Here is a 72,089-nt window from a genome sequence, read left to right as displayed (position 1 = left end):
TGCTCTTTAGTTCTTCTAGGTCCTTGTTAAACGTTTTTTCTATTTTCTCCATTCTATTTCCAAGATTTTGGATCATCTTTACTGTCATTACTCTGAATTCTTTTTCAGGTAGACTGTGTATTTCCTCTTTATTTGATTGGTTTGGTGGGTTTTTACCTTGCTCCTTCACCTGCCATGTATTTCTCTGTTTTTTCATTTGGCTTAACTTACTGTGTTTGGGGTCTCCTTTTCGCAGGCTGCAGGTTCGTAGTTCCCATTGTTTTTGGTGTCTGCCCCCAGTGGGTAAGGTTGGTTCAGTGGATTGTGTAGGCTTCCTGGTGGAGGGGAATGGTGCCTGTGTTCTGATGGATGAGGCTGGATCTTGTCTTTCTGGTGGGCAGAACCGTGTCCGGTGGTGTGTTTTGGGCTGTCTGTGGCCTTATTATGATTTTAGGCAGCCTTTCTGCGATTTTGGATCATCTTTACTGTCATTACTCTGAATTCTTTTTCAGGTAGACTGTGTATTTCCTCTTTATTTGATTGGTTTGGTGGGTTTTTACCTTGCTCCTTCACCTGCCATGTATTTCTCTGTTTTTTCATTTGGCTTAACTTACTGTGTTTGGGGTCTCCTTTTCGCAGGCTGCAGGTTCGTAGTTCCCATTGTTTTTGGTGTCTGCCCCCAGTGGGTAAGGTTGGTTCAGTGGATTGTGTAGGCTTCCTGGTGGAGGGGAATGGTGCCTGTGTTCTGATGGATGAGGCTGGATCTTGTCTTTCTGGTGGGCAGAACCGTGTCCGGTGGTGTGTTTTGGGCTGTCTGTGGCCTTATTATGATTTTAGGCAGCCTCTCTGCCAATGCGTGGGGTTGTGTTCCTGTCTTGCTAGTTGTTTGGCATGGGATGTCCAGCACTGGAGCTTGCTGGTTGTAGAGTGGATCTGTGTCTTAACGTTGAGACAGAGGTCTCTGGGAGAGCTGTCGCTGATTGGTATTACGTGGGGCTGGCAGGTCTCTGGTGGTCCAATGTCCTGAACGGCTCTCCCACCTCCATGGCTCAGGCCTGACAGCCGGCCAGAGCACCAAGACCCTGTCAGCGACATGGCATTTTTGAACTCCTGAGATCCTAGTGGTACCAAACCAGCTTGGTTTTGCCTGACGGACAGCAACCAAATGCTGAGATGCCAAGGATTGCAGCAAACAGAGGACTTATTCACAAGGCAGCCAAGCAACAGGAGAATCTCAGATTTGCCTCCCTGAAGACAAGGGGCTCAAGGTATTTTGGGAATAAAGAATAAAAAAGCACAGCGGTCTGAGGTGCAGTGAGCGTGAAGCATGCGGGGACTGGAAAAAGGTGCAGAAGTTGTTCTTCCCCCAATAATTAAATTTTAAATGACTTGTGGGGTGCTGTATGGGTGGACACAGTGATAGGCATCTCCGAACAGATCAAATGTATGTTTCAGCACTACACATTTTCTAGCTATTACCTATAGTATGGAGATAATTATTCCAATATTGATGAATGAAACAAAATTTCACTGATGATGATGATGACAGCTGTAAAATCAGTTTTATCTCTCTTCCATATTTATGTATCACATAGGTCAGAAGAAAACTTCCAGAAAGAAGCAGTGAAACAAAATGACAGGAAAATCAATCAATAGAAACTAACCCATTACTAACAATAGAATAAGACATTAAAGCAGTTATGGCAACTGTATTCTGTGTGTTTGACAAGTGAGGTAGCGACATTGAAGATATACAAATGACCCAAATCGTATTTATGGAGGTGAAAACGCCAACATCTGAGATGAGAATACAGGAGATCAGGTTAACAGAAGATTAGACACTGCAGAAGAAGAAAAGATGAACAACCTTGATGGTATAGCAATTTAAAAAAATAAAACACAAAGAGAAAAAAAATATTGAAAAAGAGAAAAAGAGCCTCCGTGAGCAGTCTAATATGTGTACAACTGGACTCATCATTTTTTACATAGACTTTGAATTAAGCCTCATTGTATTACTGTTTCAAATCCAGAATATCTCTGGTTCAGATCCTCCAGAGAGTAATAGATTTACACTAGAATCACAGAGGGGAGTCATGGGAACCAGGTGATTCTGAAATCTATTTCATGTACAAACGTTTGACCCATCTTACTTCTGGTCCAACTCTAGCCTTGCCTGGGGAGGTAGCACTGTGTCTAAATTTTGAGCCTTTGGGGGGTTATCTTGTGCAAGATCAGCTTGCTTGCTTTAGGATAAGAGCTTCAGCTTCGGTCTATTTCATGAGTTGTGATTTATCCACATGCTTTAAGCTCCAAAAGTATTTAACTCTTCATCGGCTAGTCATTATTTTTCTGTTTTAATCCCTATGGATATATATCTTCTTTATCTCTCTAATCTTAGTACTGGAGTACCTTGATAAGTGAGCAGTTTGATCTATCATGAATATCCAGAAGTTACAGAATTTCTTGAAGTAGCTCTCAGGACAAAATACGTTAAACTTTATAAGTACCATCCTCTTTATGAACATGTTTTTATTAGTCTTATAAATGAATATCTTAAATGAATATGGAAAGCTCGTGTCATAATCATTTATTCTCCTAATCCTATCTCTTGCTATACTGCGTTCTGGAATTGACTGTCAAAGAGAAAAGTTTGGTTATTTTTCCTCTGTGTACTATCTTCCATCAATATTTTTACCCTGTCAGAAAGCTTATAGGATCTTTTTCTTTAAAGTTGATATCAAGAAAGAAAATCACCAGGATACATGGATGTCTTTTACTTTGTCTGACTCGCTATAAAATCTAAAAGTTCCTTTCTCAGGGGCTTTTGACTCTATTATTCCTAAGGTTACTTTCCTTTTTCCCGTTATCATCATGTTGAGTTTCTGGCCTAGCTCTATAACACATCTCTCCCCTCACCAATTTCATCTCTTAATTTTAAAAATCTGAGTTATAGGATCATTTCTAGATTTCACCTTCCAATTCACCTTTTTAAGTACCCCACATACACCTCCCTGCTCTAGTTGTAATTTTAAATAGTCAGACACCGTTTCCATTTAATCTCCCCCATTCTTGACCTATGGTTGCTCTCTTCCCATGACTGCTCTTGTTCCATAATCCCTCAAACCCTGTAATACCCTTGAGACAATACCCTTGAGAAGATTTCTTATGGATATTTAAATGTCTGCACAGTCACTATTTTGATTGCTTATCACTATGGAAGATGGTTTATGTTTCATTTTCTCTTTCCTCTGTTTGGGGAGTTGGGCACTGACACACCGTAAATGGCTCCCAACTTTAAGCCAGTTTTCATAAGAAACAGGGAAAAAAGGACAAATCAGATTTTCTGCAACTTCACTTTTCTTTGTGGCCAAAGCCGCATCTGGATTCCAGCCCTCTTCTCTTGTATTATAAAGGGTGAAGCACTCCTTTACCTGTCAACTGCCCTTGGATGGAACTGTCCTTCCTTATCTATATTTTCCATAGGAGAAGCACCAATTGCCACTTTCCAGAAGTAGATTATTCTTTAGTTACCTATGCTTTGGTCATTTTCATTGGCTTTGGAAATGAGGAAGTTAAATTGAGGTGGTCAAGTTATCTTGAGCTGAAAATCTCTCTTGTTCAGTCATTATTTAATCTGGGCTAATCAACTCTAGTTCCTTTAATCTGCCTGCATGTAGTTTATCCCTTTAATCTTCTTTAATAGTCTTCCCCAAGCCCTCTCTAATGTCATTAATGTTCTTTTATATAAGGTCACAAACACTGGAAAGAATTCTCTCAATAGGAAAGAATATTACCCAGGGATGCAACTGCATTTTCACCCAATAATTGTAAAGGCTTTATTCCACAACTTCCATTATGTACAGTACAGAGCAGAGGTTCAAAGCACTGCTATTATCAGTGTGACTGTGACCTTGCAGAAAGATAACTGTATGTCCTCCAAACCCTGGTGGCCTTTGCATCCAGACACAAAGCTACCACCTGACTCCTATAATTACATGGGGCCAATGGACAATGGAATGTAGTCCTGGCGTAGTTCTGGACAATGGAATGTAGTCAGAAGTGATGGGCAGCATTTCTAAGCCTGGCTCCTAAAATTTTACTGCATAATCCTTTAAATAAACCCATTCCCAACTCAAATAGAAGTTATGGGTAAAATGTGGAATTCTACTCTTCAGCTCTCAGAACTTGTGTGTTTCTCCAGGTTCCCGTGACCTCCTGGACCATCCACTTCTTGTTTTAGTTCAGCCACTGCAATGGTCGAACAATTCTATGTGCGAATGGGACCAAGGAGATGTCTCCTGGATTCTATGCCTCCTCCTGGCTAAACGATAAAGAGAATTCCATTCTGTGGAGTAAATTTCCACCACTGGGAGACAGAAGACAGAAGGGGACTCAATAGATGAATTCCTTCCAATCTTCCAGGGAATTCCCGGGTGATCCAGTGGTTAGGACTCTGCACTTTCACTGCCGAGGGCCCGGGTTCCATTCCTGGTCAGGGAACTACGATCACACAAGCTGCACAGCACAGCCAAAAATAAAATAAAAACAAAATTTACAGTGTAACTTTCCAACAGCGTCTCTGTTCTGCCTGCAGACGACCCACAAGGCTGAGTAAGTACAACTATTTATCCAAGTTGTTATCTATACAAGATACAAGATGTTATCTGTATATCTACATGATTTGTTGTGGAGTAGAAGCCCGGACAGTAAAAGATCCTCTTGCAACCTGCTCATCCTCACTTCTTTTTTCCCTCACTCTTTCTGCACCTTCAGAATAAAACACCTAAACATAATCCTTTCCTCTGGCTCTGTTTTCCAGTGAAGACAGAATAAGACACACCATTTTCCGGAGAATATGCATTTTAAAAATTATTAAATCCTTAAGAAAAAGGAAAAAGGAATTCATTGAGAATTCTCACTGAGAATTATTTTCATTTCAGCAGAGAATTTCCAATAGCCTTGAACCCTACTGCCCTGCACGGTATGTTATCCATATGTTCACTCATTGCCAATGTTGGCCTGAACTACATTGGATCATCAATAATCACAGGGGTAGAACCATGAAAGCAACAAGATCCTTTGAAACATGTCCCATAGTGCAGTTCCTGTACTTACATGCTAATAATGCTGCTTCTTCATCAGATAAAGGTGATGGTTACTGTACTGGTTTTCTAGGGCTACCATAAGAAAGCATCACTGACTGAATGGCTTATACAACCAAATTAATTTTCTTACGGCTCTGGAGCCTAGAAGTCTCAGATGAAGGTGTTGCCAGCGCTGGTTCCTCCTGAGACCTCTCTCCTTGGAGGGCAGATGGCTGTCTTCTCCCTGTGTCCTCACATGGTCATCCTTCTCTATGTGTCTGTGTCCTAATCTCCTCTTCTTACAAGGATACTCGTCCTATTGGATTAGGAGCCACCCTAACGGCCTCATTTTAACCTTAATCACCTCTTAAAAGACCCCGTTTCCAAATACAGCACACTCTGAGGTGTGCTCTGAGGTGTGCTGTACCTAACTGGAGTTAGGCATTTAATATATGAATTTGGGGGAGGCGAGGACATGATTCAGACTATAACACATACTATGCATCCTTAAACTTTTGTCCTAGAAACCACAGAATTGTTGAATCAAGAGCAAAAGAGGGGACTTCCCTGGTGGTACAGTGGTTAAGAATCCGCCTGCCAATGCAGGGGACACGGGTTTGAGCCCTGGTCTGGGAAGATCCCACATGCCACAAAGCAACTAAGCCTGTGCGCCACAACTACTGAGCCTGTGAGCCACAACTACTGAGCCTGCATGCCACAACTACTGAAGCCCACACACCCAGAGCCCGTGCTCCACAAGAGAAGCCACTGCAATGAGAAGCCTGTGCACCGCAACCAAACAGAGCCCCCGCTCACCGCAACTAGAGAAAGCCCACATGCAGCAACGAAGACCCAATGCAACCAAAACTAACTAAATAAATAAATCTATACTAAAAAAAAAAAAAGAGCAAAAGAGAACACTTCGGTATTTATGTGTGTCAGTTAAGGATCATTGGTTGTATGCAACAGAACTATTCCAAACATGAGAGAAAAAGGAAAAGGATTGAAAAGGAATGGGTGTAGTGCATGAAATTCAAGGAATCACCAAAAATTCAGGGCAGAAATGAAAAGGTATAGGGCAGCTCCAGGGACTCGATATAGCAGGAGATAATAATTTCCCTCATACATCCATACCACTGCTGGGACAAAGGAGAATCAACTCTCTTCCTTTAGTCTAGACAGGATTTGGTGTTCCAAGGGAACATTCAACTGGTCTAGTCTTGGTCGTTGCTCATTCCTTGACAAGGGTCAGAAAGGTCATTTGTATTCACAGCCCCACCAGAACCGCACACAGTCTAGCAGATGTGATTCTCCAAAAGAAAGTTACAGTGATGCTTCACTAAGAAAGAGAAATGGACAGCTGGTGGCAAAAAAGGAAAGAAAAGAACATCGTGTCTGTCTAAGTTGGCTTGCCTTGTTCCATCAGCTGGCTGATCACCATGATACCCACTGTGGACACAGATCCCCGTCTCTGAAGCTGGGAAGGATTTACCCCCTGTGCCACTCCCCTCTTGCCTCTGTATTTTATCCTCCATTAGGTTGGGCATTATATACCATTACTTCTTTGGCCACAGGCTATGAGAGCAGCAAGGACTCAGCTGAGTCAGCAGGTGGTCCAGGCGGGAGAGGTGTTCAGAGGCATGTCCCCTGCAATTAACTTTCTAGTTTTCGATTATTGCTGTTTGCTTCCACAATGTTGAAATGGTGCCATATTTTAGTTACAGCTCTTTCAAGAAATCTTTGCTGTTCTTTTTGCTGTTACAGCCTGCGAGTGGCTCTTTTAAAGAGCCAGTGTCTTTTAGAGGATGAAAACATAAAGAAACCTGCCATCTGGGGGAATACGGTTGTCATTTCTTGATTTTTGTTTCTACAGGAAGGACCATCTAACTAAAGAGGAATTTTTTCCTCCTGTAATAAATCCATATATCATATTTCACATATATGAGGACACCGTGTATAGATCCCATTTTCCATAAATCTCATATCCAATCTGACCCAACATGTGACCTGGGGGTTATTAAACTCTGGTGTCCTGGACTCTCAGCTTTGCATCTGATTATCCTTTTGACAAATGTCACATGTTCCCCATCCCTACAACCATAAAGGAGTCCATATGCCCACGTGGCAAGTAAAATCACAGATATTCCCTTTTTCATCCCATACTAGACTAGGACACAGAACAGGAGTCACCGAAGATATTCTGTAAAAGGGTAGGAAATAAGTATTTGGGGCTTAGTGGACCACAGAATCTCTGTGAAAACAGCCATAAAGATAGATGAAGGAATGAATTAGGCTATATTTCATTAAAACACTAATTACATAAACAGGCAAGAGGCCAGAGTTGGCCCAGGGGTTGTAGTTTACTGAACTATGGCCTAGAATTCTGCCTTCCTCACTAATATATTGAGTTCTGACCACTCCAACAACAATAATAACTAAAATAATTGCTATCTTTTAAATCTTATTGTATATCTATCTACTATATATCTATGCATCTTATGCAAATGTATTCATCTCCATAACAGCCCAATAAGATAGTTATCTCCATTTTACAAAACAAGGACTAAGCTTAGTTAACTAATGTGGTCAATATCTCCAAACCTTCCAAACGAAGATTTGGATTTTGCAGTTTTAGCCGTTTTAGTCAGGATGGGTTGGACTATGTCACAGTAATAAGCAATCCCCAAATCTCAGCAGTGCAAACCAACAAAAGTCTATTTCTTCCTTAAGGAAAGTCCAGGCAATGCTCCAGGTATGTTGCCCTCTGTGTAGCTGTCCACTCCAGTCTGCTTGGGACTTATGTCACTTCTGCACCAACATCTTCTCCCATTTTCCCTACAATAAGAGGGGTCTAGAGAAGAACTTCTCAAACTTGAGCACACATACAAATCACCTGGGAGCTTATTCAAGTGAAGCTTTAGATACAAGAGTTTTGGGGGGTGGGGTCTCAGATCTGAATATCCATCACTCCCTGGTGATGTTGGGGTCTGGTGACCACATTCCAAGCAGTAAGTGGTACCCAGGCAAGAAAATGATTATATATGGAAACACAGACATCTGGTCAACATTATATTGGCCAAAACAAGTCACAGGGCTCTGCATCACCTGAAGAGCGTAAGGGAGGGGCCTTTATTCCTTTCATAGGGTATAAAGGAAGCATGTCTCTTGGGATATAGTTGTAATATCTACTCAGTCCAGGCTTGGTTGACTTCAAAGTCTTTATCCGTGTCACTGTGTTACACTGCTTATCCTGCTGACAGATGGAGATCCGTTCTGACTCCCATCTCGTTACCTTGGAATGCTACCTTTCCCTCAGAGTCCTCTTCCTTCACACTCCTAACCCCGTGCTATGCAAAATGTGGTTCCTGGTCCAGAAGCATCAGAATCACTGGGAGCTTGCTAGAAATACAGAATCTCAGGGTCCACTCCTGACCAAATGAATCAGAATCTGCATTTTAACAAGATCCTTAAGTGACCTGCATGTACATTAAAGGATGAAAATCATGCTGTATGATTTAAGATTTTATAAACAGAATGGATAAACAACAAGGTCCCACTATATATCACAGTAGGCCTACTTTCAATAGTCCAACACAGAGAACTATATTCAATATCCTATAATAAACCATAATGAAAAAGAACATATAAAAAAAGAATGCATATAAATGTATAACTGCATCACTTTGCTGTACAGCAGAAATCAACACAACATTGTATATCAACTCTACGTCAATTAAAAATTGATTAAAAAATAATTAAAAAGAAAAGAAAAGAAAATCATACTCTAATCCACCCCACGGACAGCAGACTTTCACCTGTGGGGAAATTGTCCAGCCTACGAATGTTGCCGAAAAAGACCCTCATTTTCCACGATTGCCTGAATCCACCACAGCAGGTACTTCAAAAATCACACTTGAAACCCAGGGAGCCTATAGAGAAAAGTGGCAATCCATCTAAGGGGACCCTAACCCTAACCCCTAGCCCTGACCCTAACCGTATATTCCATATATGTGTTATATATATAACAGTTCATGATAATGTTTGTTGTAAATTAAAGTAACTTATCTTATGAAGAAGCATTTATTACCGGACGACTTTTACATGCCTTACTATCCTAAGATATTCAAGTGTAGTCATATAACTTCATACCATTCATCTCTTATTTCAAAGGATAGCCATTAAATGCCATGTGCTGAGTTCTAGGCATATAACAAATCGTAAATGAGCCTTTGGTATCCAGAAATCCATAATTTCATTGGTAAATAATGGAATCTCAACAGATCGAAATAAGTGTTCTAGCAAAGAGGTGTTCCGTGTGCTATGACAGCACATGAAAGACTAAGAAAGGGGACCAACACTACTGAATGGCAGCTATAAATCACGCATTCTACAAAGTACTTTCATATCTATTTTTGCCTTTCCATCTGTCAGCATCCACCCTGTGATGTACGATTATCCTCATAACACCAAGGAGGACACTAGTCTCAAGGATATGAGGGAATTAAGACTCCCAAGCCCTCTGGTGGAAACACGCCAACCACTGGGGAGAGTGTACAACCACTGGGGAGAGTGTACAACCACTGGGGAGAGTGTACAACCACTTTGGACATTAATTTGGCACCACCAAGAACTCGGAAGGTACAAATACTCAAGGCCCAGCAGCATATGCCCCTGCTCCCAAGAACTGCCTCATCTAAACCAGGATGGAGACAGGCATTCAACTCTAGGCGTAGCCAACTCCCAAATCTCTGCTTTTCATGACCTCCTGCTTTGTCATCTTCCTTAATCACAGACCAAAGGGCCAGGAAATCCCCTTAAAAACCATCATCTTAACATCCCTGCCTTCAAACATGGAGGTCAAACTCCCCCTGTCATTTCGCTAGATCACTCTATTCCCACAATAAATTCTTGCTTCTCTTTCTTATGCTCCTGCAGCACAGCTGGACAACACAATTATTTCATCTTCACTCGACCCCTTCCATAAATATTGCCATTGCTGCAAAATGGGAGGTCTCTTGGTGTTGAGAATGAAATTAAGGGAGAGATCTCCAAGTGCTACTTCCTGTGTCCCATATCTGACTTGGGCACTCCATGAAGTGAATTTCTAGGTGAGTCAAGTTTACAATTGTCAGCCTTTTGAGACTATATTTGCATTGCCTCTGGCGCTCAAATGAGAATACCTCATTTGACTAGAAGTAGGTTTCAGGTGAAATGATGAAGGTGGCGTACCGCCCCTGCTGTCGGTTGCCATCCCTGTGTATGAGAGCTGCTAAAAAGCTCCAAGCGTGGCAAGAGATGGCTTATTCTAGCAGGCATGTGTGAGGGTATAGCCTTGTGATTCATGATACAGCCCTTTCCAAGAAGGTCTAGCTCCTCTTTGGACCATGACTCCCAGACATCAGATCCACCTACACTCGCCATCTGATTGTTATATTATGCTGAGATGGTGCCCCAGCAGTAGCACAGCTTTGCCATGCTGTTAGATACCGAAAAATCAGCCTGTCTTTGGATTGTCTCAATGCATGGACTTGCTCACACAGTTGGGACATGTCAGTTCCTGAGAACTGTTAGCACCCAGCATCTAGCCTTCAAGCACCAGTATGAACACCAGATGCACATTTCATGGTGCGTCCAAGGATACATTTTCACTTCACTCTTACATCTCTTTAGGTTAAATTCAAAGTTGGGTTGAACTATCCTCTGGACTGGATAGATGCTATGTTGACAGCAGGTTCAGAAATGAACACTTCCATCCTTATGTACAACCTCATATCAGCTAGTCACCCCTTCTCTATCATCAATTCAGAGAATATTCTGCATTCAGCATCCATCTTCCAGAGACTATTCAGGCATCAGCCAAGATGGCGGAGTAGAAAGACCCTGAGCTCTCCTCCTCTCACAGGTACACCAAAATCACAACTATATGCAGAACAGCCATCCATGAAAAAGGCCGGAAACTACCAGAAAAGATCTTCTACAGCTAAAGATATAAAGAAGGAAGTACAACCAAATGGGTAAGAGGGGTGGAGTTGCAACATTGTCAAGTCCGATACCTCTGGGTGGGTGACCCAGATAAAGGAGAATAATTGCAATTGTGCAGGTTCTCCCAAAAGAGTGAGAGGTCCGAGCCCCATGTAGGGCTCCACAGCCTGGGGGTCCTGCACTGGGAAGAGGAGCTACCAGACGGTTGGACTTTAAAGGCCAGCCGGGCTTACTTTCAGGCGTCCCAGAGGTAGGGGGAGGGGAGTAAGAGGAACAAACTACTATGAATGAAATAAATAAGCTACAGGGATATATGGTACAAGATGAGGAATACAGCTAATATTTTATAATAATTATAAATGGAGTATAACCTTTAAAATTGTGAATCACTATCTTGTATACCTGAAACTTACATAATATTGTAAATCAACTATACCTCAATAAAACTAACAAACAAGAGTATTCGAGTTCAAAAAAATAATAATGCACTTCCCTCTTAACGTATCATCAGAGAGGTGTTCTGGTTTGGTGATAAAATTCAATTCTAATGGGTAGGATGCTTTTTTGAAACCATATTTCCCTGGTGTGGATTTGTAGAGTAGAAATGGCCAAATCGGGGGGGGCAGGGGGTGGGACAGAGATCCAAGTTTAACTCCCAGGGTGAGCATGTATAAGCAAGCTGGACTTGGACAAGTTACTTATTTTCTGTGGAACTTAGAGTCCTCATCAAAGATTCCTACTCACGGGGTTCCTTTAGGATTCAGTGAAGAGCTTCCGTATCTCAGACACAATCTCACAGGGTCTGTGTGAGGATTCACCGATGCGAAACCTTCTCTCACCCCAAACAGGTGACACACTCTATCACAGAATCTGACCGTGGGCTAGATATTTGAACACAGGATTTTTAGAGAGAAATGGAAATACACGCTTACCAAATGCATGGTAAAAACCCTCGGTAAACTGTAAAGTATTATGGGTGTTAGTTATTGCTGCTATTCAGACACACAGTCACGAGCTCTGCTGATTCTGTGAAGTAGACCATAATTGGCTCTGGGCCCGCTGGAAGGTGCACTTGGGACAGGACAGCAGTCCCATGGGACAGTGTGAATATGGCAAATATGTTTAGGTGAATTTATAGTCTCTTGATTTCCCTGGACGCCAGAAAGTATGTTGTGAACAGTTTTCCAAATACCTATTTGAATGGCAACGGAAACTGGGCAAAATAAATGGACATACTTGGCTTTATGCTACAACCCTGATTTATGTATGTGTTTAGATGCATACATGGAAGGTGCAGGACTCCTCACCTACGACCTAGGAGGTGATCACGGAAAAATTCGATGACAAAGCTCTTCTGACTGGTCAGCAATACCACTCTTCTAGCTGACTGAAAGTCAGATGCTTTCAGTGTGTTAATGGTGACTCCTAGTCCTCCCTATCAAATTCCACCTACAGCAGTAAAATATGCCAGACAACACCATCCTTGATCATCCATTTGATGTCTTAAAATAAAAACGCTATGTGTTCATCAGGAAAATATAATTTAACAAGCAAACCCACATTTTAGATAATTTCCCTAACACAGATGATTCATTAGAAGGAAGCAATGTAATGCCTTCATAAATAATGATTAAATGAAGATATTCAAGGAAGAATTATTGATTATGGTAAAAAACAAACAACTGAGATCAAGACAAGTGACCAATGTCGAGTACTGTTTAATAAAATAGTCCTAGTGTCAGATCATTTTAAGTTCCCTCTAATTTTCGATATTTTCTTATCTAGGAAAAGAGGGAGAGTGGGGATATATTCTGACAGACTTGAATTAACCTGAAAAAACTGTTTTAATCAGCACAAAAGCTTTGACTGGAACATTTAAGCCCTTAACATTGCCTTCAGGAGGACAAATTCCCAAGCGAGTTGAGAGTACTTTTAGAACATTCAAAAAAAAAAACAAAAAACAAAAAACAAAAAAAAGTGTAATACTTGAGAAGAGGTGAAAATTTTAACTTTACAATACTTGAATGAGTAAAAATTAATAGGTTACAATGAAAATATTTAACTTAAAACAGTATTATACACGGTAATAATTTTATGTTGTGTTCCAAAAGATTTCTTTGGTGTTTTACATATTCTTTACACTAAAAATTAAAGCAAATGGTACTTTTCATTGTTTTACATAATTGGCATGCTTCTTCTCATAACCCTGTACATAACCCCATATATTAATTGTGTTTACATGTCAACTAGACATATATTATTGCAAAGAAAACATAACAGAGGGCTGGTCCACACAGCACTTTTAAGCCAAGCCAGAACACCCTCAGTAACCTCTGACAAATAAGCTGCAAGCTACAGTACAATGACTAAGGCAGAAATTAACAGTCACTGGATACACAGGTCAATGCCATGAGCTCTCACAGACTCTCTTGCCCTTCCCAATCTCCCATAACTTTCTGCTCACATGGTAGACCCGCATGATCCCACCACCTGAGACTGACAACCGCACGCCCAATCTCAGGCCTCTCCCAGCATTTGAAGACCTGGTAGAACCATCAGGCCCCAGCAGCTCTTAAAAGAGACCAGGGTAGCAACATAGACATGCGGATGTCAACACCCTACAGGGCACCTTGGACCAGTGGGAAATGGAAGACAGTCAGCACACAAAGTTCTCTCTCCTCCTGCTCCAAAGCACACACTGGCCACATTGGCCACCCTGAGCCATCCTGAGCCATCGCTGTCCCGCAGCTTCATCTCTTGGGCAGGTAGAGAAGCAGTGGTGAGAAAACCCAGCTACCTCTGCTTCCTGTTCTCTGCTGCGTCCGTTCCCTATAACTCCTCCCTCAGGGGCCGTGAATGCTGCTTCCAACAAAGCATCTGCCAGCACTGTGCCTAAGGTTTGTTATTAGAGAACCAGGGCTAAGACAGTTGTGTGTCTGTTTATTTTTCTTTGTCTTCACAGCAGGTACAAAGCATGGATCAAAAGATGAGAGGGTCTACCTTGAAATCATAGGATTATATCTGCAGCATTTGGCCTCAAAGTCTGGGCCTGAGGCTCTTTGACATATATGGTCTGTACCTTCAAATACGTAATTATTGTTTACCCTAACAATATCCACGCATGCTAGGTTTTTACTGTTTTTATTTCACACTTCTGAGAGTCACGACATGGAGTTTCTTTCCCAACGGAGCAAATTTAGCAGGTTGTAGAGTCAGATCTTCTTATTCTGCTTGTCATGTTCTTTTGGTTGTGCTGGTCACTCAGTTGAAGATGGATGAGGAAAAACTAGAACACATCCAAAAAAAGAGTGTCCTGCATACCATTTCAGAAATGACATCAAACTGCCACAAAAAAAGGCCAGCCAAGATGCATAGGTTAGACTCAATAGTTGTTTTACAATATAGGAAGTGCCACAGCCTCAGTCTTATTATTCAGCATTTTGTACTGTCATCCTACACTCAAAGAAATTTAGAGAAATTGTGTTGCTTTATACCCAATAAAACACTAAACAATATGAAAGTTATATGTGAGCCTCATTTATGACCCAATCGATCCTGAAAAAAACAAACAAACAAACAAACAAAAAAACAGTCTAAAGTAGAAACTCTCTACCTTAGGATCCTGCAATCCCACTCCTGGGCAATCAATCCTGAAAAAAACAAACAAACAAACAAAAAAACAGTCTAAAGTAGAAACTCTCTACCTTAGGATCCTGCAATCCCACTCCTGGGCATATATCCAGAAAAGAGGGAAACTCTAATTGGAAAAGATACATGCCCCAGTGGTCACAGCAGAACTATTTAAAAGAGCCGAGACATGGAAGCAACCTAAATGTCCATCGACAGATGAATGGATAAAGAAGATGTGGTACATATATACAATGGAATATTACTCAGCCATAAAAAGAATGAAATTTTGCCATTTTCAGCAACATGGTTGGATCTAGAGACTGTCATACTGAGTGAGGTAAGTCAGAAAGAGAAATACAAATATCACACGATATCACTTATATGAGGAATCTAAAAAAGAAGATACAAATTAACTTATTTACAAAACAGAAACAGACTCACAGACATAGAAAACAAACTTATGGTTTCCAAAGAGGGGGCAGATAAATTGGGAGTTTGGCATTAGCAGATTCAAACTACTATATATAAAAGAGACAAACAACAAGGTCTTACTGTATATGTATAGCACAGGGAACTATATTCAGTATCTTGTAACAAACTATAATGGAAAAGAAAAAAAAGAGAAACTTTCAAATAGCTTCTATTTTTTTGTACTTCTAATAAAATTGCAACAGGTTTGCATTGTTGGTAGCCTTTAAAGAGACGGAAGCGGTAGAGTCCTCAGAATTGTCAATTTTAAGATAGAAAAAAAGCAAACCAGTTCTCCAGAAAGAACAAGAGTAAAGTGTCTAAAATTGCCCTGCAGTCTTTAATTCGATGCCCAGAGGAGCTATGTGTATTATTTATGTTTTTGTCATAGCTAAAAATTCATTGCCATCTCCAGTGTCACGAAGCTTTTCCTTTATATCTTCCTCTAGGAATTTTATAGCTTTAAGTGTTAGGTTTTGATTTTTAATCAGCTGGAGTTAATTTTTGTGTATGGTATAAGATAAGGGGTCAAGTTCTTTCTTTTGCAAGGGGATATCCAGTTTTTACAGCACAATTTGTTAAAGAGACTGTCCTTTCCCCATATCATGTGTATTTGTATCAGTACCACACTGTTTTGATTACTGTAACTTTGTAATATGTTTTGAAATCAGGAAGCATGAGACCTCAAAATTTGTTCTTCTTTTTCAAGGTTGAAATCTTGTTTCAAGATTTGTTCCTTTTCAAGATTGTTGTTGCTACTCAAGGTCCCTTGTGATCCCATATGATGTGAATTTTAGAATTTGTTTTTCCCTACTTCTACAAAAAAACCACAATTGGAATTCTGATAGGAGTTGCACTGAATCTGTAGACCGTAGACTGCTTTGTGTTGTATGAACATTTTAACAATATTAAGTCTTCCAATTCTTGAGCATGGGAGATCTTTCCATTTTTGTGTGTCTTCTTTAACTTCTTTCATCAATGCTTTATACTTTTCAGTACACAAAGTTTTCCACTTCCTTAAGTTTATTCTTAAAGTATTTTATTCTTTTGGATGTGATTTTAAACGAGGTTGTTTTCTTAATTTCCTTTTCAGAGTGTTCATTGCTAACATACAGAAAGCATCTGATTTTTCCACATTGATTTTATATCCTGCAACTTTGCTGAATTCATGTATTTGTTCTCATAGTTTCTGTGACGAACCTTGAAGGTTTTCTATGTATAAGAGCAACATTTGCACTTTTTATCCTGCATCTTTGTGTTACCACACTTGTCCTTGCGGTCCCTGAAGAGACACTGTTTCTATAGTACACAGCCCTACAAAGGCACCTGCATAACTGATTCATTACTTTAAAAAATCACAGCAACAGGCTGAATGAGATTAGCACAAACCCAAACGGTTGGATGGCTGAGGCTTCAGAGCCCTTCACTGAGACCTTTGTATAATGATCCAGATCTGGGAGAAGGGCTCCTGCCTGCCTGCCTGGCTGATTCCCCACCAGCTGGCAATGATGGGCTTTTATTCACATCTCAGGATCAGAAACAGAAAATGTATTCAGAGAGCGCCATGGGGAAAAGGGAAGGCAAAAACACTCTAGCATCTTTGGCAGTCTCATCTATTCTCCAAGTCACTTGTTCAAATGAGCCAATTTTCTTCTAGTGCTGGCTACTTACAGCTAGGCTTTTTTTCCTGCAGTCATGAGCTTTTAACCTGCGGCACGGATGGAATGCCTGAACTTGCCTGTAGATCTTCCGAAAGTAGCTCCTCCCCTCAGGCAAATTTAAACTGGCGTCGGAACCGTGACACTAAAATTCCCGAGGGGCTAAAATATTACAAGTTCCGCTAGATGATACAAAATTGGCTGGGTGATGAAAACAAAGATCATATTCCCAGCGTGGGAAGAAATATTACCCTGAATAATTTAAAGAGCGCTATCATAAACTGGCAGGAAATGAAATTCAGAATTGCCCATCTCCTGGCACTGATATTAAAAGAAGCTGCAGAGGGAAAAAGGAGGGTAGAAAGGAAGAAAAAGAGTATTATCACCTAAATCCTTGATCTTGGTGATCTTTTCCTTTGGGGTAGAACTTGGTGAGTGTAGACATTAAAAAGATTGGAAAGGGTCCGGTCGAGGAGAGAAAGGAAACCTAAAGGATGCTAGCTTGAGTAGTAAGTAACCTTTCTCTTGTTGGTAACAGGCAAGACCCACTCCCGGACTCCTCCTGCAGGTGGGGGCCACGTGACTGAGTTCCAGCTGAGTGTAAGCAGACTTCCTGGGCAACACCGAGAAAACCTTCCAGATGACCACCCCGCCCCCTCCCCGCCCCATACCCTTTGCACTACACCCACTTGAAGCCACAGCTCTGAGAACTTGGAAGCGACACATGGACGACCAGTGGTTACCTAAGATGCAAGGTCTGTGGGTCCCAAATGCCTGCTTGGGGAGGAGCTGCCTGCCCATCAAGCACACCCGCTGTGTTCTTTACAGGAATGAGAAATGAAGTTCCATCACGCATTGGAGTCATTACACGTGTTTGGATGTGCTTTAGTAGCTAGAATTCCCTAACTAATGCAGTATCTGAGTACCCTCAGATAGGATATCCCACGAGTCGGAGATTCTGTTTACTCATCAGAAAATAACTTTATTAGGACGAAATCAAGCAAGGAACAAAAGATGTTTCTTAAGCCAGAATATCATCATAACCTTCATCACACATGAATGTAAAAATTAGATAATTCTCACCTAAGTGTGCACCTGAGGTTTAAATACTATAGTTCATTGATTCTAAGCACCATATATGCAATTAGTATGTGTCTTAACCATTGATGGGCATAGTCAAAGTGATATTTAAAGTTTTTTTCTTAGCGGTATTTTAAATAAAGCTACAACTCTTGGGGGCTTCCCTGGTGGCGCAGTGGTTGCGCGTCCGCCTGCCGATGCAGGGGAACCGGGTTCGCGCCCCGGTCTGGGAGGATCCCACATGCCGCGGAGCGGCTGGGCCCGTGAGCCATAGCCGCTGAGCCTGCGCTCCGCAAGCCTGTGCTCCGCAACGGGAGAGGCCGCAGCAGAGGGAGGCCCGCATACCACAAAAAAAAAAAAAAAGCTACAACTCTCAATCTGTGGTTTTAGATTTGACGAAGTGGCATGCTGTCTGCTGGATTCCAAGACTGTAATGGCCATAGTCTCTGTTCCTACAGGATTAAGCCACGCTTCTCTGCGTCCTCCAAGCTACATTACCCCAGAAAGCTAGGATACTACACAGTCAAGGTCAAAGGAATGAAATCTGGCTTGGTCTGGTCTCACTGCTACATCCTCAGGGTGCGAGACTGTCAGGACATCACAGGACAATAGGACCTTCTGATTTCCCCAAGCTAAGTGTACTCTGAGACTCAAAATTTTAATATAATGATTTACAGAAAGGTATAATTTTGTCCTAGCAGTAGCAGTGTGGACACATGGAAATACTGAGTAAGGAGAAATCAAGGTCATCTCATAAAGCTCCAATCACACACTGTAATTAGACAATGACTCATTTCTATAAATCTTGCTATGAGTATTTTATGTTTTATTGATCGTACCATAATATTAAATATACAACACTCCAACCGATGGTTGATATCTGCTCTAAACGTAACTTCTAGGAGTTAAGATAAATATGTGGAAATACAAATGTGGCCTTATTCTCTACTCTCCCAGGACAGATAATCAGGATAACTTTTTTTTTTTTAATGTACACGAAATCTTTTACTCCTTCAGAGAACTCCTCGAAGCAAATCCCATCTGGAGATGGCACAGAAAGCAATGCTCCTTACCCGGGCCTGCTGCAGTTCTTGCTGACAACTCAACCTAACACCCAATACTGACAAAACAGACATCATTGGACTATGGCCCCAGGCCAAATCTGGCGCACTGCCTGCTTCTATACAGTGCATGAGCTGAGGATTTTTTTTTTTTGCCTTTTCAAATGTTTAGGGAAAATCAGAAAGAATAACATTTTGTGACATGTGAAAATTCTGTGAAATTCAAATTTTAGTGTCCATAAATAAAAGCAGACTGAAATACAGCCATATTTGTTTCTGCCTTGTCTCTGGCTGCTTTGGGGCCATAAAGCCTGAAATGTTTAATATCTGATACTTTGCAGACAAAGACCTAAGCCTTGCTACTCCAAGGGACTGAAGGAATATCACCTGGGAACTTGTGTGAAATAATGAATCTCAGGCCCCAGAACTGATTTAGAATCTGTGATTTAAGGAGATCCTCAGGTGACTCACGCCAACATTAAAATTTGACAAGTCCACCCTAAAGAGAATGGATGTCCTACACATTCATCAGGAAAGGGATGTCCATTTGAGGCAATGCAAACAAACTGATTCATAACGCATAGGAGTCATAGGTATTTTAGTTAAAAAAATAAACAGTAAAGGATGAGACATTAGTTTTCATGGGGCAAAAAAATCTGAGAAAATTTTAGATTTAACCCTGAACAACTTATATTGTCCAATACAAAATGGAAAGAGAGAATAAATATAAGCCTAGCTGAGTTTTCTAAAGTGGACACTAGCTTAATCACAGTTGGGTGTTTTTTTGTTTTTCTTTTTTTTCAGTTGACCTACACTGTTCCTTGTGGTAAAGATGTGAATAACCAACAGAGCCATATAAACAACTTCATCTGCGTGACAGTAGAATTTACAGGAAAATGTATGTTCTAAGGTTGTAAGCCTCAACAAAATGCACTTCTATGGGCCACGGATCAATAAGACCTATCAGTCAATATCCATTTATCCCAATAAGCAGTCTATTAGGCTTTTCCCTTTGACACTTCAGCTGGTCATTTCATTATCATTGGACAATGATTTCTTACAGATGACCCGAAGATTCAAGAGGAGTGCAATTTAAACGTTTAACATTCTGTTTTTCTTAGATTTAAACCCCTGTTTCTTCTGATGGTGACCCAGGAATTTCTTCTCTGGTCATTAATCACAGAGAAAGAGCTGACAAGATGAGGAATGTAACTTTTCCTGCTATAACTGTTAACGCATTCCCTAAACAAGGTTGGTATTTAGCCCAGATTATAAGGGATGACCTCCAAAAATTATCACCAGTCTTATTATTCACCAATACCTATGTTTTCTGTTTCTACATTAGGTGAGCAACTCCAAAAGGTCGAACCTTCAAAATACTGGGGAGGAAAAATGTTTGTAAAAGAGAGTAGAATCTAAAAAAGAGTGGATATATGTATAACTGATTCACTTTGCTGTACAGTAGAAAGTAACACAACCTTGTAAATCAACTATACTCCGATAAAAATTTTAAAATAACACCAAAAAAATAATGACATCCTGTGAAATATCCCAAGATAAAGCAGTCATACTTAACCCTCAAGTCCACTCATGAAACAGTCATTAAATTGATTTGCATGGAAATCAGCTGTCACGCACTCTTGACAAACTTTATCAGTCATCCATATCTTTCCTTAATTCATGACAATGTGGTGATGTATGCCCACACGGGGGTTATCTGATTCAATTTTTACCAGTGGTGACGGCCCCATCAGTTTGGGTCTAGATCACTATGGCCTCATTTATGATACATCGCAGTGAGTTTGCCCTGCAATCATTCCTATCCCTCCTGTTACCAGAATGACCGCTGTTCTGCCTCTGACTTAATGCCGAGCCCTACCTCACTCCATGGGGGTGACTTGCAGACAAGAATACTAATGCTGTCCATCACCACAGCTGTTTCCCCTACAGTGTTAAATAAATCTCCATGGCTTCTACTGAGTCATTTGTTGGAAAAACATGTATTATTACTAAGTGTTCTGATTTCCATTTTAAACCTTTACGGTTATTAATGCAATTCCTATAATAAATAAGTTTTATAAGAATAACCATACTCTACATTGGCTCCCCCTTGATGGAAAAAAATACAGGAAGGAAATGGACAGTCCAATGTTTTCAACCAGACTGAAAATTGATGTGAAGTAATTCATATTCACCTAACTAACCGTGATATGTTGAAATGAGTGATGAGGACTGTAAATTCAGATTTATGGATTAGTCCCAGGGACGGAAACCAATGCTAGCTAACTTAAGAGGATAAAAAAGAAAAATAATGATCCATATGATCCAGCAACCCCACTCCTGGACATATATCTGGAGAAAATCATAATCCGCAAAGATACATGCACCCCAATGTTCATTGCAGCACTATTTACAATAGCCAGGACATGGAAGCAACCTAAATGTCCATCTACAGAGGAATGGATAAAGAAGATGTGTGTGTGTGTGTGTGTGTGTGTGTGTGTGTGTATGTGTGTGTGTATATACACACACACACATACACATAATGGAATATTACTGAGCCATAGAAAAGAACAAAATAATGCCATCTGAAGCAACATGGTTGGACCTAGAGATCAACATCCTGAGTGAAGTAAGTCAGAAAGAGAAAGACAAATAAGATATGATATTACTTATACGTGGAATCTAAAAAAAAAAAGGTACAAATGAACTTATTTACAAAACAGAAGTAGAGTCACAGGTGCAGAAAACAAACTTATGGTTACCAGGGGGTAAGGGGAGGGAGGGATAAATTGAGAGATTGGGATTGACACATACACACTACTATATATAAAACGGGTAACCAACGAGGACCTACTGTATAGCACAGGGAAGTCTACTCAATACTCTGTAATGACCTATATGGGAAAACACTCTTATAAAGAGTGGCTATATGTATAACTCACTTTGCTGTACCCCTGAAACTAACACAACATATAGTAAATCAACTGTACTCTAATAAAAATGTAAAAATAAATAAATAAAGTAAAATAAAATAAAATAAAGTAAGGTCAGAGAGAATTAGAGCCAATGCCCAACAAGGATTGAAGGCATCTCAAACATGCCGGCAGCAGGGACTGGCTGACTGCTTCCTTTGGGTACAGCTCCTGGGATGAATCCACTGCAGCCCTTTCTGTGCTCTGTTTAATATCCAAAGTCCCTAAAGAGAGACTCCAACCACCCTAATCTAAGTTACTTGTTCACCCTCTCATGATCCCATGAAGTTATAAGGGGGTTGTCTTAGCTCATCCCCTGCAAAAAAGAAGCCAGGATGCTATCATTGAGAGAGCAACAAGTGAATGGATGACAGGCGATCAAAACAAAAACTCCCATAAAATTCCTTGCCTCTCTACCATCCAGAAAACCCATGTCTTCATAGACACACTTTCAAAATTGTCCACCGCCGAACATGCAGTAGTCATGTACAATAAGAACTGCTCCAGAAAAGAGACATCACAGCCTCGCCACCTGGCCAAGAGTCCTGAGATGTCGCTGTGGTCTCCGGCTTCATCTAGACCCCACAGTGATGTTCAACAACATAGGTGGTAAGTGAGACAGTGACCACCACTGCCAACATACCCTACCATTTAATGTATTTAATTAAAACATGCAACTATATTTAATGTATTTAATTAAAACAGGCAACTGTATAAGACAGAGCATGTAGACAGGAAATAGGAATGGAACCTACAGGTCCACATGGTATCTTTCGCCTGCATCTTTTCCTACCTGTTCAAGTCCCTCTTGATGGTAGGCAGTGATCCTATTCACGAGGGCTCATTACTTGGTGGAAGGAGGCCACCGCAAGCCACCTGAGCCCTGCAGTGCTACTCAGGCAGGGGGGAGGCTGTCGTCATTCATCCAGACCAGGCTGCCGTTCCAGGGATCCCACTGGGCTTCTCCCTGTCCCCTATACAAGAATCACATGTCGCCGTAAGCATCCAAGTCAGTGACCCCATACAACACTCCAAACACCCAAAACAGAGACACGATAGCCCCAACCCCGATAGGTAGACATGGAAACCTTATCTTCACGATGTCTGCTAAAAGTGTGTCTAGTTCGGGAGGCAGTTCATCACTGCGTCCGGAGTTCAATGTCTGCTTCAGACAAGCTCAGAGCCAACTGGAGGAAAAACTGATATTTTCTGAATGGCTCTTTGGAGAATCTCATGAGCAGAGAGAAAAAGAGTGAAAGTGAGAGAGAGAGAAAGAGGCTGATAAAGAAAAGCATACACTAGTTCGATGATTATCAAGGTAGGGAAAATATCTGGTTAGAAATACTCTGAGCATTTGCAAAATGTTACGCATTCTTACCTAAAATTTTGCAATTCCTTCTCATCTTAATTTTAATGTATATTTCATTTCATTTTACATTTTATTGAGTGTTGTGTGTACTATATGGTAGAAACTTTACTTTTCTTTGTACAAAAATTCTGTGCATTCTTTCTCCAAGACGCTTTCTCACCTTTTTTAAGGAAGAGTCTCCTATTACACTGATGCAGTTTTTCACGTGACACTTTGAAGTGGAATTGTTCCTCTGTATTGGGAATTTCCTAGAGTCCTCTGTGGAAGGAAAAATAATGTATCTTTATCTTTTATTTTATTAACCATTTTTTAAACTGAAGTATAGTTAAATTACTATAAATGTTGTCTTAGTTTCTGGTGTACAGCAAAATGATTCAGTTATATGTATATATGTCTGTGCTCTTTTTCAGATTCTTTTCCATTATAGGTTATTATAAGATATTGAATGTATTTCCCTGTGCTATACAGTACGTCCTTGTTATTTACCTTCTTTATATATATATTAGTGTATATATGTTAATCCCAAACCCCTAATTTATCCCCCCCTTTCCCCTTTGGTAACCATAAGTTTGTTTTCTATGTCTGTGAGTCTATTTCTGCTTTGTAAATAAGTTCATTTGTATCATTTTTTTAGATTCCACATATAAGTGGTATCATATGATATTTGTCTTTGTCTGGCTTACTTAGTATGAGAATCTCTAGGTCCATCCATGTTGCTGCAAATGGCATTATTTCATTCTTTTTATGGCTGAGTAGTATTCCATTGTGTATATGTACCACAATCTCTAGGCCCATCCATGTTGCTGCAAATGGCATTATTTCATTCTTTTTATGGCTGAGTAGTATTCCATTGTGTATATGTACCACATCTTTTTTCTTTTTTTGGCCATGCCTTGGGGCATGTGGGATCTTAGTTCCCCAACCAGGGATCGAACCCCTACCCCCTGCAGTGGAAGCACAGAGTCTTAACCACTGGACCCCCAGGGAAGTCCCTGTACCACATCTTCTTTATCTGATCATCTGTTGATGGACACTTGGGTTGCTTCCATATCTTAGCTATTGTAAATACTGCTGCAATGAACATTGGGGTGCACGTATTTTTTTCAGTTAGAGTTTTCTCTGAATATATGCCCAGGAGTGGGATTGTAGCATCATATGGTAACTCTATTTTTAGTTTTTTGAGGAACCTGCATACTGTTCTCCATAGTGGCTGCACCAATTTACATTCCTCCCAACAGTATAGGAGGGTTCCTTTTTCTCCATACCCTGCCCTGTATTTATAAAATGATGAATCTTAAATGGTAAGTACACTTATAGGATTAAAGAAATAATTAATGGTAATAAATATAACAAAGGACTTATACTATATACAAGAAGCAAAAATATCTTTGCTAAGTTTGTTGTGATTATTTTGGCTATGCTCTATGACAAAGAAAGGAAAGATGAGGAGTTAAACTAATGAAAAATTTATGATAAAGGAAACCATAAGCCTATGGATTTATATGTGATTATTGCAAAGAGTGACATAAAAAGAGTAAAACAGGACAAAACCAATTACCTGTTTATTACTAGAGAGATGTGCTGAGCAGGAAAAAGGATATTTGTGTTTTGCAAGGCTCATAAACAGGCAAACAGTACTGATTCATGGATGCAGGATTTGAGGGAGCTGATGTAAACTACCAAAAACGCTCTTTTGGGATACCTAGAACTCTTCATGTTTCATTTATCATAACTGCATTCTTTATTTTATAGCAGTGTTTGCAGTTTACTGATTTACTAGTAAACAGGTTCTTCCATTTGGGGACACCATTCTGCTTATAAGTAAACCATAAAAAACAAAATTCATAAAAAGAACAATAGCAAGGGAAATTTGGGCACAAAATTAAGGTAATAAATTAAGCCACATTTATCCTTTGATGTGTTTTTATGACCCAGACTGTGTTTTATGACCCAGAACCCTGACCTTTTCTTGTAAATGAAATACTTCTCCAGTTGATATTCAACCAGTGTGCATGAAATAAAGTTGAGTATTAACATCGCTAACAGGATTCTGTGCCTAAAGGTGATAAGCCCTCGTGTGAAATATTAATTCAGTGTTTGATTTACTATCTCTTGCAGGTTCCATCATTGCATCTGTGCAATGCATCTGCTTCATCAAACGCCTAAATACTCAAACCCTAATATTTCCTATAATCCCCTCGCAGACAAGAAATGTACCAACTTATTATTAAGACAACTAATACAACAGCTACTCAGAGATGGGGACAAAATTATTTAAGAAAGTTTCTGATTCATTCCTGAATCCTTTCGCTGAGTAATATGCATGATCCTAATTCAGAGTCTATGTTTTGAGCATATCTATAGATTATTCACGTGTGTCCCTACTGGAAGACCTGCACTTGCAAAATATGTCCTTTCAAGAAAGAGATGTCTCTAGATTACCGTAATTCAGGATTTCTCAGCTTTGGTACTATTAACATTTGGGGCTGATAGTGCTTTGTTGTAGGGAAATATCCTGTGCACTGTAGGATGTTTAGCAGCATCCCTGGCCTCCATCCACTAGATGCCAGTGACATTCCTCTCCCAGAGGTCATGGTCGTCGCAGCCAACAATGTCTCCAGACATTGAAAGATGTCCCCTGGGTGAAAAGCCCTCCGTTGACGAACACTGCCAGAACTGGAGTTAAACACAATCTAGAAACTCCACTGCTACAGCCTGGCAAAGAGTCAGAGAGGAAGAGCGAGACGAGCGAGAGAGCGAGAGAGCGAGAGAGCGAGAGAAAGAGAGAGTGTTCCTTCCTACAATTAGTTCTGTTCCTCTCCAACATCTAATACACTTATTGCTGCATTATCCTTTTATTCTTATTATTAAGAGCTTCCATTTTTGCATCTCCACTATGTGCTAAGCATTTCACATGCCTTTTTGTAGCCCTCCTATCTCTACAGGTAGACCATTTTTCCTTTTTTTTTTTTTTTTTTAAACAATTCAGGAAGCTAAAGTTCAGAGAACCTAGGCCACTGTCTCTCCAAATACAATGTGCACACACATCACCTGGGTGTATAGGTGCAATTTAGATTCTGTTTCAGGAGGTCTGGGGTGGAGCCTGACAGTCTGCATTTCTGACAAGCTCTCTCCCAGGTGATGTGAAGCCTGCTGGTCCACAGAAACTACACTTTGCTGAAACTGACCCAACTCCCGCGGCCAGAAAATGTCAGAGTCAGGACTGGGAGCCGAGTCTGCTTCTCACCCAGGCTGCAGCCTTCCTCTCTCATCACGCCAGCTTTCCACGCACGTCTGTGCCATGCAGTCAGCCATGCTCTCATTTGGATGGTCTTGGGCTCTCGTATTTCACCTCTACTTTCCTGCTTACCCACAGTGCAGCAGGCCTGGGGAAACACAGAATGAGTGTGTCCAGTCTAAACGAATGAGCACCAGCTGGAAAGTAACTCCATCACTCTTTCCCTTTTCATACGTTCATCTCATGAGCTCTTATGACATCACCTTCTAGCTGCCACACAGGGAGGGGACTAGAGCTTGAACTCAAAGTGAAGGAAACATAATCCTTTTCTCTCGAAGTTCATGTTTAATGGGGGATATCAATGCATAGACAGATCATCATGAATCAGCATCCTAGATGTATCCCTGAAGATGAACAGAGAAATTATTGGGTCACAGACTGAAAGTGACATCAAACCATCTCATCTGTGATAAGCCCCAAACCCAGCCCCAACCCCTCTCATTCTGTGGCCATTGCAATATGGGGCCATCTTTTTGCAATTAGGGTAACTGTTCTTTGAAGGAAGCTATCTGATTCTGCCTGACAAGCTGGAGATGATAATTAAATTTACTCTTGAACAAGATACGTCACAAACAACAGAACAGATAGAAAATCTCACTTAGAAGGGATCATCATGAAGTCATCTACTGAAAGTTCTTATACTCATCACATTATGATTTTCCCATACCTACACTGCATCCATGGCTTTGTGAGCTATGGACTGAAAATGTAGGAAAATGGTTGATAATGAATTCAACAATTGAAAATGTTGCCAAGTAACCATGGGAACTAAAGTTGAGAACATGTAAGTTACTGAATATGGTCCTTTTGTAAAATCGTGGAGTAGACCTCGATGCCTCCTAATAAGAAGAGTTCAGGCGTACGGAATGAATCACAACTACCGGTATGGGCTCTATCTGAGGCTACATTATTTGGGATCTCACTGCATCAAACTTTTCTCTTCTGCAACTTTTAGATCATTCTTTCTACTGATACACACCTATTTCTGTGTCATGAATTAGCTCATATGCCATTGACCAGCAGAGGAATGATGTCAGTAGAATGTGGAAGGTGCATTGGTTCATATAAATTTTATTTCTGAGATTCATGTCTCATACCAGCGAGTCTCAGCCATGGAATACAAAGTACGTGAACATAGGTGACATCATCAACCACAGGAAGAAAGAGAAATGTACACAAGCTCCATTCACTCTGTATTCTCTCTCCTTCCCATGGAGCCAGCCATTCACTCACCTGGGACATGCTGATTACCTGTTTCTCCCTGACTTCTGTACATTTTTCTTTGTCTTCCCAAACCTTCTATACATCCCCCCGCCCCCCAGCAAGCAAGCTACCATTCTTTAAGATAATATTCTACACTCATTCCGGCATCCTTTTAAAACGAACACTGTAAATGTCTTTTTCATTTGCTGGTGGGTTTGATATAATTGTATTTATTTGTTATTATTCAGGTTGCAAAGTTCAAAAGGTTTTGAGAAACATGCTCCCAACTATTTTCCCCAAGCCCCGTTATTTTTAAATGACAGTTTGGCTGATTACTAAATTTATTTTTCAGGTGTGTCTATATCATGTAATAGCAAAACAAAAACAAAACTCAAAAACAAAAACCTTGTAGTCACCCTTAGATCATCCACCAGCTCAAATACCCCTTATCTTCCTATAATAAAACTAACAAAAATCTTCATTTCACCCTGTTTCTCACTGGAACTACAGATCTCTGGCTATCCCTCACTTCACAGCCAAATCTCAGGAAATATTCCTCTCTAATTGCCATCGTGTCCTCACCACTCCCTCGGCTGGCTTTCACGCCCTCCACTGCACTAAAACATCTTCTGCGCTGCTTACCAGTAAGGGTTTCGTGATTAAATTTAACAGACAGAAAACCAGACGCAGTCCACATGCCCCTGGACTGGGGGGATGGATACATAGACTGTGGCGCATTCACACTACGGCACAAATAAAGCAGAAGGAGAAAGTGACGTATGTGACAGTGCGGACCCGTCTCATATGCACGATGCTGAGTGGGAGAAGCCACATTCAGAGATTAAATCCTCCGTGACTGCATTTACGTGACAGTCTTGCAAGGACAAAACTGTACGGGCAGTGAACAGGTCAATGGTGGCGCTGTGTAGTCTGGGGGAGCAGGAGTGGTCATGGAATCATTCTGTATCTTGATGGAGTGGTTGGTGTTGTACAACGGTATGTATTTGTCAATATCACAAACCCAAACACTTCGATGAGCTTTTACTGTATGCAAATTATACCATAATAAAATAAATGAATAACACAGATATATTTTGCTCCTCGGTCGGTGTATTTGAAGTGATGGCTGCCTACGACACTGGTTTTCCTTTCTCTGTGGTCTGTGTGTCTTCATTTTCTCCCTTCTGCCCCGATGGCTCCATTCTGGTCTCCCATAGATGGCTCTCTTCCATACGTGACAGTGCGGACCCGTCTCATATGCACGATGCTCAGTGGGAGAAGCCACATTCAAAGACTAAATCCTCCGTGACTGCATTTACGTGACAGTCTTGCAAGGACAAAACTGTACGGGCAGTGAACAGGTCAATGGTGGCGCTGTGTAGTCTGGGGGAGCAGGAGTGGTCATGGAATCATTCTGTATCTTGATGGAGTGGTTGGTGTTGTACAACGGTATGTATTTGTCAATATCACAAACCCAAACACTTCGATGAGCTTTTACTGTATGCAAATTATACCATAATAAAATAAATGAATAACACAGATATATTTTGCTCCTCGGTCGGTGTATTTGAAGCGATGGCTGCCTACGACACTGGTTTTCCTTTCTCTGTGGTCTGTGTGTCCTCATTTTCTCCCTTCTGCCCCGATGGCTCCATTCTGGTCTCCCATAGATGGCTCTCTTCCATACACCCCCTCCCATCAAGCTGTCCAAACCCTCCGAAATGACACAGTTCTGCGGCATTCTGTTCTGACTCTTTTCTGGCCCAACTCTCCTGTTCACTGGTTTCTTCAGCCTACAGGTTGATGACTTACCCATCTCCCTAGACGTGTCGCCTGACCTACGGGCTCACCTATGATGTTATCTTTGGACGTCTCGCCAATACCTGTCCTGTGTGCCGGAAACTTCACCTCCCTGCAGTGTCTCCGGATGGGCAGACAGCATCCCAATTTCACCCTGAAGGCAGGAGAAACTCAGACTTTGTCCTTTGACAGCTTTCCCTCCACCTCCCTCCACACTTTTTGACAAATGAACAGCCAGGATTGATTCTACTTTCTACTCTTTGGATGAGCCCTGGAACCTGCTCCCTCCTCTCTGCATGTATTCTGCTGCCTGGGTTCAGATCCCATCCTTCTCTCCGGGGTCCCTGTGCTAACTTCCAGCTCTTCTCTCCCTGTCTCTGATCTTGCTCTTTCTGATCAGCCTCTTATTCGTTGGAATAACATGCACAGAGTCCCTTGGGTGTCTCACTCCTTAACGCTTGATTTCAAGGGCCTCCCAACACAGTCAGTAGATGCTGAACTCCTCGCAAGTACTTCAGCCAGAAGATGCTGATGAGAAGAGCTCTTAAAAGTGTTGAGTTAAAAAACGAATCATTTATTGTTATTAAGTGCTGGAGACTGAGTCTACAAAGATGAATCATACACTATGCTGTCCTCAAGGAAACGGGGAAGTAAATACATTTAATAAAAGGCTCCTCACCCCTAGCCCTCAGAGGCAGCCTCTGTTACACCATCACTTTTGAAATAAATGGGTCAGTAAAGAGAGTGTGTGACATCGGGAAGTGGTTTGCCTGTCTTTCTCTTTGATTTTCCCCGAAGTAAGGCTGTAATTTTGCTCTCTTTTTCAAGTTGAAAAAAAAATCGATGCTGAATTTAAGTCACTCCTCTATGTTGACTCAAACAAACAAACAAACAAAATCACTGTTTACAGTGAGGAATAAACACAAATCAAACGTTCAAGAAGTACACTGGTCAACACTACCCCAAATGTACTTATTTATTCTATTTTTCTCAGCGTTACCAAGGTATCATAGACAAATAAAATTGTAAAATATTTATGAAAGAGCACAATGTGAAGATTTGACACACGTATACCTTGAGAAAGGATTTCCCCAAATCCTTTTCTCAAAGGATTTCCCACGTCCATCACCAAAACTATTTACACCTTTTAAATTATTTTGGTGACAACATTCAAGTTCTACTCTTCTGTCAAATTTCAGTTATACAGTACAGTGGTGTCAACTATAGTCACCATGTTATACATTGAATCCACAGACCTTATTCATCTTACAGCTGAAAAGTTTGTACCCTTTAACCAACCCTTCCCTACTTCCCACACCCCCTGGCCCTGGGCAACCACCATTCTACTCTCTGTTTCTGTGAGTTTAACTTTTTTGGTGTTTAGATTCCACATATAAGTGACACCCTACAGTATTTGTCTTTTTCTTTCTGGCTTGTTTCACTTAGCATAATATCCTCCAAGTCCAACCATGTTGTCGCAAATGACAGGATTTCCTTTTATTTAAAGGCTGGATAATATTTCATGGACTATGGTACATATATATATATGTATACGCCATATTTTTTTATCCTTTCATCTGTTGATGGACATGTAGGTTGCTTCCATACCATGGTTATTGTAAATAATACTGCAATGAACATGGGGGTGCAGGTGTCTCTTAGAGATATGATTTGTTTCCTTTAGATAGAGACCCAGAAGTGGGATTGCTGGATCATATGGTAATTCTATTCCAAATTTTTGATAGGTTAAGAAAATGGAAGGAAGGAGGGATTAAGATAAAGATGGTTAAAGAAAAACAATTATTCGTGACATTTGTTAAAAGGGCAAGGCAGACTTTAAGGACTGTCTTGAATATGTAGGGACCACTGCAATGGGGTCTTGTAGCAGGGGAGAGAGATTGGCCTCAACTCCAAACACAACAAGGAAAGCCGAGAAGCGGAGTGTTTGTTTGGGGGTGGCAGGGGTGGGGTCAGGGGCGGATGGAAAGTCACCAAGAGGGTAGGGGAATCCTTTGTAAACAGACCTAATGGGTATCATGCTGAAGGCAGGCAAGGGTGATCAGATGGCACCTGCGGGTTGGCGGAGGTTGGGAGTTGAGGGGAGTGATCAGATATCAAGGGTGGGAGAATCTAGCTAAACCAACTTGACAGAATTTTTGCTAAAACTGTGCTCCTGGAGGACCTGCCCAAGGATAGAGCCCAGTCTGACTCAGAGGGATCTGACTAGAGTGTGGCCAAGAAGAGAATCTTTGTCAAGATTTCCTACATTTGCAAAGCAAAGGTCAGAAAGGTGCATTATGAAACAACAATAATAGCAAACTCTTTCTGCAGCGCTCACAGCACCCCATGTGATGTTTGATGCGCGTTATATATATTCCTGAAATTCTCACTGCAGCCATAAAATAGTTTCTTGTCATATTTTACAGCAAAAGAAAATAACCTAGAACGTAAGTCACCTGCCTGAGATCATACATTTAGTAATGGCGGAACTAACTAACCAGGCAGTGTAACTCCATAGTTTACCTTGTAATCATTGTAATACCTTAAGAAACTGGTCAAAGTGAAAAAAAATGAAATTTTAATATTTAATGCCAGAATCTTATAATTGCAAAAAAAAATTTTTTTAAAGAGAGGAGAATAATGGTTTCTTAAAACCACTTCACAGAGGAAAAGGGTATTATGAAGAGAAACAATTCTGTAAAGAGTAATCTTAAAAAAGGACATTTATATTGACAAAAAGGGATCTCTTTGGCACTTACTAAATATGAACAAAACAGGATGGACACACGAGTGTCCCCAATCTTTGGGCCAACAGTCTCTCCCTTAGAAGGCCTCTTGCCTTAAAATGGAGCGCATTCACACATAATGACTTCAAAACTTGGAAATCATATTTCAAGGAAACTCACTCCATTTTTAAACTAAGCACACATAAAATATGGCCACTTCTATTTCCAAAACTATTTCACTTTGACACACCTGGCAAAGTATGTGCTATATGAGGTTGTTTGTCAAAAACTCACAAACTATATCCTAATAATCTTTGTTTTTTTCCCTTTTACCAGAGAAAATATGGGGGTGCCATATATCGGAGAATGTTAAATAAGTACCGTCGGGTTTTTGTTTTTGTTTCTCCATGAGAGAGAGAAAAAGTAGCAATGCTCTTTCTTACGCCAAGTACTTCATTATCTTTCAACACTTAACAAACACACAACAGAACAGAGGCAAGAAGATAATTCTGTGCTTTCAGCTTCCAGGGGATCTCATACCAAGTATGGAATGACCTTGGGCCACTGAATCCAGTTTCTTGAAATGAAAATATATGGAGGAAAATCACTGCAGTACCTTCAGGATGGACCTTCTCTAACTGAGCAGGACGCTATGCGACCTTCAGAGGACAGACACCCCCCCGGACACACACACACAACGGTGCCCTCCGCCTGCCTCTAGCGTGTAGAAAAACTTTACCTCGTAGACCTTCCCTGAGTTCCAAAGAATAAATTTAATCAGAGAAGTGAGAAAATGCAGAAGCAAAGGAAAAGTCAGCAAGAGAAAATAATACCAGTTTAGCCATTCAACAAAGTCAAGGACCTTTGGTTCCTCCTCAAGGGCTATGGATCACCTTCTGAGGCACGTCCTTTGAGCTCTTTTGCAGATACTGAAAGCCCCACCAGGCGGGAGAAGTTAACTGCAGGCTGCCCACCAGCACGCAGACCCCAGACGGGTTGGAACCAGAGGGCTCATGATGTTGATGGCCTTAAAACTGCCTGTTTTTAAAATTTATCATATCAGAAATCATATTCAGGTAATATGACTGTGAACGATTTTACGGTAATCAATACTTCAAAAAGAAGAATCGGCAGAGTGATAAACCTTTCCTGTATGTTTTATTTCACTTTCTGTTGCAGTATTTGTATCACTATAGCAACATAATCTGGAGAGTCACCCTTTGCGAGTAAAAGATTTTTCTCAGAAAAAAAAAAAAAATCCGTGTGTGGGCAAAGATTCTAGTAGAACTGTGGATCAGTAATACTGTACCTGGCCTTTTCCCCTGAACTTTTAAATGTTTGTCTAGAGCTTGAACATCACGAGAGGCACGCTAATAAAACAGGGCAGGAGTATGGTCACTTGTCAGACTCAAAACCATGACTGCACTGCATCAAGAGTCCTTATACCTCATGCTACAAAAAGAAAACAAAATCTCCACTGACTAGAGAGGGGCTGTCCCCCCGCGTGTGACAGTGAGTCAAACCAGGAACACACAGGGGCCCTAGAAAAGCCCTCACCGGTCAGTTTAAGGGACCACTGCGTGGTGTGCCTGTCCATCAATCTCCTACAGCCAGAGGGGAGAGTATCCGCTCATGTCTTTGTGTGATTTACCGTCTTGCTTTGAGTCCCCGAATCCCTTGTTTGAGGAACTGCTTTGTGACAAGGAGGGCCACCTGGAAGGTACGTGCGGGAGACCCACCCATTTCTTGCGTGAAATGTGTCCCTCGGACGGAAGACGGTAGACACGTGGTCTTCCCCGCCCCGACGACTCAGTGGGTTTCATTTTCCAAGGTGCGCTGTTATCCCTGGAGCAGGGTCAGGGTGAGAACATCTCTATAGAGACATGAACTAGGGAATGGAACGACGGTGGAACTTCTGAGCCTCTTCCTGATACAACTTAAAACCTGAGCTCCATCGAATCAAAACATTTTGCTTGAGCTGCTGACGTTTTAACCTCCAGCTACACGATCTCAGAGAAAGGAAGGTTTTTGCCGAGTAAGTGGAAGTCACCATGGACAGAAGGAAGTGCAAGAACCTACCACTTCACCTAAGACATTCCCCCTAGCACTCCTTAGAGCCACAGTGAGACTTTCTATGGGCGCAGAGTATGAGCTACAAGTAACAAAATGACCTGGGAGAATCTTTATGGAGAAGACCAGTTTCATATAGTCTTGGGAATTTACCATTTGATGGACAGCCAGGAGGCTCCCTGGTGCCTCTGAGTTCAGCACTAGCCTGTGCAGGGACTCTGAGCTAATTAGAGGAAGTGTCTCCTCTGATGCAAAGCCTCCTGAGTCAAGAGACACGTGGACCCCTCACCAGGGGTGCAGCCCCTCACCCTACCCCCGTTATGCAGCAGGGTCTACAGTGCCCACGCCTGCCCTTTGCTCAGGGCATGAAGCTGAGCATCGTGCTGTGTGTGCCTTCTGCCCTGGGATATCCTGTGAAGCTCCTGGTATGCATGCAAGTGCCTTTTCCCTTATGCTGTTTGAAGCTTGCCAGGACACACCACACCAGAGTTAGCCTCTTTGGCATAGCGATTATTGTGAGCTACAGGCAACCAAGAACCAGCCGACACGGGAAAAGCTCTTTGCATCCCTCTAAGCGCCTCCAAATAGAGTATATAAGGTCCCCCCTTTGCATAGGAGGTTTACATTGATAAAGAAAATTCCCCCTTGTAAAGACGTTTCTGACCAGGAAGAGAGGTGTTCCTGGAGACGTTTCAATCTCCATAGAAGACCCGACCTTGTTTATCATACGTGTCCTCCCCTCCCCTGCCCAGAGCCTGCCTACCAGAAGATCAAACCCCTTCTTCTTAGTTTAGCCTGAAATGGTGTAGAGTCCTCAATCATCTTGCTGCTTCCTCAACCCGTGTTTCTCTTTGTGAAACACCAGTGCATTAAAACTGGAGTTTTTTCCCTCTTGTTAATCTGTCTTTATCAGTTTGATTCACAGCCTTTGAAACTAGGGTAGAAGGAAAAAAGATGTGTCCTCCCCTACATGTTCAAAAAAAGCATCCTTTAAGAAGAGAGAAAAAGGACCGTATGTGTAGGTGTAGATGCACGTGTATGTGCATGTGTGCACGCGTGTGTGCATGTGCGCACGTGTGTGTGCATGTGCATGCGTGTGTGCATGTGCATGTGTGCGCGCGTGTGTGCATGTGCATGTGTGCGCGTGTGCGCATGTGTGCGCGCGTGTGTGCATGTGCATGTGTGCGCGTGTGTGTGAATGTGCGCGCGCGTGTGTGCATGTGCATGTGTGCACGTGTGTGCATGTGCATGCGTGTGTGCATGTGCATGCGTGCGCGTGTGTGCATGTGCATGCGTGTGTGCATGTGCGTGTGTGCATGTGTGCACGCGTGTGTGCATGTGCATGTGTGCACGTGTGTGTGCATGTGCATGTGTGCGTGTGTGCATGTGCATGTGTGCGCGTGTGTGTGCATGTGTGCGCGTGTGTGTGCATGTGCATGTGTGCGTGTGTGTGTGCGTGTGTGCGCGCGTGTGTGCACGTGCATGTGTGCGCGTGTGTGTGCATGCTTCACTGCTGTCCCCAGGCTCTCTGTATTACTCAGAAGCTCTCCTGCTCTGTGCTTAGATCCTATCTGTCATGACAAATGTCTTTATTGGGAAGGAACCACCTGCTCCGGGGACCTATTTTGGTCCCGTTGGCTGAGCCAGCACTTCTGAATTAACTGTATAGCTCCCACCTTCCCTCTCACCTCCTCAGCAGGAGAGACACTGCTGGACAAAATCCATCACGAACATGCCCAAGCATAAAATGTGTTCTTACACCATGAGAAGGGACTTAGGCGTCTCCAAGCATAAAATGTGTTCTTTTACCATGAGAACGGATTTAGGCGTCAGTGGGTTAGTGAACTACTTCTATACAGAAACACATTACACCCAACTGACCATGCTTCGACCCTGTCTGCTTCCCTTTCTGAAAACAACAGGGAGACACCTCTCCGTTACACAGTTAGGGGATGGAACTCACATCCAAAATAGACCTAAGCCTTTTCAACTGGGAAACAACTCTTGTTATACTGCAGCAGAAGGGGAGCCAACGTACAAGTAACTCGTACAAGATACACAACAGTTTTTTACAAAGTAATCTGAACAGAAACAGTGGCCACATACTGGCTGTAGGTCTTAGTGGGCAACTGCAGAGAAGATTAGTTTAGAGCTTAAAACACTGACTCTTCGCTGAGATCATCTAATTGGTTCAGATACCCTCCCCACCCCGCTTCCCCACCTTTCTCTTTTACGTCCATCCTCAGGTACAGGTGGACCCAGCGCTAACCTGAGATGCTTCCAGCTCCTACGCGATCCACCCCGCCCCCACTGTATACCACTGCTGTTCGGGTTCCCACACTTTAGTGATCTTTGCCTTTCAGGTACATGGGAAGGGACAACAGGAGCTCAGCCTCCCCGAAATGTGCCACTTTTGCGTGGGGATTACTTTGTGCCAGAGGCAATCAAGGCCCTGCAGGTTCAAGGGAAACTACTACCCCCCCCAACGACTTAGAATAATTTAAATGGTTTATTTTTCCCCCCAAAGAGTTATTCCCAGAGATAAACGTTAGCTAAGCAACCCCATCTACCTGGCAGGGCAAACACCTAATTACCCAACATCCACTCTTCTTCTTCCCATCCTGCGAATGACCCTCCTGTCCTGGGAAGCGTAGGCCCCATCCCGTTCCTTCACCCAGGGCGGTGCACAGACCTCCTTTGACCCTTCTGTCTCTGAGCCTCTCCGGAATGTGGGATCTCTGAATCTCATGGGAGCGGGAGTATACACACAATTAAATCTGACTTTCCCCTGTCCATCTGTCTCATGTCCGTTTAATTCTTAGACCGGTCAGAAGAACCTAGAAGGGTAAAATGTTCTTCCTCCCCGACAGATCTCGATAAATATTTTCTTCAAGTCACCTAACCTTTGTTAAGTATCGCCTTGAACTACTGTTTCCAAACTCTGTCCCTGAAGAAGTAATGCTTTATCACAAGAGTTCACTGTTGATGAGATTATCCAATTATTATTCTTCCCCTGAAAGAAAAAAAAGGTGATAATTTGACGGAAGCTGAATGCAGAAAGAAAAGACGGCAAACACGTAAGCCCCCACTATAATTTTTCCTGGTGGTAGAACTGGTTGTTCTGGAATGTGAGGCTGGGGTCAGGAATACCGACTTCTCCCTCTCAAGTCAGCCCAGCTGATGCTGCCGGCCATGTCTGCCAGAGGAATGACCCACACCCTGGTACTGACCTAGCTAGTCCTACCTTGGGGCACCCTGGTCATGTCTGTCCAGTTTCATCCAACACTTCCTGTCAAGAGCTCCTTTTTGGACTTAAATTGCTGGAATAATTCACACATTATAGCTCTGATTCCTCCACATGTTACCTAAGAAAAGAGACTATTCCACCCACCACCCCCCAAACACACATACACAGAGTACAGGCAGAGTCTACACTCTGCAGAGCAAACATGGTGCGCAATTTAGGTTAGGAAAAGATCTCCAAATTTTCTCAAGTTTTCATTGCTGTTTGTTTGCTTTCATATGTCAGTTCTCCAACAAGATAAATGAGGGCTGGTGGCGGGGCTTGAAACCGGTGGTCTTTAACTGGGGGTGATTATGCCCCCTTCCCCCTGGGACATCTGGCAATTCCTGGACACATAACTTGATGGGAAAGGGGTACTACTGGCATCTAGTAAGTAGAGACCAGGGCTGCTATGAAACACCCCAAAGAGCACAGAATAGTCCCTCAACAACCAAGAATGATCCAGCCCCAAATGTTGGCAGTGCCAGGGGTAAAAAAAACCATGCCCTATGTCTATGTATGGAAAACTCACCAATATCAACTGGGCACAGGTAGCAGGGCACCAGTGCTTGAGAAAGAAGCAATCACCGTATCCCTGAAACCTCAGCTATCCATTTTACTAGCACACATCAGATATTTCAAAGTGGAATGAAATCCATTCTGTTACTTCCTAACTCCTATGACTTCAATGCTCTATGTTTTTTAATAGATCTTTATTGGAGTATAATTGCTTCACAATATTGTGTTAGATGTCAAACTATACTACAAAGCTACAGTAATGAAGACAGTATGGTACTGTCACAAAAACAGAAATATAGCTCAATGGTACAGGACAGAAAGCCCAGAGATAAACCCATGCACATATGGTCACCTTATCTTTGATAAAGGAGGCAAGGATATACAATGGAGAAAAGACAGCCCCTTCAGTAAGTGGTGCTGGGAAAACTGGACAGCTACATGTAAAAGAATGAAATTAGAACACTCCCTAACACCATACACAAAAATAAACTCCATAAGACCTAAATGTAAGACCAGACACTATAAAACTCCTAGAGGAAAACACTCTTTGACATAAACCACAGAAGATCTTTTTTGACCCACCTCCTAGAGTAATGAAAATAAAAACAAAACTAAACAAATGGGACCTAATTAAACATCACTGTTCTATTCATAGACCACTGACCGCAAGACAGTGAATCAGAGAAAACCCCTATAGAAATGCCAGATGGCAACATTCTATGATGGCTTATGGAAATATGGGTATCATCTCCTAGAGAGGAAAGTGGCCTCACCTACCACACACCTTAAGAAATATTCATATCTTCTGACACAGCCAGTGTATCTCTACGAATTACATTCATTCTAACACTTAATTACATTTAACTTTCTGTAAACTGACAGGCCCGAGTAACAAGTTTTCTAAAACGTCTTCCAGGGTGAATATTCTATAATTAATACCCAGGAATGTGAGTTTATATAGCTCTAGAGGAAACCAAAGATCTTTAAGGGGTGAATGCAAACATTCTTAATGGTCTCCTCCCGACACAAGACAGAACAGTGTCAGTTTGGAGTCTGTATGTTGGTTTGTTTGGTTGATTGATGGGTTAGCTATACTTAAAAAAGTCAAGAGCCTGTTTCTATAAGACTTCAAAACGATGGAGGTGTGGACCTCAGACATTTATCTTCCCACTCCCCATGGACAGGTCTGTTCTCTTCCAAATCTCTTGAATGATTTCCCAGCCTCTGTCTCCTTCCCAACCTGTGTCTCCAATCAGCTCTATTTAGCTGACTCATTTGACTACTTTCCTAGCCACTATATCTCAACACCAAATTTCGACACAGACCAGAGACCACTCAGAACACACACTCTGCCCCTGGACCCAGACTCAGCTGTTTGCAATCTGCAGGCATTTTACCGAGCCTGCGCTCTAGAGCCCGCAAGCCACTACAGAGCCGGCGTGCCAGAACTACTGAAGCCCGAGCGCCTAGAGCCCGTGCTCGGCAACAAGAGATGCAACCGCAACAAGAGATGCAACCGCAATGAGAAGCCCGCCCACTGCAACGAAGAGTAGCCCCCACTCGCCGCAACTAGAGAAAGCTCGTGTGCAGCAACAAAGACCCAACGCAGCCAAAAATAAATAATTTTTTTAAAAAAGATTTAAAAAAATTTAAAAGTTTAAAAATGCATCTGTACATCAATGTGAAGGTATTTGAATCCACTGCCACAGAGCTGAGTGACATTTTTCTTGTTGTGCCATGTTATGCCGTGCTCGGCAACAAGAGATGCAACCGCAATGAGAAGCCCGCCCACTGCAACGAAGAGTAGCCCCCACTCGCCGCAACTAGAGAAAGCTCGTGTGCAGCAACAAAGACCCAACGCAGCCAAAAATAAATAATTTTTTTAAAAAAGATTTAAAAAAATTTAAAAGTTTAAAAATGCATCTGTACATCAATGTGAAGGTATTTGAATCCACTGCCACAGAGCTGAGTGACATTTTTCTTGTTGTGCCATGTTATGTTTTGTTCTGGTTGAAGTTTGCTTTCTGCTACTACTACTACTACTAGTAATAATAATGTATAGCTTCACTGCTTGGTCCTATAGAAAAGTAAGCATGGATGAGGTTCAGAAGTACTGACCAAAGAAGGCCCCATTTCTACTACAGAGAACAATTTCCCTTGTCTGGGAAGATACAAGAAAAAAGCACTTCAAGTGATACAGAAAAGGTAAGGATTGAGGGGACAGTGTCTTCAGGAAGAATTGATAGGCAGGAAGGGTACAGAATGCACTTTTTTTTTTTGAGTAAGACTGTCACTTTATTTTTTAATATTTTTTAAATTAATTTTTATTGGAGTATAGGTGCATTACAATGTTGTCTTAGTTTCTGCTGTACAGCAAAGTGACTAAGTAATACATACACAGAATGCACTTACTGATAAAGGAATTGGACAAGGCTGTTTTCCTAACATGATAATCGGGACCCAGGAAGTCTTTGTCTTTTTTTTTTTTTTTTGTAAATCAGCCTTTCTTCACTTGGGGACAAGGACAGTGAAATGACCTAAACATGAGTCCCACTTCAAATGGCTCTGGGGACTATAAGTCACTTGAGCTGTTGGTCTGATGGAAAAGTGATGAGGATTTCCTGTGCAGGCTGAATCCAGGGAGAGGATTCAGGAGAATCCAGGCTGATCATTTCAAGTCCATCCTAAATGACCCCTTTTCTGCAATGATGCCCCCTCACGTCTGTACGGGGTGGTTCCGAGCCCTTGCCATTACACTCCCAGGGCACTCCACACCCACCGCTGTCAGGTGTGACACTTCAGTACTGGTCATTTAGAAGAGCATCTTCCCCACAAACGTGAGAACCACAGAGACAGTGGCAGGACCTTCCTCACTTGTACATCCTTCATATCCAGCTCTTATTAGTTGCTCAACAAAACTCATTAAATCCAAGAGTGATTGAACATATGAATGAGAGCAGAGCTCACATTGTTACCATATACTTGTCAGCATTCTAAGCCCTATCACCAATAAAGAGAGTAATTCCACCTGGACCACCCGACTAGGAAGCACTGGAGCCTGTGCATAAACTCAGGACGTCTTAGAGGCGTTTGCTAAAGACATCGCAATAACAGTTCAAGACTAACTATTATGGATGGAAATAATCTAAGTGTACATTGATGGGTGAATGGATAAAGAAAATGTGGTACACACACACACACAGAGGAATATTATTCAGCTATGAGAAAGAAGAAATACTCCCATTTGTGACAATATGTGAGGTGATGGATGTTAACTATATTTATTATGATGACCTTTCACAATATATACAAATACTGAATCATTATGTTCTACACCTGAAACTAATATAATGTTATAGCTCAATTATATATCAATAAAAAAACAGCTTTTTTTTTTTTAAGTTTGAGACTCATGTTTTTTCCCATGTGTACAACTGATAAAATATCTCACTTAACAATTATGGAAAGCTCATAAGAACAGAGCAATTAACACTTGGAAGCTGTATGTAAATCAAAATAATCCACAGCATTAAACAAACCCTGCTAGGTGTCAGTAAACAAGTATATGGGCCCTCTTATTATGCAATCACCAAATAAAACACAAGACATAAGCTATTACAGCAAGGAGTCCAAGGCAGGCGATTCTAAGTCTAGGCAGCTATGAGAAGGGAATTTAAAGCATGTCACATGGTCATCAGTGCTCAAATTCTAAGGACTAGATTCTGTAAGAACCGGCAGTTAAAATTCATAGAGTGAGCTGAGTGAGTCTTCATCTGCATGTCGGACGACAGGGCTCAGAGAAGGCACCCAGCTCCATCACCACCGCCCAAGTGGTCCAGTCGGGAAAGAAGCCTGGTGGGGAATAGGAAGCCCTTTCTTTAAGTGAAGCCTGATGCAAAAGCCAGCAACGCAGCCTGTGAATGTAAGCATTCTAAACAAGAGTAAAGAAAGACATAGGGGCTTCCCTGGTGGCGCAGTGGTTGAGAATCCACCTGCCAATGCAGGGGACACGGGTTCGATCCCAGGCCCGGGAAGATCCCACATGCCACGGAGCAACTAAGCCCGTGCGCCACAACTACTGAGCCTGTGCTCTAGAGCCCATGAGCCACAACTACTGAGCCCGCATGCCATAACTACTGAAGCCCACGTGCCTAGAGCCCGTGCTCCACAAAGAGAGAAGCCACTGCAATGAGAAGCCCACACGCTGCAACGAAGAGTAGCCCCTGCTCGCCGCAACTAGAGAAAGCCCGCGCGCACCAACGAAGACCCAACACAGCCAAAAATAAATAAATAAAAATAAATGTATTAAAGAAAAAAGAAAGACATACAATTCGCTAGTTCTTAATTGCTCCACTTATTCAATTATTTATTCATGTATACATTTATTCACTCTTTCTGCAAACGATTATAGATCAGCACTTACTAGAGTAGAGCAGCACTTAGCACTTAGCACAGTAGAGCAGCACTTCTCAAACTTTGATGAGCATACAAATCACCCAAGGATCTCATTAGAATGCAGGCCTGATTCAGGAGGTCTGGGGCAGGGCATGAGATTCTGCACTTCTGACAGCCTCCTGGGTGATGTAGACATTTCTGGTCTGTGGACAGCCCTGCCCCCGGCACATGAGATACTAAGAGGAAGAGGTCACAGTCCTTCTGGTTCAAGGACGGCCTCTACTAGACTAGGAAAAAAAAAAAGAAAATCAATGAGGTTTTCCTCAAAAGTTCTTGCACTCTCCAACTGACTAGGAGACTCAGCAAAAAAGTATACCCTTTTTATTCTCTCATATTGTATTATATTATGCTATATTCTATCATAACGTATATATGCACACGTACCCACGTGGTTGCAGAGGAAAATTATCCTTTAATCCAATCTGGTCTGGAATGTGTTAGGAGGGTCTCCTCCCTCCCTCCCAATGGTCTATTCTCTGAACAGCACCACTGTATGAGTATCTAGCAGTGTGTGTGTGTGAGAGAGAGACAGAGAGACAGAGAGAGAGAGAGAGAGAGAGAGAGAGAGAGACAGAGAGAGAGAGAGAGAGAGAGAGAGAGAGAGAGAGAGAGAGAGAGAGAGAGAGAGAGAGAGATTTATCCTAGCTCAGGATGGACAGGAATAGTCAAGATGCCTGGAAACAGCCTCTTCTGGCTCCCATGGTCTCCTGGGTAGTGCATTCTGATTATCTGCCAGGTCACTACTGCCCTGCTGGCATTCTCCATGGAAACGTGGAGAGCTGTTCACTCCAGCCCCAGTCAGGATCTGGTAGTCCTCTCCAGCTGGCTTGGCCTGAATTTACCCTTCCTGGTACTCTGGACCCTGTCCTCCCTCTGGCCCCTTCACCCTGAAGGCTAGCCCAGTCTTTGCAAGTGTGTCGGGGGTGGGAGTGATCACAGCCCTCACCACAGGAACACCCACGACAGCCCAAAGATAATTAGTCCAGCTCTCTTCCTCCTGTAAGAGAGGAAAGAAACATTTCCGCTACCCTTTTAGGTTCAGTACCTGGCACATGCAAATTAAACCAACAAAACCCAAATTCACAAAAGAAAATGTATACAGATTTTATTGATGTTAATAATTTTACCTGTATGTGGAGCTTCACAGAAAAGAAATGAAAACCCCAAAGAGTGAGTTAGACCCAGGAGCTTTTATATATATATAATATATATATATCTTGTTTGTTTGTTTTGGCTGCACTGTGTGGCATGTGGGATCTTAGTTCCCCAACCAGGGATCGAACCTGTGCCTCCTGCAGTGGAAGCATGGAGTCCTAACCACTAGACCACCAGGGAAGTCCATATCTACCTATCTATCTATCTATCTATCTATCTATAATTTTAACCAAGGGCGATAAACTGTGGATAAGTGACTAGATACTGAAAGAAGAGTTTTAACTTCTGGGGGTGGTAATACATGGGAAGGTAAATATCTGAGGGAAACTTAAGGGTTGTTTAGTAAGATTTGTTATACAGAATCAAGCTGGTACCCTCTGCAGTAATGAGTCATCTCCCAGGATTAAGAGTTGTTCTCTTCATCTGGAAGAAGAGTTTTACAAAGGAAAATGTGTTACCCTTACAAAGATAATGTATGGCCTGCTTTTGTGCAGAAAGGAAGAGGGCAGAGTTCCTCCTGTGTCTACTGTTTTTTTTTTTTTTTTTGGCCTGGAGAGCAGCATGTGGGATCTTAGTTCCCTGACCAAGGACCACAGGACTGACAGGGACATCCTGTGTCTACTGTTCTTAACTGCCTTCAGCTCCAAATAATTCTTATGCCAAGGTGGCATGTTTTGGGGTGGCATATTCTGATCCCCTTCATTTGCAATGTCAGAAGCTGAATATGATTAACTTTTTTTCTTACTATTCTCTGGTAAGAAACACACTGTTCTTCAGCCCAAAATATCTTCGTTTGGCATTTTGTGGGTGTGACTAACGACCTCCAACTCTTTTTTTTTTTTTTTTTTTTTTTCAGGGAAGCCCTCCCCCAGATTTTTGACCATGATTTTCAGACTGTTTTTTTTTGTTTGTTTTTTTTGATGTAGACCATTTTTTAAGTCTTTATTGAATTTGTTACAATATTGCTTCTGTTTAATGTTTTGGTTTTTTGGCCACAAGGCATCTGGGATATTACTCCCTGACCGGGGATCGAACCTGCACCCTCTGCACTGGAAGGCGAAGTCTTAACCACTGGACCACCAGGGAAGTCCCCAGACTCTTTATATCCATTTACTATATAAGGGATCAACTGCCAACACTGTGTGGGGAGAACACAACTTGCCACCCCTACGCTATGTCTCTTCGGCATGTGGATTATTTCGAGCTGAATGCAATCAAGGCCCAAAAGACTAAGGAAGAAACTCTGACCACGCCCTTAGCTGCCTAAAATAATTTACATAAAGGGGCTCTTTCTGGAATAGAGCATCACCAAGACTATGGACCAGGTGGGGTGAGGGAGATTCAGCAGGGCCTGGAGATCAGAGTCTACTCCGTGTCCCACTGTCTCTGCAGGCCCAGCAAACACTTGTTTACAAACGTTGGCTTCTCCGTCTCCATGGGAACTGCCTTCCTCCCCTCTGAGGTCCCAAACCACTCTCCCCAATATGCTCTTTTGTCTTTAGCCAAAGATGGCACTGAAAGGGAGGGTTAGGGCCATTTTGGTTTCCCTGGGTCTCACCTATGTGTTCATGTTATTCAACTTTTGTTTCATTTTCTCCTGTTAATCTGTCTCATGTCCGTTTAATTCTGAGACCAGCCAGAATAACCAACAACTGCAAGGCCATGTTTCTGACAGTGCAGTTTCATCAAGATCATCGTAAACAGTTGAGATGAGCTTGGATGCAGAACCTCACCACACACCATCAAAGGTGCTTGTCATGCATTTTATATACACAGATATAGGGATAATATATAGGTAATATATTGCCATGCATATATGTATACACATATGTAATGAGTGCATAACAGAAATAAATATACTAACTTCCATGTGCACTTTCTCTGGACTCAAACCCTCAGGGACTCTCTTGACCTGTTGTGTTTTTATTTGGTTTTATATTAGCACTCAAATTAGCACTGAGGCCACGTCAGACTGAGTGATGTGGATAAGCCACCCACAACTGAAAAAAACTCTTTGTCTTCATCGATCGGGAATTTTTAAATCTGTTGAATACATACTACTCTCCAATGCCATAATGTGCTAATCCACTCCTGGAACACAGAAGTCTTTTCCTCTGTTCTATTTACTTCATTCCCTTTTCAAGCCATGATGCCCTCAGCAACTGACAAACGAATGTCATTGTGTTCTGAACAAATACACTTCAATTTCAATCGCAGTGCACAAACAGAGGATGATCCCAAAGACGGCAAAACGTAGCTGGAGAGGTAAAAGCAAATAAACACTTGTATAACCTTTTAAAACACAACACAAAAGCAAAACACTCTCAGTTAGAAACATGGAGAAATTTCCTTAACCTACCCTATCGTTTTTAAATTCCACCATCTGTTTCTTTCTCCTTCAACATAATGCAAACAGTACAATAATCAGTGTTTTTTGGGCCTGATATTAAACAAACCATTATGGCTTTGATGATGATAGCAAAAATAAGTTACCCTTAATATCACATAATTTTTCTAAATGACCAAATAATTTGTGGCCAATGGACAAAACTGTGAAAATTGAAAATCATGATTTATGGGGACTTCCCTGGCAGTCCAGTGGTTAGGACTCTGCACTTCTACTGCAGGGGGCACGGGTTCCATCCCTGGTCGGGGAACTGAGATCCCACGTGCTGTCTGGTGCGCCTCCCCGCACCCCCAAAAAATCATGATTTATGAGAAATTTTCAGTCACATGGGACAATATTTGTGACGAAATATTCGGAGGGAAAACAGTATACTATGAATGTATGCATTATGTTTATACCATTTTATTATAATTAGACAATGGATAGATACATGATTAAAAGACATGGATAAATACATACTCAGAGGCATAAACATAATTTTAAAAAAAAGAAAACAGAAAAAAGGAAAAGCTGTAGGAGAGATACCAAAATCATAGCTACTTAGTGACGTATGGAGGAATTTTCCTAAAGAATCATTTTACTAAAGAGTTCACGGAACCTGGAAGCATCAATTCACCTTGATCACTTGAGTTACAATTCATGAATTTCCCCCCAGTAGAAAATTTACGTGGCTGTATATGCATATCTGTGCATGTGTGCCTGCCCACCAGGATGTTCTCCTCAAATTGTTCAGACTAATAATACGCAGGGAATATTAAGGTCAAATACTTGATACCTTTTTTCCCCGCTTCCAGAGTCACATGCTGTTTAAATATTCAAGGCTATTGTAGTCACAATGATGAGTAAATAAAATTAAGGCCCCATGGGAATGACAATAAATAGTACTTGTAAATAGATGTCATATACACACATGCACACACATATACACACATAGAGACATATATACACATATATGTGCGTGCACATATCTACCTATGTATGTATGACACACGCTGTATAACACTCAAGGCTCTTTTATATACACCGACATATATACACACACACAAAGAGACATATAGGGCCTTCCCTGGTGGCGCAGTGGTTAAGAATCCGCCTGCCAATGCCGGGCACACAGGTTCGACCCCTGGTCCCGGAAGTCCCCACATGCCGCAGAGCAACTAAGTCCGTGTGCCACAACTACTGAGCCTGTGCTCTAGAGCCTGCGAGCCACAACTACTGAGCCCCCTTGACACAGCGACCATAACCCGTACGCCTAGAGCCTGTGCTCCGCAACAAGAGAAGCCACCGCAATGAGAAGCTGCTCTAGAGCCTGCGAGCCACAACTACTGAGCCCTCATGTCACAACTACCAAAACCTGTGCACCTAGAGCCCATGCTCTGAAACAAGAGAAGCCACCGCAATGAGAAGCCCGTGCACCACAATAAAGAGTAGCCCTTGCTCGCCGCAACTAGAGAAAGCCCGCCTGCAGCAACAAAGACCCAACGCAGCCAGGAATAAATAAATAAGTTTTTAAAAGAGACATATACAGATATGTATGCGCATATACATATATGCATACATACGTGTATATATGCACAGATATGATCATAATGATAAACATTACCAACTTAGCTAGAAAAACAATTCCAAAGGACAGGCTGGTGTGGAGGAACTAAGCCACAGCTGTGGTCTCTCTGTCCATCGTATTCTCTGGGCATCGAATGTCGTGGTTGAAATCCTACTCTCCCAGCCCCTCAAGCTCTCCTCTCTCCATACTCAGACAGCCACCTCTCACCCATGGGATTTCGAAAGAACTACTCAGTGTCGCTTTGCCTCAGCTTCTCAGTCTGTACAATGGGATCAATAATTGTAAGACCTGCTCTGTATTTCTGAGGGGAGACCTAAGTCTCAGGACCCAGTCTACTGCTTAGGAAGTAATTAGTAACCATTAGCTAGACTTGTTGCCATTCCATCCCAGTAAATGACCCCAAAGAGTTCAACTTCCCAGAGTCTTTCTAAGCCAGTCATTGCAGAAGTTCAGAGGTGGCCCCTAAAGGGACATTTAGTTTCTATACTGGGGCTACAACAGGGGATGGATTGGCAAACTGCAGCCCGGGGGGGTGGGGGGGTGGGGGTGGGCACACCCGGCCGGCCGGCACCTTTTCTGAGCTTCCCGGAATGCAGCCACACCTCATTCATTTCCGCACCGTCTGGGCTGCTTTCACCTACAGATACATAGCATGAGGCTCCTGGACTAGCAAACCCTAAAAAATTTACAATCTGGTCCTTTACAGAAGAAGTTTGGACTTGAATCTTGATGAGGCCTGGTGGCAACATTTTTATTCTAAGTTCAAGGTCTTCCTCATATGTATATATTGACAGAGGAGAGTGCTTTATGTATGACAACCAACACAATGCCTCTGTCCACTGGAAGTGCTCTGTGATGAAGAACTGGTTAACTGTAAATGATGATTTATGAGTCACGGGCTGAAATAACCACCAAAAAATGTAATTACAAAAGACGTAAGTGAGGAAACAGCACTGGCTTCACAATACACTCCCCAGCTGAGTCAATAACGCCATTTTTAAAAGGAAAAAAAAGACCAAAACGGGAACATGTTCATATTCCTTAGAATCATCTCCTGTTTCATTGGCTACGTAATTATGAGTCTCCATGATTTCATTTCATTTCATCATGGAATTTTCACCTTATAACCACTCTGGTAGAGTTCCCAGGGATTGGGGTTTCTGCTAGGACAAGGTCTCTGTCGTAAAATTGCTTCTTCCAGCACGGCCCGTCCCTGGCTTTAGGAAAAACTCAAATGCACGGAGTAAAAGGTAAGGACAGGGATTGACAAAGCAGTTTAGGATGCAAGCCACAGGTGAAAGCATCTTTGATACTGCAAAGATGCACCACTGTCATTCTGGGTCTGCAGCTCCCTTTGTAACGGGACAGTCATGCCTTGCTAATCATCCCAGGCTTGGCAAGTCTTCAAGACCAATACTCCAAAGAGCGTGCTTAAAGATGAGATGCAACTGATGGACTCCTCATCGAAATGGACTTTCAGGCTCCAAACAGTAGGAAATAAAACTGAATTCTAAAAGCAGGCTGGGATCGGTCAGGGCATAATGACACTCCCGGGCCTGGAGTTTGAAGCTTGTGGCCTGAGTTTGAAAAGGTTCCCCTGTCTAATGCTGCTTCTCTGTCTTCTCCCTACCCTCTACCCACTGCCTCCAAAGCCCCATGCCAAGGGGTTTATTTGCTCTTTTGTTTGGCCTTCAATGACTTATGTGTCTGGCAAGCACCTCTCTGCAAAGTGTAATAACTCCTGCCATGGAAACAGACTGTCTTTAATGACAATAATTTGATATTACAGGTGGTTCCATCAATTACTGAGAAATTGCCATCAGGTCATAAAAGGTCTATAGACCTAAAACCTGATACAATGGTGGCTAAGAGGGAGGAAAAGACACTCTAGGGAAAGCATAAGAATAAAAATGTCCAAGCTAGCGGTAAATTGGGACAAGGAAAAGACCGCCTGGAGGACAAAGTTCCTACTTGAGGGGATAAAAGTCCACTCCAGGCTGCCAGACATCAGCAATCGTCTGATAGCTATGCCAACTGCCTCTTCCACCCTGGTGGAAAATAGGATGTCTCTTTTTCCTATTTTTTTCTACAGGAAAATAAAAGATTCCATCATCATTAAAATCAAACCTAGGGGGTTATAATGGGAACTCTCTGTACTTTCTGCTTAATTTTTCTAAAAAATAAGTCTACATAAAAACAAAATCAAACCCCCAAATCAAAAGCAGTCAGAAAGTCAAGGAAACAGTGAAGGAAGCACTGCGGTTGTTTTGCTGGTGAAATTTGCTGGTTCTAAGCATAAGCTCAGGGCTCCTTTCCCATGGCGTTTGCTGAAAATCTGGACAGATTCCAGGAAAAAAAAAAAAAAAAAGTGAAGTCCACGTAAGATGCTTTTGTCTTTCTTCTGTGTGTTTTAATGACAGAGAAATGTCACCTGCTATGAGAGAGCCAAGTGCAAGGGAAGGTGAGCGGGATTCCCACCCAAGGAGGAGACGGGTAACTTGTAAGATTGGAAAGCCTCTCAGATCATCAGCATGCAGGGCTGAATCCAGTTTCACCTTATTCAAATGCGGACAAAAAACATTGTCTGCCATTTCAGTAAACAAAGGATGTTGTGGCCATCAGGTCATCAGCTACTGTACCCTGAGGGGAATCCAGGTGGGAGAAAAACAGGATACTCCAGACCCTAGATAGTTAAGATGCGTATCAAAGGAATGATTTCAATGAGCCTAGACTCTTCCCATACATGGAAAAGGACTAAAATCATTAACTTGAGAGGTCTGTTTTTTTGCAATCAGCAGTAATCTTTTGATGTTCAACTACATGTGTTTTTTGTTGTTGTTGTTTTAATTTGTTTGTTTGTTTTCCAGCAAACACTTCTATATATCCTGGCTCTTCCCTTACCTCTTTGGAACAGCTTCTCAGAGCTATCTGAGAAACACCGTCTCCCAGGCTATAGGCCTCATTAAGGTTCCCAAATAAAACATAACTCTCAACTTTTTAGGCTGTGCAGTTTCCTTTTTCAGTTGACACAAGTTATCACCCTCTCCCTTCTAGATGTTCTATTTGTTTCCTAAAAATAAATGGCAGCAACAGACTAGCATATTCCTTAGATCCTGCTGATATTGGAGAAATACAGGAGCCAGGAATGGAGGAACTGAAATCCACAGGGGGAATTTCTCAGGGTACAACTCGGGCTCTTTCTACTAAGACTAATACACTACGCAGAATATGGCATCTGAGAACATCACCTACGTTCTCACTATGAGGAAAGATCCCATACTTGCAGCAGACATTCAGGCAATCGATTCTGAATGTCTACTTTGGGCTTTGGTGGTAGTGTAAGCAGATAAGGCAGGGGGTCCTTGGAGAAAGAGAACCAGGCATGGCTTTCTTGACATAAGAGAAGCCATATTTGGTCTAAGCCATTTTGTGATCTAAGCCTGGCCACAATGCTTGTCCTTGAACAGGTCTCAGTAATCTACGATCTTAAGAGGACAAAAGAAGGCAGAAACAAAGGAAAAGCAGTCAAACAATAGTTCAGCGATAAAACAGTCCTAGTTCCTCCTCAAGGGATACACATCACAACCCGAGACCCATCTTGGAGTTCTGCAGGAACGAAGGTCCCCACCCAGGCGGAGGATGGTAACTTCACACTGAGACCTCAGACTGCTCAGAACCTAAGTGATGATGATGTTGACCTTTTCTGACCCAGGTGACTTCAATCAACTAAAGCTTGGACAGTCAACCTTTGTCCCAGTTCCATGCTGAATTCTCCTCTGCTCAAGCCTCTTCATGAATATGCATGTACCTTTAGCTGAATACTTCTCCAGCTTTGCTGTTTGGGGAGACATGCTTCGGGAAAGGTCCCGGGTGCTCTCCTTACTTGCTGCAAGTGATAAATCCTCCCTTCTCCTGAACTTTGGCCTGGTTGTGTCTTTTGGCTCCACACTCACCAAGACGTGAACCCAGTTTTCAGTTAACAGTAGTGAAACCGAGAAGGACCCCGTGGGGCTCCCGGGCATGGTAGCCTTTCTGCCCAACCCCCATCCCCCCCACCCCCCGTTTCTTGACTCCAGACTCTATGACCTTCCCTGAGTTTCAAAGGGCAGGTTCAAACAGTAGTTAGTCCAGGAAGGGAGGGGATGCAGAGCCGAGCAGTCAACAAACAATAGTGCAGCCTTGGGGCAGGGTCCTGGTTCTCCCTCAAGGGATACACAGAACAATGTCTTTAAACTCTTTTGAGAGGTCAGCATTCTTCATACCAGAGAAAGACCACCTGAGGCTACATTAAAGGAACCAGAGAAGGTCATCAAGATTATTACCGGTGACCACATTAGAGGACTGAAGGCCCTGCACACACCCCACCCTTGAACCCTTGCCAAACTCCTCACCAAACTCCCCTGGGTTGGGACACATAGTTTTCCAGGGCAGGAACCCGCTGTGTCCCCCTTTGCCTGGCAAGGCAATAAAGCTGTTCTTTTCGACTTCACCAAAACCCTGTCTCTGAGATTCGATTTGACACCGGAGCACAGAGCTCGAGCTTTCGGCATCAGTAGGGGAAAAGCGTGTCCTTTGGCAAGTTTGGACTCCAGGACACTTGGGTGTCCTCGCCTGGGCTAAAGAAGTGGGTTACAGTCTGCTCTTTCTGAACCAAAATAGCTTCACGTAGTTTTGTTTTGTTTTATTAGTTCAAATCCAAAAATGTCGTTGATTACAAAATATCTCTTCAAATCTTTTCATGTATTCCCCACCCACCACTGCCCCCAAAACACACGGGGAACAGAGCGTGGCTGGAAACAGGATCCTTGTTTCCATGTTCAAGGTGGTTGGAAAAATGCAGGGTCTTTTGTCCACACCCCTTAGTCCTCTGCCATGAACACCCCTCATCAAATCATTGAAGGATGATTCTCCTCCTTGAATTAAATGACTGTGGCAGTCATAATATAATATCTATTCTGTTTTAATATTCTAAAATAAAACAACCACCTCTCCTCCAACTTCCCCACATACCTGCGTGAACTGCATGCACCTTTTTCTTGGAAAGTACATCAACGTAAGGATGACTGCCTCAAGCACTGTATGAGTCATGCACTGGTGACCAGTTTAAATCCATTTAAACTGCTCCTGGCTTCCTTACTGAGAGGAGGAGCTGAAGGCTTTTGTTTCCACTTTAGTGAGACATTTTTCTCTGCATTTGTGCCTATTATCTCACTAATGAATGATCATCTTTGGTCTAAATTCAATGCAGTGTTTCCTTTCCTAAAATTCTCTGGTGGCTAGAGCTCTGCTATCTACAATTTCACTGAAGCTATGTTCTCAACATTTATTTATTTAATAACATTTGTCTACTCCCTAGTGAGAGATTATGAAAATAAAATTAGTTTAGCAGTTAGGACCATGGAGAGTGGAATCAAAGGATCTTAAGTCTGATTGTGGCTTTGCCACTTGATAACTGTGTGAGCTTGAGAAATGTACATAGTCCCTCTAGGTCACGAGTTTTCTGCATTTCATGGGGTCACAGTGAGGGTTTGACTACAACAGTGCTAGTCATACAGTAAGTGCTACATCATGTCTGCTATGAGGGTGTGAAGACGATGATGTCATCTATTCAACTTTAAAATTCGGGGAGAAGCAGAAACAAAGCTGGAGTTACCTCTCCCTGGTCCTGCCAAGAACAGCTTTCTTTCTACTTGGGAGATCTTTCTGATGCCAGGAGTTACGTGACAAAAACAGTTTTAACAGAGTTGCTGTCTTTTGAGCAAAGGGAAACATATCCATGAGAGGTTTGGTTTTAGGGAGTGGGTCATGTCTCCATGTCACTTAAGTAAAACTGAATTTAATTCCAAGCTACATCATCAATAGAACTACCATATATGATCCAGCAATGCCATTCCCGAGTACGTAGCCAGAAAAAAAATAAAAACACTAGTTGGAAAATATACATGCGTCCCAATGTTCATAGCAACGTTCATAGCAGCACTGTTTACGATAGCCAGTATATGGAAGCAACTCAAGTATCCATCAACAGACGAATGAATAAAGATGATGTGGTTTATGTATGTATATATACATACACACACACACACACATATATATATATATATATAATGGAATATTATTCAGCCATAAAAAAGAACAAAATTCTGAAATCAACTATACTCCAATAAAAATTTTTTTTAAAAAAGAACAAAATTCTAAAATCTGCAAAAACATGGATGGACCTAGAGAATATTATGCTTAGTGAAATAAGTCAGAAAAAGACTCTATGATATCACATATATGGAATCCAAAAAATAAAACAAATGTATATAACGAAACAGAAGCAGACTCACAGATATAGAAAACAAGCTAGTATTTACCAGCAGGGAGAGGGAAACAGGAGAAGGGCAAAATAGGGTTGGGGATTAAGAAATACAAACTACTATGAATAAAATAGATAAGCAACAAAGATACACTGTACAGCACAAGGAACTATAGCCATTATTTTGTAATAATTTTTATTGGAGTATAATCTATAGAAATACTATAGAATCACTATGCTGCACACGTGAAACTAATAGGGTTAATTATTATTAAAGCAATAATTCATCAACTATACTTCAATTAAAAAAAAAAAAAAAGAACTGTGAACACCAAGAACCTAACTTCGAGGCACCCGCTGAGACCAGACAGAAGCATGGAAAGGACGGATTGTCCACACAGCTGGAGGGACGCCGCTGGGGAAGGCGAGGACCTGCTAAGGCTTCAACATCCAGTGGGCTGGCAGGATGGATAGGAATGTGCCCCTACCTTACTCTGGAGGAGTTGGCCTGAGTCAGAAAGCAGACTGGGGACCTCCACAGCCTTTCCACGCTTAGCACCCCAAATGCTGCCACAGGGGAAGGTTCATAAAACACTTATCAGGCCACATCTCCCAGGAAGAAAGTCAAAGGAACAAAAGCTGCCACCCATCCCCCTCCCGGTTCAACAAATCAGTGCGTAGAAGTGAGCATCGCATAGTTCCATCTGCCGTCTCCAGGGAAAAAGGGTTCAACCACAGTCATGAAGAACCGTTTGGAAAATGTAAGTTCTGACCCTTTCAACGGAGTGCGCAAAACGTAATTTCAACTACTTTCGTACCCCAGGTATCTTTAAGAACAGCCTTCCTCACATTTTATGTTGATAGGCCTGTGGGCTCCCTTCCCCATCTGTGTTACCTGACTCCAAGTTTGCTCTTAAACTAGAAATCCAGCTTTGTTTAAAAGAGTTGGCTAAATAAAATTAAGTAAAGCTCTGTCCTGGAGTGGGAGGGGGAAAGCAAAATATTTCATAAAGATGTATTTTGTGGCTTACACAAGTTTCTCCTTTCAAATTTTAGAATATATTATGATACATGGTAGTTTATTAAATAAATATTATTGGAGAAAAGGAAGAAAAGAAGGGAGGAAGGAAAAAGCTAGGGAGAGAGAGATGACAAAACTTCCAGTTCCCATACAGTAATATGAAAGATAGCAACCTTCCCTAGCACCAGACAAGGAATTCACAAGCAATACTTTAAAAATTATCAAACGTATTTAAATGATAATCAGAGAAAAGTAAAGGTCACGTGTTTGCAAGAATATTTTACTCAACAGTGTTTTAAAATTGACTGACTGATTCTGCTGAAATGCATTTGAAAATGGATTCTTTTGTCAACATTCTTTTATCAACGACTCTAAAAATGAAATTTCACTTGATTTTTTTTAAACTTGAGATCTAATTGACAGATAACATTATATTAGCTTCAGGTGCACAACATGATTTGCTACTTGTATAAATTAGGAAAGGATCACCACAGTAAGTCAACATCCATCACTACAAATTTCACTTGATTTCTCAAAATTTAAAAAATCTCCTTCCCTGCCAAGAGTTTCAAAAGAATAACCCTGTCACATTCTCCACCGTTAACACGAACAGGGCTTCTACCCAGCGTGTTAACTTTCGTACATCTGAATCAACAGTAGTTTCACCTTTTAATTAAACTAGGTGCTTCAGAAGGCTGGACCTCTTTGGGAATAATCCTTTTAATTATATGCCCTGTCTCTTAAGAGTGCTGCTCAAATTTTGCCAGCATGATCTCTTAGATCTTCTAATAACTCTAGGAGCCGGAATAAGTTTCCTTTTATGATCTATCAAGTGCTGAAAGTTTAACCGATGTCTGGCTTTGTCCAAGGGTTTCCTGCTTTCTTTGATCATGCAGATCTTTGCTGTATATGAGAACTGGAGACCAGTTTTGTCCTAGGCTGTTGAAGAACAGCTATTTCAGCTGACTTCTGATTAACAGCTGCTCTACTCGTCACTGGCAATTCACCTTAAGATTTGGTAGAAAAGGTAAGATTGGAAGATTTTACATAGATAGAATGTAGTTATCTGGATAACATTAATTATAATATGTATTATCTACTGATATATATTAGCTATCATATACACCATTATATATAATATATGCAGCCTATATAATGTATAGATATAATTAGTTATAATACATATTATATACTGATATACATTGGTTATTTTATATTATATAGACTATATATACATTTTATATATATATATACTGAAATTTTAATTACAAAGCAACCTTTAAGTGAAACAAGTATTCAAATTTACATTCAAGAATGAAATATTTCGTTAAGGATTGGGTAAGCCATGTAGAGTCTAAAAGTTGTTTTTTGGTTTTTGTTTTTGTTTTTTTTGCGGTACGCGGGCCTCTCACTGTTGTGGCCTCTCCCTTTGTGGAGCACAGGCTCCGGACGCGCAGGCTCAGCGGCCATGGCTCACGGGCCCAGCCGCTCCGCGGCATGTGGGATCTTCCTGGATCGGGGCACGAACCCGTGTCCCCTGCATCGGCAGGCGGACGCACAACCACTGCGCCACCAGGGAAGCCCGCATAAGTTGTTTTTAAAACACGAACTTCATTAGCAGGAAATGCCAACGAGATGGTCAGAGTGCGCTGTCTCATGGAAAATGTTCATGCCATTATCTTTAAAGTTTATTAAAAATCTCTACCTTGGAAGGGTTTTAAAGCCAGATTACTATAAACGTTCATTTTTTCATAGTTATATGTTTCCAAATGTACATGCCCGTAACTAATGTCTTTGTATAACTCTCTATATGGATGAAGGGTGGCAGGGAGACTGGGTGGTTTACGCACACGGATATGCGTATCATTAAAAATGCCTTTAATTTAGGTGCAAAAAATTATTTAAAAGAGGATGCTATTTTGACTATAAGTGGAGAATACCACGGAGAGAATTTTAGAAGTTGTTTTTAAAACACGAACTTCATTAGCAGAAAATGCCAACGAGATGGTCAGAGTGCGCTGTCTCATGGAAAATGTTCATGCCATTATCTTTAAAGTTTATTAAAAATCTCTACCTTGGAAGGGTTTTAAAGCCAGATTACTATAAACGTTCATTTTTTCATAGTTATATGTTTCCAAATGTACATGCCCGTAACTAATGTCTTTGTATAACTCTCTATATGGATGAAGGGTGGCAGGGAGACTGGGTGGTTTACGCACACGGATATGCGTATCATTAAAAATGCCTTTAATTTAGGTGCAAAAAATTATTTAAAAGAGGATGCTATTTTGACTATAAGTGGAGAATACCACGGAGAGAATTTTAGAAAGGGGCATGAATTCGGCCAGCATTCTCTTCCTAATATTTCCAATTTATGTACAAAATTAGCTATCTTGCATAATTTCATCAGAAACTCCCTGGGAATAGACTTTTGCCTATGACCAGTTATACTGGCAAATGCTCTATACTGACTTTTTTTTTCTCATGAGACCCAAAATAAAATTGAAACATTTTATTTTTGGTCCTTGGCCAGAACAAGAGGATGAAAGTGGCAGAGAATCTTAGGAAATGAAATAAAGAGGACCACAAGATGATTGCTGGGCAGCTTATTTCAACACCTCTTTTCCAAGAGAGTGTCACGTCTGGAGAACAGGTTGCAAAATAAATCCAGTGGTAGAGTCCAGACCAGCAAAGGTGAAATTAACTCAGGGATGCCTCTGTAGTTGGGCAACTCAGTGAATTACTTTGTAAAAATGTTCTTCCACTGCAACAGAAAATATTCTTTATCGGGGGCTGGTGGGGGGGACCCGTGGTTCTTAACTGCCGTTTTATTTTAAAGACATCAAAGAAGTTTTCATTTGATTCTGTAATCAAAGCAAAATAATTAATATAAGTAGAGAGCAGAGAACAGAAGATCAATGGAAAAGCAGTGACGGGTAATCCCAAACAATCTCCTTTAGAACCTAAGTCCTCACTTAGAGATGGCTTATCAAGACCACTATTTTGGGAGAATCTGAGAAATAACCCGTTACGTTGGGTCTGGATATGGGGAGACAACCGAAGGAAAATTTATTTAGGTTACAAAGAAATTATAATACTGTTAGATTCTCAGATGAATTGTTTGAAAGGAAGCTGAAGTCAAAATGAAGATAAATAAAATCCAAGAAAGAAGTCTTTTCTCTTTCGGGTTCACTCCTGTATCCCTCACACCCAGAACTGTGTCTGACACAACCACAACATGAATGAACAAATTCAAAATGATTCACACACATTTCCGTAGCTAGGTAATATTACAGTGAAGCCTCAGAAAACATAATGATCAAATCAAATCAACCAAGCAGTGGCAGGACAGTCTACCTCTTAACTCACAAGACATATATGATGATAATTTATAAAGTAAAAAGGTCCATGGCATTTTCTGAGTGAACAGCCTGTAGTCTTCCTGTCTACATAATTGCTATTTTTCTTTTTTTAAAGCATTGATTTCATGGAGGACAGAAGTAGGCCAGTTTGAAACGATCGAACACCTTTTACGTTAAGTCAAAAAAAAAAAAAAGGCTCAAATCAGGTGGGAATGATCTCTTCCTTGACAAGCTATGAAGCTGACGGCCACTGTTATAAAGTCCTTGGTGCAGAGACACTGGACCCTGCTGCCCACGGTTTTGCTGTTTCCCAGGGTCCTGGAATACAGCCTCACCCAGACAAGGGCGACAATCATCGCCCCTTAGCTGAAATCTGCCTTTTGGCATATCTGACAAAATCCAACTCTAGCTGCTGAAACAGCAGCTTTACCTTTCTGGGTCCCAGCAGGAAGGCAATAAAACCACTTGGATTGTCCACCTTTGCCCGTTCCCCACGAGAAGGAGGGAAGAGAGAACTCAGGTCTGAGAACACAGGCAACCCTGTTAGAGGAGATTTCTCCCCAAGTCATCACACAGCCTCCCACAAGAATTGTAATCCCATCAGCCTGGCACACTGCACGCACGGCCCACTGAGCGATGCTACACCCACCCTGGCCCATTACAGAAGCAGCTTCCATAAGGCAACACTTATGATAAGCCTTCTGGTATATTTCCAATAGCACCGAGGACCCAATGTCACGAAAAGAAAATACACAGTGCGGTAAAAGGGACTTACCACCACGGCAGTTGTTGGCTCAAGACTAAGAACACCCTGTAGGCAGCTCTCATGGGGCACAAAAAATGTTCTCTCACTTCTCCCGCTGTGGGCTTCTCTGGATGATCTCATTCTTCCTTTTCAATCATACCCCGTCTACCTGAGCAGCCAGCTGGGGTTTTTTAGTCTTGCTGTGACTTTTACTCAAATTCCTTGAGCTTATCCTCCCACAAGCTCTGCCTCAGGCTCTGCTTTCTGGGGAATCCAAGCACAGACGGAGGCGGATTCTTGGGCCAGAGAAGATTCAGGATGGAGGCGGCCCACCTCTCTGTAGGAGTAGCGACCGTACGGCTGGCGGTAAGCGGGTGGAGACGGCACTGCCCAAGCAGGGGCCTCCCAGTGACAAATGCTCTCACCTGTGGGAAACTGCAATGGCTTGTGGGGTGGGGGGAAGACACGGCTTTGAGATATCGCACGGCTGCTGCCCTTCTCTGGAACGCGGACCAATCAGCGTTGTTAAGGGTCGGTCGGTAGGGCAGCTGCTTTCAACAACGTCAGGAGCCTTGCAAAAAGAAAATACGCTCAGGGTGGCTAATCAGCAACCTACAGCAGGCCCTGAAAGCCAGGAGCCGGCGTGCAGAGCTCTAAGGAAGATTCATCTTCTGCAGCTGTCGGGCAGTTTTTGCTGGAAATCAGAACCAGAGCGGGTAATAAGGAACAGAGCAGCAAAGACAACTGGACGCTGACGGGCCTGCCGTGATGGGGAAAAAGCAGCACCCGTGTCCGTGGACGAGCCTGGGGATCCCAACACACCCACATCCCCTGGAACACTGCTAGGTGACACGGTGGCCCCAAATCCTTCCTTTGCAGTGGCCTCACCTGGAGTAGGTACCTCTGAAAACAAAGCTTTTACTCCTCAAGACGCACCCCCTTCTTTCTCTGAGTTCCTTAGAACTGTGGTTTGCAAACTTCAGCACACAGAGCATCACTTAGAAGGCGAGTTGAAAGCACAGATGGCTGCACCCCACGCTCCCAGCTTCTGACTCAGCCAGGCTGGGGCGGGTCCCGAGAATGCGTGCTTCTCCAGCTTCCCCAGGCAATGTCGCTCCTGCTGGTTGAGGGGCCACACTTGGAGGACCCACCACTTTGGGCCTATCCCCGGGCTCCACCCCAGATGAGCTGGGTTGTACCAGCCCTTCTCTGCGGAAACGGGCAGCCTGTGTCCCAGAGGAGCTGCTTGCCCAGACCAGGTGTGGGCACGTGAGGGGAGATGGATCTTAAGACAGGACTGGGATGGGACAAGCAGTGTAGAAGATACCCTAGATCCTAAATCAGAGGACGCACTGGCACAGCGGCATTCACTCATGCCTTGGGATTCCCGTTCCTGAAGGATATTCAGAGCTGATCCTAACAGTTTGATGTGACGGCACCTGGAACAGTGGACACAGAAACGGCCTTCAGTAAATAAAGTGGAGTTGCCAGATCTCGGTGTAGAACTGAGAGTGGGGTGAGAAGGATAAGAGAAGCTGGGGTGCTAGGATGCATTGCTCCTGGAAAACCAGATATCCTCCACTTTTCTCCCTGGGAGGGTTCAGAGGACCCCCTTCACGGCAGCACTAAGGGATACACAGCGGAGGGGGTGTCAGCACAATTCGGAAGCTACTCGGCGACTGTTACCTGCAGGCCAGGGTGGAGAGTGGCTGGTGAATCCACACAACTAAACTCCCAAATAGTGATGCTATTGACTGGATTCTGGAACAGCAGAGGGAAGGGGCCAGCACGTAGCCTTCAGAAGCAAGGTGAACCTAATTACCGTAATTGGCATGACCCCGGAGTAACAGGCGTCGTGCCTGATGCCCGGGGAGTCTGTAGCTCACAGAGCACGGTGAGGCTTAGGGGTGTTTCTCAGTTTCTTTACTAAAAAGAAACTAGAACTTCTAGTCAAGCGGAGAGCTGCCATCAGCTGCTTCTTTAGAATAATCACGATCCCTTAGTCAAGTTTCCAGAGTTAGGGCAGGTCACAGACGAAAACAGCCCACTGAATGGAGGAAAAACTCTGCAGCATGATGCAAAAAAGTACAGTCAACATTTCTGTTACTTTTCCGCAACAGCATGCACAGATAATTGTCAGAACTGTGGAGAGAATGCAATACCCAGAAATTTTTAGGACTCCTAGATAAGGACTTTTGACCCAGTTCTTCTCATGCTGTGTCTGATGGTTCCATAGACCTTCCTAAGTTATTCTCCCTAGTTCACAAGTATATAGCTGGGATGTATCTACTTACGGCTGGCACAGCCCTCATACGGGTTCTCTGATCTGCAGTGTAAAGGTCATCATAATAGGGAAAGACAGGTGGAATCCCCTAAATTGGCCAAGATCGTAGATCCAAAATGCTAACACACTCAGGAGAAATTGCAAAGGTTGGTCCATGATTTAAAAACTTGAAGGATGCTGGAGTAGTGGGTGCCATGATAGCCTTGTTCAAATCACACGTCTAGTCTAAACAAAAACCACGTGTCACAGAAAATAACTGGGAATAACCATGAACTTAACCAGACAATAGCCCCAGTGGGAGCCGCTACTCTAGAAATGGTATATACAATGCAGCTGGTCAAAGTGGTGTTGGCTGTATCACGTTTTGAGAATTATTCCATCATCCAGGATGATCAAAAACATTTCACCTTCCCATGTTGACCCTCCAGCTCTCTCTGTCATCTTGGTCATCTTGGCATTCTGTACAGCAACACACTTGTCCACTGTATCTATGACATCTCATCCACTGTATCTCTGACATCACATCCACTGTATCTATGACATCACATCCACTGTATTTATGACATCATTATGAGCAGAAGGTGACAAGTTCCTTTTGTGCTATGTATCTATGACGTCACATCCACTGTATTTATGACATCTCATTATGAGCAGGAGGTGACAAGTTCCTTTTGTGCCCTAGTAAGACACAGGCACCTTTTGTGCCCTAGTAAGACATAGGCATGCCAGAATGTGGTAGATTAACTCAACAAAGACTTCCTGGCTTGCCCTACTGGTAAGGTTTTAGGGATCCAGTGGTCTGGGGCATGCCAGAATGTTTCTTCTAAGGTAGGTGGAGGGCATGGATGGGAAGGGTCTGTCCCGGGAAGGCCCCACAGGCTCCTGCTCCCTTACACCCTAATGGTTCTTTCCTGACCAAAGTCCCCAGATGCAGCAGAAGCAAACATTTTAGGAGACAGTAAGATTGCTCAACAAGGAACTTTATCACAGAACTGTCTAGGCAGGTTTCCATTCACCAAGGGAATGACGATCTCCTTAAAACCTCCAACCATTGCATATTTATAGAAAAACTTAAGCAGCCTAGCATCCACTTGAATATTAACACTCAATTTTCACAGGCCCTGTCATCCTTTGAGGAGATTCTAACTACGACTTACTTAGGAGTTGATGACACCAAAGGAAACCTGAGAGTGCTTTGAGCTCCTCAGTGTTGAGATGTATGCTTTATATTATAGATGCTAAATTGTTCATACTTACCAAATGATTCTTCATTGCAGCTGATACAGAAAATATGCAAATCTATAATGAAAATCTCAAAACTCTGTCCTAAACCTACCTCCCCGATTTAAACCTTGATAACTTCAAGCGTGTTCAATTCTAACCAAAACTCATGTTCCAATTTTCTCCAAAGAAAGAAGCCGTGATGCCCCCTCTAATAACATAACTGCTTCAAGCAAAGCTGCCACGTATAGCAACGGCATGGTATTAACGTTTGAGCAAAGAGTTTGAAATATACAGTCTACAGCCATTTCACATGAATGAAATTTAAATGCATAAATAAATATATCTCCAAAAAGTCCTGTAGTCATCAACGTGACTTAAGGGCAACTCAGTTCAATGGGCATTGACTTGACATCTCTTAGTTTAGGCTATTTACCAGGAATCAAGGGTGCGAGGATGAATAACACGTGGATCTTATATTCAAGGATCTTACAGTGGAATAGGAGAAGCAACACATAAGCCTTAACTGCGTGCACAGATCTGAAATACAGAGGGAGGGGAGAATGACTTGCAGTGGGGGGTCTGGGAGAGAAGCCTTCACCGAGATGATACTAAGTAGGATTCTGAAGCGAGTCAACATCTGGTACTGATGCAAACGAGGGCGGGTAAATTACGAGAGGAGGAACAGTTTGCACGAAGACCCATCCACAAAGGAGAGTTCATGGTTGCCTCTAAGCCATTGCATAGTTTCCATTGTCCTTTTAACCATCGGTTTCAGGTGATCAGGATCAAACGAGGTAGACTCTTTGGGAGAAGAAACACATCCAGATTGGGATTTCTTTCTATGTGCCTCGCTCACAGTGAAGCCCAACTCCTCTTCCAAGGAAAACCCAGTGTGTGATTTTTCCAAGTATGTGAGTTCTCTGTCTTGGTTTCTGGTCACTGCACACCAAGCAGAGCACAACTGGGGTTTCCTTTTGTATTACAAAAATAAACAAAGCCAGCGATGAGACGTCACCTCTGCCAACTTTTTAATTATATTTTGATGGCTTTTCAGGAATAACACCTTTCTGCAATCATACATCATGAGCAAACAAAACAAAACCCACACCTGAGGGCCCGACAAGTCACAGACATCTTTACCAGAATGACGCAAAATTAATTGGTGAAATGTTGAGTTTTGAGAACCTTTTTCCTCCCCTCACTATTGATTAAACAGTTCAAGGACCCAGGCCGGCAACAGTACCAAGATTCAGCATCTATCCTTGCCAAGGGAAAGACACGCGATTCCACGTCTGAATTGCTTCTACTTCTCATTACTTAACAACTACTTCCAACAATTTCTGAACTTTGCTTCAAATACGAGCCCCCTAGTTAGACAACGGTCTATTGGAAACATACATTGTCGGGTCACAGCATCAAAAATAAAAGGATCATATGCTCTTCAGTCATTCAACCCCTGGTTATAGGTGGGTAATATGATGAACTCTATATGAATTCATTCAACAAACATTTCCTGGGTACCACCATGCATGAGGTCCCATGCTAGGTGCTGGGGGTCCACCAACCACACTTCGCTTCCTTTACTCAACAAGTGTTTATTAGGAACCAATTTTAGGCTCTGAATTTTAGGCAGTGAATACAACACATTTTATAAAAATCGCTCTAACAGATTTGATAAAAGTTCCTATGAAGAACAACTAGCAAGGGATTGCTCTCCTGCTGTTTGCATTAAATGGATAAAGACTGTGGTGGTCACAGTATTTTAAAAAGATAATTATAACCATGATAATCACGACAGCAAAACTAATGCACGGTAAGCTCTTCATTTGAGCTGCATGCCACAACAAGACTTTTTTTAAAAAAATTTATTTGGCTGCGCTGGGTCTTGGCTGTGGCACGTGGCATCTTCACTGCGGCATGCTCTGGGATCTTTTAGTTGCGGCATGCAAACTCTTAGTTGCGGCATGTGGGATCTAGTTCCCTGATCAGGGATCGAACCTGGGTTCCCTGCATTGGAAGTGTGGAGTCTTAGCCACTGGGCCTCCAGGGAAGTCCCCCCACCAAGACCCTTTGCGTGTGTTATTTTTTTATCATCATCGAAATGACCTGAGATTGGTCCTATCAATACCTCCTCCATATACATGACAAATAAGGTGTCTCAAATAACCCACCCAATATTACCACATGGATAAAAAAGACACAAAGTGGATTAACTTCCAAAACATTATGCTGATTTTTAAAAAGCCAGACAAGAACCACTAGATAGTGTATGATTCCAGTACACTGAGAGTGCAGAACAGGCAAGTCTAGAGACACAGAGAGTAGATAAGTGGTTGCTGGGCGATGGGGGTTGGGCGGGGATTGACCTGTACTCAGGCACAGGTGATCCTCTTTGGGACGATGGAAACACTCTCCAGCTGGACTGTGGTGGTGATGGTCACCACAACTCTATAAATGATGAAAAATCATCAAACACATGAGTTCTGTGGTATATAAATTACACCTCAGTGAAGGTAGCAGAAGTTAAAAATGGCCCCAGCCCAGGAACAGTGAAATACCTCCTCATCTTGAAGGACCACAGATGCACGGTCCACAGAGTTTAACGTTTCTCATCTTCCCTGTTTAGAAGAAGTACATTACTGTGGTTTCTGCTTTACTTGCCCTCGGCCACCAGACTCACAGCACTTCTGATACCAGATGGCGGGGGGCTGCCAACACCACGCGATTCTGGGACACCAGCTGGGTGTCCTGTCGCTTAACTCAATTCTGACACCACCTCCCTGGAGATGGCATCACATCCCGCCAGTGAAGGGCTCTGTCCCACGAGACTGCCCCCCCTTCAGATGTGGGAAGGGACGTGGAGCTGCCGTGCGTCCTTCGAGTGTTGAGGTTCACCAGCCTGCAAGCTCCCCAGCCCCACACTCTGGGATTCTTAGGGAGGCTGCATCACGAAGGCGTGAGCTCTCATGAACCGCTTTTCCCTCCCCTCAACCCTTCCCCGAGAATGGAGGGTGGGGCTTCTTCAGTGGAGAAGCTTAAGTTCCAAGCTTCTCAGCATGGCTGGGTCTTTCTGATGACCAGCACCCATCCAGAAGCCCACCAAGCACTGCCTCATTTGAAGAAAAGACTCTCCTATCACTCAGGAGGTTCCAAGGGATTTAGGAGCTCTGTGTCAGGAACCAGGGGATCCCACACTGTTCTCTAATAATATATATATTTTTATCACCTCACTCTCCGGTACTAGGAAACTGCGGATCCTTTGCACGGCTTCTAGACCCAACATTTTCCGTTGAAATCAAGCTGCCCTTCAGAATCTAGGTACCAATCACCTGTGACCTCTTCCACAGCCACCTGCGCTCTAAATGCCCATGGTTTCAGCCAAGTACAGGACACAAGTCCTGTGCTGTCCAGTCTCTGTCCCAGAACAAGTCAGAGAGCCTGCACATTGGTGTATACCCACCCCACCCCTCCAAAAAAGTAGCATCTATCGAGCCCCTGATATGTTCCAAACACAGCCACTTTGCTCAGGTCTTTTATTATTTCTCATAAAACCCTGGAGAAGACACCTCATCATCTCACTTCTAAGATGCAGAAACCGATGCTTAGAGAGGTGAAATAACCTGGTCCAAGGTCAAGCAGACAATTAATGGCAGGGTCAAATTATGAACCCAGCCTCTATAGTTCCAGGAACTCTCACGGTAATTAATTCTGACTACTCAGATGGTTTGGCCCCTGATCTGCTTTGCATCGCTCAATCGAAGTGACTATTCCCTTTCTTCATTGAGCTTAAAGGTACTAGCTACAGTGTGAAACCACAGAGCCCTCAGTGGCCGGACCAAGCGAAACGAGTATGTTTGCAACGGCTGGGTCTCCAATCAGATTGTAACTAAGCCATGCAGCACTCCTGAAGAAATGTAAACGATAAATGGTCTTTAAATACAATGTATCTTCAATTTCATTTTTATCACACCAGTAAATTAGTGCCAAACACATTTCAGTTGTCATATATTGTTTTTTTTTCAAACTTCCAGGTAAACCTTTATCTAAAAATAACCTTTCCATTGCTCAAGGGCATATGAGACAAGCCAGCCGAATCAGCAGCATGGTGGTCTTAACAGAGGACAGAAAGAACCCAGATAAGGAGACTGGGATGTGTAGGATGAAAACCAAGTAACGCATTTTTGTTAACACCTTTAAACAATGCTAGAGTGTATAGAAATTTAGCAGAGGAGAGTGACAAGGGGGCCATATTTTTGAGAAGAACTCATAAGACTATATTTAATTTCAAGGATATCAGTAGTGGCATAGCAAATATGTTTCAACTGAAAGCATCACAGAAAATGTGTTATTTTTATCAGTCATTCTCAAATGGGGCAATTCTGCACTCACACACACACACACACCCCTTGTGGGGACAGTTGGCAATGTATGAAGACATTTTTTGTTTTCACTACTCGGGGAAAAGGGTGCTACTAGTAACAGTAATGATCTGGATTATATATTTTCCTAGTATCACTTGATACTGAGAATTACTGGAATTCTACAAACTCCCAAATCAGCAAACAGGACCATCATTTCAACTCCTCTTGAAGGAAAAGACTAACTTTTGTACAGTAAGTGGGCTACCAAAGTACAACACTATCGCAGGACGGGGAGATTCACACTTAAACTTGAATTGCAGATACTGTGATCCTTTTAAAATATGGGACACAAACGGGGCTTCCCTGGTGGCGCAGTGGTTAAGAATCCGCCTGCCAATGCAGTGGACGTGGGTTCGAGCCCTGGTCCGGGAAGATCCCACATGCCGCAGAGCAACTAAGCCCATGCGCCACAACTACTGAGCCTGCGCTCTAGAGCCCACAAGCCACGACTACTGAGCCCACGTGCCACAACTACTGAAGCCCATGTGCCTAGAGCCCACAAGCCACAACTACTGAGCCCGTGTGCCACAACTACTGAGCCTGCGCTCTAGAGCCCGTGAGCCACAACTACTGAGCCCGTGCACCACAACTACTGAAGCCCGCGTGCCTAGAGCCCGTGCGCCACAACAAGAGAAGCCACTGCAATAAGAAGCCCGCACACCGCAACAAAGAGTAGCCCCCGCTCACCCCGCAACTAGAGAAAGCCCGTGCGCAGCAACGAAGACCCAACGCAGCCAAAAATAAATAAATAAAATAAATTTAAAATATGACACAAATGAACCTGTCTATGAAACAGAAACAGAATCACAGACACAGAGAATAGACTGGTGGTTGCCAAGTGGGAAAGGGATGGATTGGGAGTTTGGGGTTGGTAGATGTAAACTAGCATATGTAGAATGGATAAACAACAAGGTCCTACTGTAGAGCACAGGGAACTGTATTCACTATCCTGGGATAAACCATCATGGAAAAGAATATGAAAAAGACTGTGTATATATGTATAACTTTGCTGTTATATGAGTCACTCTGCTGTACAGCAGTAATTAACACAATATTGTAAATCATCTATACGTCAATTAAAAAATATTCATCACTGTTTCTAGTGCAAAATAATATACTGGAAATGGAGCCATTCAAACTAACCTTCAGAGAAATGTCCCCAGGATGAAATGAAAGTCAGATTTTTAAAATTGCTGCTACAAACATGAAACCGACCAAGGACCTTCATTTCCAAGTTTCCTTCTGCTGTGACACAGTAATTAAACTCTTTTTAGGGACTCTTGTTTAGAAACTGCTCAGCTATGGATGTTTGGGTGTTCAGGCTAAATTTCATGGGCCTGATCACTGACTGCATGAAGTGGCTAGATAGTGCTTCACACTGAAGGACTTAGAAATAAAGCTGCTCCAAGCTGTTGCATTCATTAATTTCCTGCAGTCATGGCAGCATCAATTAGATATTGATTTATTGGAGAAATTTCAGCTTCCTGGAGCTTCATTCCAGACTCCAACGCTCATGAGAGCCATTTATGGTTTACCAGACAAAAAGTACTTTTCCATTTAATAAACTTCTTATTTATCTCTTGATCCTTACACAGAGAGACGCTCATAAAACCATCAGTCAATGTTCTGAAGGCTCACTTCAGAGTTCTCAATGAAAGGTATACCCACTGTGGGGAGCCACATTTCTTGAACAACCCAGATTTTTTCGGATTGTATGCATTCCTGGATCCCGCTTTCAGCCAAGGAGGTAATTTGTCCTCAGGCAATGCTTGAGCTGCAACCATCAACAGAAAACACAAACCGGGTAAGGCTTGTCCCACCTGAAGGTCATTACAGCTCCTCATTTCACTGTGTGGAAATCTTGCACCCCAAACCGTTCCCTGTCTGAAGAAGGGCCATGCGTGCTAGCTGAGATGTTTAAAAGAGAATGCCACAGGTGGGTTTTCAGTTCTGGCATCGGCTTTACAGGTTATGGTGGAGCACTGAAGAGTGAGGATTGACAAATCCTACACGTTAGAGTCACCTGGGGGGTGGTTACGAAGAAGGCTCGCATCCCCCAACCAACAGGAATGAACCAAGGTGTGTGCAGGGCATTTGCGGGGGGGAGACGCCCGTGCCGTCGGCTCTACCTCTCTTTCTGCCTGCGTTCTTGCTTCTCCATCCAGTCTCTCCTGCCCTTCTCCACCCCCTGATTCTTCCTGTACTTTCTTCCTCGTCCTAATCTTGCTGCAGCCTAATCTCCCCCCTCCTTGCCCCGACACGGTGCTGATGTTCGGGAACCAGGGGAAACCACTTCTTTACCAGTTCCCTTCTTTTCTGAGTGAACCTGTGTGCAAATGTGTATGCAGTTTGCAACCAACAAGGAGGCTGACAATCCTCTCCGCTTTCCCACTTCCTGTGGATGTTTGTATAATATTTAAGCATTAATTATGTAATGTTTGTCAAGTGTTTGAAGCTCCTAGGGAAAAAGGCACTCTATTAACAGCATTATTATTAGTGTTTTCTCAGCGAAATTTCCATTACCAAACGCATCAGGAAATGAGTAGCGGCCATCTGTCACCCAGTTTTGAAACGCTTCCCTTCGACAGAATTTTCTTTACTGCTAAAAGGAGGTGCTTTGTATACAAAAATCATTTTTAAAAATGAGTTGAACAGCTGTTGTGCCCTACACTCATTTGAACAACTTGCTAGCAGCTATTATTTTCAACAACTTGAAAAACAAATCAGTTTCCATTCCTCGGTTTTAATAATGATCATGTAAGCATGCATTGTGTTAGGCCATAAGCAGCTTTGTTGATAATGAGCAAAAACAGCGACGACGACACATACTTCACTTCTTAATGGATTACAAGGTTTCTAAGGAAGTCAGATCTTGCCTAAGGCCCTGCATGACCTGAAGCATGAGCAGAGGATGGTCTCCAGGGCAGGCTCAAAAAGCAGAGACAGGGCTTCCCCTGTGGTCCAGTGGTTAAGACTTCTCGCTCGTTCCACTGCAGAGAGCGCAGGTGCGAGCCCTGGTGAGGGAAATAAGATCTCACGTGCCACCTGGCCAGAAAGAAAAAGGCAGATGTCCTAGCCTAATCCAATCTTTACCTGCCCCTTCATCAACACTGAGCATTTCCAACTTTCTGTTTCATATTTTCATGTTTTTTAAATAGTTAAATGTTTAAATTATATATAACTTATTTTTGTGCAAATTGTAAGGAAGGAATCCAGCTCTGCTATTTTACCATATGGCTTTTCAAGTTGCCCCACTACCATGTTAAAAAAAAAAAAAATTTATCCACCTTTCTGAAATATCACATTATCAGAGACTAAATTCCTATGTGTGACAGGGCATTTTTCTGACATTCTACTAAGTTAACTGCATTCATCTCTCAATTATTAGGCCAATACCAAACCATTTAAATATGGTCTCTATAATGTATTTTTGTACTGAATTGTACCTCCTCAGGAACTTGCATTTTCTTCCTGAATGACCTGGAATGGAGGCCATGCTAGTAACTGCACACATTTGCGTGAGTCTTTACATAGAGGAATAACAAAGTACCAATGCATCCCCCTAAAAACCCATTAATGCTTTTATAAAGTGAAGCAATCTATGTCTCTGAAAAAGTTTTCATCATCATAAATACAAAACTCTAAAAGGTGAATGGCCTAGGGTTTGTCAGATGTGTTACAAAATATCTTTAAGGAGGGGTTCTTAAAAAGTACAATTGATACTTTTCAAATATCAGGATCTTTGGACTGTGTCTTTAAATGGGAAGAGCTGAATTCCGCCATAACTGGGCTCCTAAATGTAACAGTAGATAGGAACTAGCATTTTATCCTGATCCAAACGTGGATGGACAACAAATTGTGTGTCGGGATTTCCTCTGGCTGCGAAGACTCTGCTAGGATAACTTACATAGGTAAGATTGGATTTATCTCTGGAAACACTGCAGGGATTGTAGGAAAAACTCAAGAAACGCACCCGTGACCCAGGATCCTTCTGCCTTTGGTGTGATGTGGCCTTTCTGTGCCTGGTCAGCGAACGGCAGCTGAAACTACAGACACTGTGTCAAATCTCCAAGTAGCAAGGAAAGGGGAAGAAAAAAAAGTGCCGCCGATAGATGATACCAAGTTTCACCCACCACCCTCATGTCACATGGACACTGTTAGCTGCAGAGAAGTTTGGCAAGTCAAATTGCTTTCATAGCCTTTGGTACAAAGGTAAAGAGAAAGGAAGCTGGATATATCAGTTAACTCAGCTAAACTACAATGCCATATTGTTAAAAAAGTTCACCATCATGTCAGAGGGTACTCAGAATTAATTAAAATGGACATTTGGGCTTCTAAGACTATAACAACAACAAAAAAAAAACACCACAAAACAACAACAGCAAAACACAAATAGAACAAAACAAAAAACACAAAAAGATAACAGAAAAAAATAACAAAAACACACTCACACAGAAAACCAAAACAACAACAACAAAAAGACTATAACACACAAATTCTAAAACCAGCCAAGGAAAAATATTTAGTCATGCAAGGACTTCAAAAGTATATCAAATGCATGCACTTCTTTAAAAAAAGGGGAAAAAAAAAACCCCAAAACTCTTCAAGAACACTAATAAGCTGATAAATGAATCAAATTAATACACGGACAAAGAAAAGTGCTATGTATAATCAAAGTGTCAATAGGCAATGAAACACTGAAACTCCTGGCTAATTTATAAACAGTTATCATGGTGATTAAGCTTAATTCAACACTGAGAACTAAATCTTAAAAGAAAAATAATGTGACATATATACTACATGTTACAATATATAACATTAATGTATATAACATACTATCTTGTAACTAATATAGTTGCAATAATCTTGATCTAAAAAACAATTCATTTTAACCAAAATCTATGCAGAAGGAAGTTAACTGGTGCTAAAAATGGTTCTAAACCATTACTAAGGGGCAGGGGG

Source organism: Physeter macrocephalus, chromosome 7 (assembly GCF_002837175.3).
Source record: "Physeter macrocephalus isolate SW-GA chromosome 7, ASM283717v5, whole genome shotgun sequence".
Taxonomy (NCBI): domain Eukaryota; kingdom Metazoa; phylum Chordata; class Mammalia; order Artiodactyla; family Physeteridae; genus Physeter; species Physeter macrocephalus.
Note: the sequence above shows the minus strand (reverse complement) of the source record.